At 50.0% G+C, this 61,330-nt stretch overlaps 4 protein-coding genes across 8 annotated transcripts; 1 reads left to right on the forward strand and 3 right to left on the reverse strand.

Moving 5' to 3' along the window:
- Window positions 1–1,096: 1,096 nt before the first annotated feature.
- LOC114781718 (growth arrest-specific protein 2-like) lies at window positions 1,097–11,452 on the reverse strand. 2 transcript variants are annotated; one of them, XM_028968090.1, is made up of 9 exons: window positions 11,279–11,452; window positions 11,119–11,207; window positions 9,498–9,659; window positions 8,774–8,889; window positions 7,953–8,094; window positions 5,623–5,686; window positions 5,057–5,387; window positions 4,293–4,400; window positions 1,097–1,624 (listed from the first exon to the last, which is right to left on the reverse strand). In XM_028968090.1, exons 3-9 carry the CDS (start codon window positions 9,643–9,645, stop codon window positions 1,409–1,411), a joined length of 1,125 nt encoding a protein of 374 aa, XP_028823923.1. In that variant the 5' UTR covers window positions 9,646–9,659; window positions 11,119–11,207; window positions 11,279–11,452; the 3' UTR covers window positions 1,097–1,408. The 2 variants fall into 2 exon arrangements, with proteins under 2 accessions (XP_028823923.1, XP_028823924.1); XM_028968091.1 differs by lacking the exon at window positions 9,498–9,659.
- Window positions 11,453–20,172: 8,720 nt separating this feature from the next.
- On the reverse strand, window positions 20,173–26,297 carry LOC114781695 (vesicular glutamate transporter 2.1). Its single transcript, XM_028968047.1, has 12 exons — window positions 25,939–26,297; window positions 24,388–24,643; window positions 24,076–24,194; window positions 23,763–23,877; window positions 23,572–23,659; window positions 23,409–23,495; window positions 23,195–23,337; window positions 22,974–23,123; window positions 22,764–22,896; window positions 22,581–22,691; window positions 22,100–22,227; window positions 20,173–22,026 (listed from the first exon to the last, which is right to left on the reverse strand). The coding sequence occupies exons 1-12, from the start codon at window positions 26,025–26,027 to the stop codon at window positions 21,703–21,705; spliced, it is 1,743 nt and encodes a 580-aa protein (XP_028823880.1). The 5' UTR covers window positions 26,028–26,297; the 3' UTR covers window positions 20,173–21,702.
- A 2,095-nt stretch (window positions 26,298–28,392) lies between these two features.
- LOC114781693 (anoctamin-5-like) lies at window positions 28,393–45,831 on the reverse strand. Of its 3 annotated transcripts, XM_028968045.1 has the most exons (22): window positions 45,723–45,831; window positions 45,176–45,315; window positions 39,194–39,238; window positions 37,685–37,746; window positions 36,446–36,550; window positions 34,363–34,431; window positions 33,970–34,254; window positions 33,764–33,883; window positions 33,564–33,679; window positions 32,598–32,732; window positions 32,411–32,516; window positions 31,570–31,630; window positions 31,342–31,493; window positions 31,188–31,262; window positions 30,886–31,114; window positions 30,614–30,792; window positions 30,433–30,530; window positions 30,220–30,350; window positions 29,549–29,754; window positions 29,257–29,459; window positions 29,065–29,170; window positions 28,393–28,922 (listed from the first exon to the last, which is right to left on the reverse strand). In XM_028968045.1, exons 2-22 carry the CDS (start codon window positions 45,246–45,248, stop codon window positions 28,689–28,691), a joined length of 2,790 nt encoding a protein of 929 aa, XP_028823878.1. In that variant the 5' UTR covers window positions 45,249–45,315; window positions 45,723–45,831; the 3' UTR covers window positions 28,393–28,688. The 3 variants fall into 3 exon arrangements, with proteins under 3 accessions (XP_028823878.1, XP_028823877.1, XP_028823879.1); XM_028968044.1 differs by lacking the exon at window positions 45,723–45,831 and having other exon boundaries at window positions 45,176–45,357; XM_028968046.1 differs by lacking the exons at window positions 39,194–39,238; window positions 45,723–45,831 and having other exon boundaries at window positions 45,176–45,357.
- Window positions 45,832–51,064: 5,233 nt separating this feature from the next.
- Window positions 51,065–55,630, forward strand: cmtr2 (cap methyltransferase 2). 2 transcript variants are annotated; one of them, XM_028968100.1, is made up of 3 exons: window positions 51,065–51,298; window positions 51,653–52,907; window positions 54,458–55,630. In XM_028968100.1, exons 2-3 carry the CDS (start codon window positions 51,660–51,662, stop codon window positions 55,487–55,489), a joined length of 2,280 nt encoding a protein of 759 aa, XP_028823933.1. In that variant the 5' UTR covers window positions 51,065–51,298; window positions 51,653–51,659; the 3' UTR covers window positions 55,490–55,630. The 2 variants fall into 2 exon arrangements, with proteins under 2 accessions (XP_028823933.1, XP_028823934.1); XM_028968101.1 differs by having other exon boundaries at window positions 51,065–51,290.
- The last annotated feature ends 5,700 nt before the right edge of the window (window positions 55,631–61,330 follow it).

Below are 61,330 nucleotides of genomic sequence, written 5' to 3' on the forward strand. Positions count from 1 at the left end.
GGTTCCTCGTTTAGCAGTTGTCAGGAAGCAGGATTTATCTGCTGGTCTCTTCACTGGAGTCTGGAGGTGGTCTGGGTGCCTGATTCCGACTGGTCCTGAAATACGTGGTATATTGGGGCTACAGTGGCCCGGTACCCTAACTAGGACAGCCTGACTAGGGGGAATTTAACTCTGTCTGTGTCTAACAGGGGGACTGAGGTTGAAGTTGAAATTAAAGTTGAGACCTATTGTCATGTTGGTTATATACGTGCTAGACGGTACATAGTGAACCGAAATAACGTTTCTCCGGAACCTGGTGCTACATGTAACATTTGAACGATCAGACAACGTTCTAAACTGACATAAAGTACACGTGTGCGACACCGACAAACTGGCCTATATGAAGTGCAATCGACTAATTGACTCCGTGTCTGGGATTTTAACAGAAGGAGAAAAGCACAAAAAACAACAAGAAGATTTTAAAAAAGAGGATTTTTGCAGATGTTCTTCTGTCTTTCCGAGCAGCGGATTCGCTCACTGTTAAAGCCACGCCCCTTCCAACGTTCAACACTTGTTTCTGACGTCATGTGACCAAACCAAAATAATAAATGTGCTGCCATTTCACTTTTGATGATTTACTGCATCTTCACTTCTCTGCATGGTTCAGTTACAGCAGGGTGATGTGGTGGTCCAAGTGTGAAAGGAATGTAGATCTTATGGAAGAATGGAGCCTGTCTCTTCAGAGTAGAAGACCAGAGACTGGAGAACGTGTGTTGAGGAGCTCTGAAGCTGTTCGTTATGATGGTTTTAGCCCTCTGTGGTCGAGAATCTGCAACCTTTTTCATGACATTGATTTTACTTTTAGATGATGGAATTGTATTTACTGAAGGCCCAGAAGCCCAGGATGGAGGAGGACCATCTCTAGATGATCCTGAAAGGACCCACAGTTTCCAGAGACAGGAAATGAAGGAGCTCTGATGCTCTTGCAGGAGCTTCTTCTGGTTGGCGACCAGCCTGCAGCTTCTAAGCCCCATAAACATTAAACTGTGGTGCAGTGTGTGTTCCGACACCTTCCAGCAGCTTTTATTGGTCTTTTATGAAGAAAAGCCCAACACCATTTCAGAAATGAGTAACTTTTATTGGAATTCTCTAGACTGTAATAAAAGTACAGTATGGCCGTCACCGGGACTGTAGCGCCCCCTGGAGTAGAACGTGGAGAACAGGCCCATCTGCAGGCCTTGTTTCTGCTGTCAAGGCCCTGAAACAACAATGAAACGCCATGCGTCTGACTTCATGATTTCTGGGTGTCAGGATGTCAGCCCTGTGCAGTTCCTGCCATGGTCCGGGTTCCAGAAAGCAACGGCCACCATCACCACCACCACCACCACCTCCATGGCTTCTCTCTGATTGGCTGCCCACGCGTCCCTGTTTACTTCTTCAGTCGAACGCAGTGCGTCCCCACCATCAGGTAGCTGTCCGGAGACGCCTCCTTCATCTTCGGCGCATTGCTGCTGCTCTTGCAGGCCTGCCTGACCCCTGGACGGAGGGCAGGGGTCATCCGGCAGGGGTCGTGCTTCTGCAGGTAAGAGGACAGGGTCTCCCAGCCGCCTCCCACTCTCACCATGGCGTGTTTATCGTTCAGCATCTACACAGAGAGCAGACGGGGACGCCCAGTTCACCTCAGATAGCATTTTATTTAACGTGTGCTAAAATACCAAAATACGAATATTATTTTATTACATTTAAACAGAGCGAATATTGACCCTGTGGGTTTCATGTCCATGAAAATGTCCCCCCACCTTCTCCTCACAACATGCACCAAGATGAAATCCCCCCCAGAGAAGAAGGAGACGCTGTCAAAATCTCATTAAGCCAAATGAAATGCTGCCTCACGACTACAGCTGAGCACCACACACCAACACACAGACACACACATCTCTACAGCAATGAAAATGCAGACACACACACACATCTCTACAGCAATGAAAATTCACACACACACACACACACACAAATCTCTACAGCAATGAAAATGCACACAAACACACACACACACCAACACACACACACACTCACACACACACACACACACATCTCTACAGCAATGAAAATGCACACACACACACACACACACACACACATCTCTACAGCAATGAAAATGCACACACACACACACACACACACACATCTCTACAGAGATGAAAATGCACACACACACACACACACACACATCTCTACAGCGATGAAAATGCACACACACACACACATCTCTACAGCGATGGAAATGCACACACACACATCTCTAGAGTAATGAAAATGCACACACACACACTGTGTTTATGCAAAATAACTGCATAAGTACTCGCAATAAAACACGGGGCGACACGTGCAGACGCATCACATGACGTCACAGTTGTGCACACGCGCATCTTTTTTTGTAATAAAAGAAACACATTCCTCCTGCGAATCCAGCGCTGTCATGGCAACGGCTGCTGAATTAACCAAAAAGAGGGAATGAAGGATGGAAATGTTAATAAAAAAGCGTCTCCCCAGAGGACGGGTCCCAATTCCCCGCCTGCGAATTCCACGAGCCACGCCCCCCCCAGCCTCCCACCCCACTGCTTGTAAACCCTTCATTATAGAGCCATTAAACCGCTGCTGTACAAGGAGATTTATGCCCCTCCCCTGCCTCTAATAGGGAGAGTGACACTTGCCGGCCACGCCCACCGATTCCAATTACGGCGCGGCGCGTCCTGCCTCAGCTGCCCCGGGCGCAGATTAAAATGTCAGGGCTGATGGAGGGGTCACGTCTGACACCCCGAAACAAATAAAGCTGCAGGGGGGAGGGGCGGCACCGCCCACCCCGCAGCCCCGCCTCCGCATCAACATGTTGTACGGCCAAAGGAGCGCTCATTTCATCCAGCAGGGGGCAGACTGCCGCCACATTCCCAGCCGCCCACAGGGAATTCTGTTCGGACCTCCTTCAGAAGAAGGAATCGATGGTGTGAAGAACGAGGTGCCCACACATCAGCACAAAATACAGGAGACCTTCTTCTCCCGTCCCATCTCTGTCCCATCATGAGCGTCCTCGCACTTTATCTACACGAATAAACCTGCAGGATCCCGAGACTAATGATGGTAAAACCAGGGGAGGCGGGCTGAGCGAAGACCCTCAGGGCTTTTATTTCCCCCCACGAACGCAGGCCCGAGTCGCCCATTCATCCCACCGCCGCCGCTAATTAGTCCAGAAAAAGCCTCCTTTCTTCTCGGCCGCGTTGCCGAGACCTTCGAGGAGCCGGCTGAGAAGAAAAGGCGATAGGTCACCATAACGACTGCTGTTTAATAGGCCGTCCGCCGTAGTCACTCTGCTAATGACTTTACCGGGGAAATCAATTCCTGCCGGAGGAGCAGACTTCCACAAGCCCAGCACCCAACATCTCACGATGCTGTGGACGAAAAACAGAGGCTCTGGTACAGCAACAGAGCAGCCGCCCAAGGTCAGAGGTCAGCAGCAGGACCTGTCAAATCAAGTTACTCTGAATAATAAAAAGACACACTTTATTAGCTCTTTAATTCAGACGAAATAAACCAAATTACTGGTGCGCAGAATCTCCTCTTTAGATCTTCAGTTTCGAGTCTGGAACGTTTTAGAACATCTAGGAGAAACGGAGGAAACGAACGCTGTACTACACCTGCATGTCCGTCCAAAAACGAGGAAGTAGTGGATGTGACAGCTGTCAATCATGACTAGAGGCTCCTCCCCTTTAAAACTTTTTTCATAAAAATTATTACACACCAAGAAATCTTTCCTCAAGCCGATACGAAACGATATTTTAATTACGCACAAAAACAGACACGTTTTTTCTGAAGAATTTGTCGGCGGTGCAGGCTGGTTGGATTTATTACCGCGCCATTTTCTGAATGTATCTGTGAACAAGATGAAGACAGCTTTTTAGGAGGAACATGTGATCGGATCTCGACGTTCTCCGCAAGCTTTTCTTTGAAAGGTGTGAACCCAGTCCGCAGTTGCTAGGCAACCCACAGATCCCGGGAGACTTTGCCTGAAACAAGTGTTCTCGCTTCTGCTTTTCTGCTTTTAATTTGTAATATTTCTTTATCCACACGAACCTGGAGCAGCTCAAGGACGTTACGGTACGGAATTCCACAAAGAGCCACGTTCTCTGTCTCGCTGAACAGGATCACATGACATTTACAGCGCCTGGTTGCATCAGACACCGATCCTCCATCCTCGTACCATCCTGGTTGAGGCTGCATGGCATCTCTCTGGTTTCTGGGGTTAAAGGTTAACTCACCCGTACGTAGAGAACCTTGTCTCCGATGCGGTACCGGCCCTTCGGCTGCTTCTCCACGCAGAACCGCATGGTGCACCTGCAGGGCGGGTCCTCACTGATGTGTTTCACCTGTCAATCATCCAAAGATCAATATTCAGCTGGAACCGTGCGTCTGTTACATCAAGGCGATTTGTCCTGATATTGAAGATGGGGACTCAGATCATGTGGAACGTCGTTTAATTTCAGTGTATTTAAAAATCTGAAGGTTTTACAGAGGTTTGAAACACGGGTTTATTATCATAACCCAGACATTCAAAGTTCGGTTTATATATGTTATATCGAACAGTGCATCAGGCTTAATTTAAATATTCATACAATGCACCACATTTTAATTGCTAAACATCATTTGATAAACGTAACAGCACTCCTGTAGCTTCCAGACCATGACATTGTTGGTTGTTTTAGATGTATAATTTGGTATCGCAGAAACATAATTTTATTGAAGTTCTGCACAGTTCTGCCCCCCCTTATACATTCATAGTTATTGTGGACGTTGCTTGTAACAAGTGAGACAAGTTTTCATGGCTTTTTTATAACTTTATACTGAACTAGCCGGTGGTAAAACACGACAAGTACCACATACATGCCGGACTTGTTCTTATGGGGATAAAGAAACTTGTGTTATATGAGCATTTACATTTTTTCACAGAATATTAATGTTCACCTGACAAGTTTTTTTATTTTGATTGTGTGTGTGTTTGTGTGTGTGTATTGAACACACTCACAGTGTTGTCCAGCAGGGTCCCTGTGCTCTTCTTCCCAGAGGTGGGCAGTCGCCGGGCTGTGGGCGTGGCCAGTGGCAAAGACAATGGTGAAGGCGGAGTCTGAGCAGGTGGGGGTTCCGGTTGTAGATGCGCCAGAGGAGGTGGTGGTGGTGGAGGAGGAGGAGGTGATGGAGAACACAGAGGTGAGGACCACTCCAGGTTTGAAGGAGTAGATGGTGTGGGGGTCTCTGGTGGAGAAGATAGAGGGGAGAAGGGTGGAGTGATGGAGCCGCCCTCCTCCTTTTCAATCTCTCGGTCCAGCTTCACCAGGCCTGGTGGTTCCACGCCGTACCTGTGGGACACAAGTCCAATCTTACCAATCTTACCTGCATTCTTGCGTGGAACCATCAGATCAATAATTAGAAGCGAGTAAAATAAAGAAATGAAAATGAATGTTGGACAGTCCCCACCCTCCTGAAACGTTAACGCCGAGGGTTTCAGAAATAGCATCACATTCACACTGAGGGAACGTGTGAAGTTTTCTGACTTTGGACTGGAGGTGGGAACACTGGAGCATCTGGTTTTACCTGGAGGCGATTCTCCCCAGCTGAAGAAGGCACAGACACACCTCCCACGGCTGCCGCTGCAGAACTGGAGATGAGGAGAAGATGCTGGTGAGAAATAGGTCCGTAACCAATGTCACCGTCACACAATCCTGCTCACATGAGGCGCTAGGCAGCGGTGGCCTAGTGGTTAAGGAAGTGGACCAGTAATCAGAAGGTTGCCAAGATGCCACTGAGGTGCCGCTGAGCAAAGCACCGTCCCCACACGCTGCTCCCCGGGCGCCTGTCATGGTGCCCACTGTCACCAAGGGGGATGGTTAAATACAGAGGACACATTTCACTGTGTCACCGTGTGCTGTGCTGCTGTGTATCACAATAACAATCACTTCACTTTATTACTTTCATCTGCCAGGTTTTCTTCTCTCCACCTTATTCCTGCAGACACTTCTGCAGTGTCATGGTTTTAGGGCTCTTGCCAGTACTTCTGACCTCCAGAGAGGCAGCGAAAGTGAAGCACTGCAGCACAGCACACGGTGACACGGTGACACGTGTCCTGAGATGTACATTTACATTTCCAGCATTTATCAGACGCCCTTATCCAGAGCGCCTTACAATCAGTAGTTACAGGGACAGTCTCCCTGGAGCAACTTAGGGTTAAGTGTCTTGCTCAGGGACACGATGGTAGTAAGTGGGATTTGAACCTGGGTCTTCTGGTTCATAGGCGAGTGTGTTACCCGCTAGGCTACTACCACCCTAATGTTGTGTGACCCTTGGTGAGCAGTGTGTGGAGACGGGACCTTCATCAAGGGGACCTCAGTGGCACCTTGGCGGACCGGGATTCGAATATGCAATGACCAAAATGTAACCAATTTTTATTACTCTATATTAACACATACATTATTCATAAATGCATAATGTTGCGATTAATGTGAGATTTTATGTATATAAAACCTCTGAAGGTAAAATGAGTGGAGTTCCTGCTGACCGGCAGGATGGACACTGGCCACATTCAGCCGTGAGGAACGCTGCTCTTCTGCTGTTCCTCCGCCGCACACTCGCGACCTTTTAATTGACCCACGCAGAGGCCTTTTGTTTAACCGCCGGGCGGCATCAAGTGGACATGCGAGACTCATCCTGTTTACACGCAGCAGCAGCAGCAGCAGCAGCGGAGACGCCGTGTGAAGAAAAAAAAAATGATACACAGCAGCACAGCACATGGTGCACACAGTGAAATTTGTCCTCTGCATTTAACCCTTCACCCTGAGTGAGCAGTGGGCACCATGACACCATGACAGGCGCCCGGGGAGCAGTGTGTGGGGACGGTGCTTTGCTCAGTGGCACCTCGGCGGATCGGGATTCGAACCGGCAACCTTCTGATTACGGGGCCGCTTCCTTAAGCGCTAGGCCACCACTGATGTGGTCTGTTGAGATCTTCTCTTACTGAAGTGAAAGTGACGTGGTTGTCATTGTGAGACACTGCAGCGCAGCACACTGTGACACAGTGAAACGTGTCCTCTGTATTTAACCATCACCCTTGGTGAGCAGTGGGCACCATGACAGGCGCCCGGGGAGCAGTGTGTGGGGACGGGACCTTCATCAAGGGGACCTCAGTGGCACCTTGGCAGTTTTGGATTTGAACCGGCAACCATCTGATCACGGGTCCCGCTAGGCCACCAACATGTGGCTCCCGTCCTGGTAACCAGTCCTGGTAATGGCTGCACCTCGCGGTTCCTGGTGTTTTTTCACATCTTCTCTCCATGTTGTAAGCCTGGCCTGTAGAGTCCTGCACTGTAGCTCCTTTCATCCGTTCTCAGCGTTATCAGCCCCGGTATCTGTGGCTGGCCGGGGGACTCCGATCTGGAGCAGGAGAACAGAGGACTGACACCGATACGCTGAACTCACACAATGCTGACCCAGCAAGGGAGGAACACGCTGCTGATACGTATCAGGGCCAAGAATGTCCATTCAGGACCATGAAAGGGACACCCGAGAGCCTTCTCCACGATGATGTCATCTGCAAACAAGGGCGCCGTTCAACAGAGGAGTACCCATCTTCATCTCTTCACCTCCATCCATCATCAAACTTACAACCGAGTTGGTCCACAGAAGGTTGGAGAACAGCTTCGGGAGAACCGTCATCCAACCAGGTTCTCCTCTTCCCTCTACTGCTCCACACCACGTGGCCACAGACCAACAGACTTGACTCTGAGTGGACAATTAGCGACTGATTGTACGGTGCTCCAGATAAGGCCAACACGTCCATCTGGACACTCAGGTCCATGGATTTTCTGCATGTCCACTAATTGATGACGGGTGATAAGACGGACACGGGCACCCAGTCAGGAAACACTCACCCAGATCCTCCGACTCGAACAGATGCGCTTCATCCACGCCCACTTTGCGGCACCAGTACAGGAAGTTGGCGGCGTTGTCCCGGGCGAAGAAGGACCCGGAGGCGGCATCAGCACGGCACTGGATCACACGGCGGAGGAGGGGCTGGAGCAGCCAAGATGAAGAAAGGGGAGGGGCTTCAACTACATAAGTCCTTTATTTACCTTATAGAACACAACTGATACGCAGGAGTACGTAATAACACACGTCAGGTTATGTAATAAAATACGTAGAAGATTTGCATCTCCAACTCAGGAGCTTTTGCTGATCATCTTCTCTCCACCACCTTCAGTTAGATATAAACCTCACTGTATTTAGTGTGTATAGTGTGTGTAATGTGTGTATAGTGTGTGTGTGAGTGTATAGAGTGTGTGTATAGTGTGTGTGTGTGTGTGTGTGTGTGTGTATAGTGTGTGTATGTGTGTGTGTGTGTATATATAGTGTGTGTGTATGTGTGTGTGTGTCTGTATATAGAGTGTGTGACTGTGTGTGTGTATAGTGTGTGTGTGAGTGTATAGAGTGTGTGTGTGTTTATAGTGTGTGTATAGTGTGTGGTGTGTGTATAGTGTGTGTATGTGTGTGTGTGTGCATACTCTGTGTGTGTGTGTGTGTGTATGTGTGTGTGTATAGTGTGTGTGTGTGTGTGTATAGAGTGTGTGTATGTGTGTATAGTGTGTGTATAGTGTGTGTGTGTGTGTGTATATAGAGTGTGTGTATGTGTGTATAGTGTGTGTGTGTGTGTGTGTGTGTGTGTGTGTGTGTGTGTGTGTGTGTGTGAACGTACCTTGCTGCTGCCACTGCTGCCCACCATCATTCTCTCCTGCAGCTCCTCCGCCAGCTGACAGAGCAGGACGCCGGTGTCCAGTCTGTCCATCAAGTCCTCCGCCGAGAGCTCGGTGCCTGCAGGACGGGGCGGAGCAAGAGGTGGCCGTCTGAGCGACCTCTGACCTTTTATAAACTCTTTTAAAGCAGGAGTTGTGAATGTCAACTGTCTTCAAACCAGCTGAACCACAGCCAGCTCCCATGAGCCTCTCTGTGCGAGCACGCACACACACACTCACACACAAACAGACACACACACATACACGCACAAACACACACATATACACATCATCTGTTTTTATATGTGTGTGTATGTGAGTGTGTGTGTGTGTGTGTGTGTGTGTGTGAGTGTATGTGTATGTGTGCGTGTGTGTCTGTCTGTGTGTGTGTGTGTGTGTGTGTGAATGTAGGAATAATTTTTTTGTGGCTTCGGAGGAGGCAAAACCACAACAAAGAGCAAAACCCGGCGCGCGAGTGCAGACGGTGACTCTGGCGCCATTAGCAGCCGCCCCTCTGAGACGCAGCTCGCCGGTAATGAAGCTGAGGTCCCGCGGCAACTTTTATATAAAGCAGGAACGGGAGAGCAGGAGAGAAATCAGCTCGGTAAATCCGGGTCTTCAGCGCCATGGTGACGAGGCGGGAAGAATCCCCGCTCCCACCCGGCGACGGGGCCTCGCCCCCCTTACCCAGAATTCCGTTCAGCCAGATGGCGAGGTCCTCCTTCATGGGCAGCAGGCCGGCCTGGTGGCGGGTGGCCAGCCACTCGCTGTACAGCTGCAGGCAGGACAGGTCGGGGCGGGGCGGCGGCCGAGGGGGGCCGAGGGGGAGGCTCATGGTGCCCCGGTCAGCTGGAGGAGGAAGGAGCGGGAAACCTCAGATGATCAGAGCGCCACGTATGAAGGCCATGAGGAATGTTGTTGTTGAGTGCGGGCCAGCTCCTGACCAACAATGGACCTATTGAGGCCGGGTCTGGCCCGTCCCGCCCGTCCCGCACGTCCCGCACCGCGGTGCGAGACCCCGTTTAATGAGGTAGAAACCACCACTGCAGACCAGGACCCCCCCGTCCAGCCATCTACAGTCACAGTCGCTGTGGCTGCAGGTCCCGGCGAGAGACATTCTGGATGAAGGTTTGTGATGTTCCTGGGAGGACGGGCCTGCTAAATTACTGGCTCCGCCCCTGTGCAGTGATTGGCTGCAGTTGTCCTTTTAAGGAGTCACATTTTTCAGAGACCATTTTCCGTCGACCCGCAGCATCACAGCAGTCGCCCGTCTACGTCCCTAAACACGGCCGTCAGGTGACGGAGAAGACAACATGTGGAGCAGGGGCCACATACCTGGGAAGACAGGAAGACGGGGACGAAGCGAGGGGACGGAGGTAAAACTCCGACTTGCACGTGTGTGTTAAACGTTGCAAAAACGCACACTGAACAAATAATGCAAGAAGCCACAACTCTCTGTTCTCAGGGTCAAAGGTCAACTTCAACCAAAGCCAATGGAGCACTTTTGGTCGAATAACGTGAAACAGGACAAAGTGTGACCTCTGACCTCCCCCCACAGACACTCATTAACTACCCGAGGCTGACCAGACCCAGACTCCTCCTGCTCAGCGCCCAGCCATGGGAACGTAACCCCGAGTTCCCAACACACAGAGGTGCAACATTCAGACCCGTCCTGCTGGAGAACCCCCTGCCCCGCCCACCCACACACACATTCACAACCACACACGAATACGCACAGACATGTATACACACAAACACACACACACTATCTGAACAGGGGCTCTGTGTTCCGGTCTACACACGCCCACACACACATTCCTGCGGCCAATCAGAGGCCAGCATGCACTCGCACTCCGAGGACGGTACCTGCCTACGGGCCGCGCCTTAATAACTGTTATAATGTTTTTATGGCTGCACATTCTTCACCCGGTCGCCCTCTCATCACCGGATCCAACATTTACTCACACGCTACTACCTCCTTCTACCTCATATTCAGTGTATATACACACACACACACACACACCGTTCCTGCAGACAACAGGGATTCATCGTGAGCCTCACCCAGACTAAATAAACCGCGTGGGCTTTAACCGCAGAGCTTTATTACCCACAGAGCCGGCGAAAAGAAGAAGAACGGCTGCTTAAATAAACCACCATACGGGCTTCCATTCTGTCTTCTACTCTCATCACGCCACCCCACGCCATTCCACGCCATATTCATATTTATTCATTCTTTCATTTAACTATCACTTTACTTTCCGGGAGTTCAACTCAGACAGGACAGATTGAACAGACTGATGGTTTTTACCTTTTAGGAAGACAGACCGCTGCTACTGGAGAATCAGTGGACCTCTTCATCCATCCCGACCTTCAGACACAACTTCTCTGACCCCCACACTGCACCGTGAAGGAAACTTTTACATTCTTCAAAACCCCCTCACAGCACTGGTGTAACGTGCAGCACTTACCGCCACAGGTCTCTCTCTCTCTCTCTCTCTCTCTCTCCTGCTGCTCCAGGTCAACGTGTGGATTTTAATACCTTTATAATATGAGAATATTTTAATGTGAACCTGAGTTTCTCGCTGCTGGAGAAACTGAGCGGTTAGAAGACGGAGCTGAAAACTGGGAGGTAAAAAGTTCACTTTTCCCCTCTCCGTCCCTCCCTCTCTCCCTCCAACACACACACACACACACACCTCACCTCGGTAGGTGTCAGAATGCAGCTCAGGCGGATATGTTCATAGTGGTCATGTGACTGTGTAATACCTGTATAATAATGCTGAATAATACGTTACATGGTGCTGCAGATCTGGACTCGTTTCCAGGAAGGAATCCGCCTGTGTTTGCATGTATCGCCTAAAGGAACCGGATTCTTCCTTTTGTTTGTTTGGGCGCGATTTGCATGTTTCTAAAAGTGTGTGTGTGTGTGTGTGTGTGTGTGTGTGTGTGTGTCATTAGGTGTCCCAGCAGCAGGTGGTGCTGTGTCAACAGGGCAGCACCAGGTACTCCATAGTTACACCTGTAAATAATATAAAAATACTCCATAATATAATAATGCAAAACTACTTGATAGTAACATATGTTATTAAGGTAAAACTACTCCACAATAACATGTGTTAATAATGTAAAAATACTCCATAGTAACCCGTGTTAATAATATGAAGATGCTCCACAGTAGCCTGTGATAATAATGTAAAAATGCTTCACGGTAACACGTGTTAATAATGTAAAAATGATCCACGGTAACACGTGTTAATAATGTAAAACTACTCTATAGTAACACATGTTAATAATGTAAAAATACTCCACAGTAAACTGTGTTAATAATGTAAAAATACTCCACAGTAACCTGTGTTAATAATGTAAAAATACTACATAGTAACACATGTTTATAATGTAAAAATACTCCACAGTAACCCGTGTTAATAACGTAAAAATGCTCCACTGTAACATGTGTTAATAATGTAAAAATACTCCACACTATCCTGTGTTAATAATGTAAAAATACTCCACAGTAACACGTGTTAATAATGTAAAAATGCTCCACAGTAACACGTGTTAATAATGTAAAAATACTCCACAGTAACCCATGTTAATAATGTAAAAATATTCCACAGTAACCTGTGTTAATAATGTAAAAATACTCCACAGTAACCCGTAATAATAATGTAGAAATACTCCATAGTAACACATGTTAGTAATGTAAAAGTACTCCACGAGTAACCTGTGTTATTAATGTAAAACTTCTTGATAGTAACGCATGTAGTTAATGTAAAACTACTCCACAGTCACACGTGTTAATAATGTAAAAATACTCCACAGTAACCTGTGTGAATAATGTAAAAATACTCCACAGTAACCTGTGTTAATAATGTAAAAATACTCCACAGTAACCTGTGTGAATAATGTAAAAATACTCCACAGTAACCTGTGTTAATAATGTAAAAATACTCTATAGTCACACATGTTAATAATGTAAAAATACTCCATAGTAACACGTGTTAATAATGTAAAAATACTCCACAGTAACACATGTTAATAATGTAAAAATACTCCACAGTAACCTGTGTTAATAATGTAAAAATACTACATAGTAACACATGTTTATAATGTAAAAATACTCCACAGTAACCCGTGATAATAACGTAGAAATGCTCCACTGTAACACGTGTTAATAATGTAAAAATACTCCACACTATCCTGTGTTAATAATGTAAAAATACTCCACAGTAACACGTGTTAATAATGTCAAAATGCTCCACGGTAACACGTGTTAATAATGTAAAAATACTCCACAGTAACACATGTTAATAATGTAAAAATATTCCACAGTAACCTGTGTTAATAATATAAAAATACTCCACAGTAACCCGTGATAATAATGTAGAAATACTCCATAGTAACACATGTTAGTAATGTAAAGGTACTCCACGAGTAACCTGTGTTATTAATGTAAAACTTCTTGATAGTAACGCATGTAGTTAATGTAAAACTACTCCACAGTCACACGTATTAATAATGTAAAAATACTCCACAGTAACCTGTGTGAATAATGTAAAAATACTCCACAGTAAACTGTGTTAATAATGTAAAAATACTCCATAGTCACACATGTTAATAATGTAAAAATACTCCATAGTAACATGTGTTAATAATGTAAAAATACTCCACAGTAACACATGTTAATAATGTAAAAATACTCCACAGTAACCTGTGTTAATAATGTAAAAATACTCCATAGTAGCTTGTGTTAATAATGTAAAAAATACTTCACAGTAACCCGTGATAATAATGTAGAAATACTCCATAGTAACACATGTTAGTAATGTAAAAGTACTCCACGAGTAACCTGTGTTATTAATGTAAAACTTCTTGATAGTAACGCATGTAGTTAATGTAAAAATACTCCACAGTCACACGTGTTAATAATGTAAAAATACTCCGTAGTAGCCTGTGTTAATAATGTAAAAATACTCCATAGTCATACATGTTAATAATGTAAAAATACTCCACAGTCACACGTGTTAATAATGTAAAAATACTCTACAGTAACCTGTGTGAATAATGTAAAAATACTCAATATTAACACATGTTAATAATGTAAAACTTCTCCACAGTAACATGTGTAAATAATATAAAAATACTCCATATTAACACCTGTAAATAATGAATCTGCACGTTTCTCTCCTTCCATTTTCATTAGATCCACAGTAAACAATGCGCCCAGATCCCTGCCAGGGTTCAGCCACGCCCACCCGCCAGATGGTCGCATCAGGCGTTTCCACAGAGACCGAGACCCTGAAGGCCTGGGACCTGTGTGCCGCCCAGGACTGGTCCCCAGGGCGAGAAGGACCTGCACTGTCAGATGGGTCCCTCCCTAATTAACAGCCCCCCGAATTCATCATTCATGTCAGCAATCTATAAGACAACCAACCATATCATCCCAATTCTTTCATTAATCAATCACATTAAATAGTTTATCATTTTATTGGGTATTTGGTTGATTATTGCATGTGAAATGCATTCATTAATTTTGATGTGCATTATAATTCTCCAAATCTTGTGATGAGATGCTGCGTGCTTATGAGCAAGCAGCGTTTTCTGAACAACAGAGAATGTTCTGGTGGCCTGCAGAATAAGCAGGAGGGAAAGCAGTTGATAAACGCCGGACCTGATTTGGGTCTTAATGAACTCCACTGTGATTAAAGAGCTGCTGTTCATAACGCGTCACCACGTGGTGACATATTAATGCCACGTTAGTGGCCCGCGGCTTTCATTCTAATAACGTTTCTCTCCTCCTCTGTTCTGTGCCTGATTTACACAGGAGAAGAATGAGTAAAGGATGTGTGGAGTTAGAGTTCTGCTGGTGGATTGGTCTCTAAATTTCCCCTGGGATCAATAAATCTATCTATCTATCTATCTATCTATCTATCTATCTATCTATCTATCTATCTATCTGTGTATATAGAAATGAAATAAAAGCATGTACATGAATATTTATATCAATGTGAGTCTTGCATCAGCATTAGAATTTTTTACTCAGACAGATGTACAGTGAAATGCTATTAAAGAATGTACAATATTTACAATAAAATACACACATGACCCAAATATACACACAATACAATAAAACAACATCACGAGCAGGGACGAAATAAACTGAGTAGTCTGGAATGAAACTGCAGGAGCATCTGGTCCTGCTGGTGTGGAGGGATGGAGGCGTCTCTGACCGTGTCCAGAACTGACCACCAGGTGGCGAGATGTTCTGCAGGGTCCAGGCAGGATGAAGTATGAGAGGAACACCCTTCTTCTCCACATCGCGCACTCACACGTTTTAAAACGTTCCACAGACAAATAAAAACCTGCATCTGCTCTTCATTTCTGATATAAACCATAACCGTTTGTGTAAGTGTGTGTGTGTGTGTGTGTGTGTATATACAGTATAATCGTGCTGTTTTATTTATTTACAATGTGTGTGTGTAGGCGTGGTCCCTCCATCTTCTCACTTTCAACACCCGCCCCCGTCCCTTGTCTCCAGATCCGTCCATTTGGCTTTAACAAGATTAGCTTGTAAGCGGCAGAGCGAGTGACTGGCACGGAAATCGCATTATGACATGATGAAGTGGCGGCGGCGGCTGAATTATCGGCTCGCCTGTCATCGCACCCTCACAAATTCATCACCTCGGCCTCGTGTTGGCTTATCAGCATTTCAGATCACGTGACGCCGGGCTGGCCGTCTTCTTGTCCCCCCCCTCCTGTTCTGTTTGTCTCCCTCCGCATGTCACTCTCTCCACAAGAGTCTGGGTCTCTATGGCAACCCGTCGCCACGGTTGCATAAAAAGTGCAGAGGAAACGCCAAGGCCACGAACTCAGGGGAGACGCGCATGGGAGGCGTGGCCTGAGGCGACCTGGAGAAATGCAGCTGCAGAAGGAGGCCAGGAGGACGTGCGTCAGAACCCACGTCACTGTCCCACGTGCGAGGGTCTGGTTCGGAGGGACGGGGGACTGACCTCCACCCGGAGGACCGTGACATCACAGCAGCGGGGAAGGAGCGTAATAACGCTTTCTATGTGACCTTGAGCACCACATGCCTCATGGTGGCAAGGAGTTGCCTGTCGCAACCTGACACACACACACACACACGGTGGTGGTGACAACAACGACGATGATGATGATGATGACACCGAGAACTTGGATTCTGAAATTCCACGTATGAAGATAGAATTTACTGGTGGTGTGGGAGGGAGGAGAAGCTGCAGGCATCATGACTGGCCACACAAAGCCACATGCATGCATGCGCATGCGTGTGCGCACACACACACACACACACACACACACACACACACACAGGCAGCGCAGGTGAGAGGTAACGGGAAGGAGGACCTTCACTGGATTAAATCCGCTGAATAGATGGAGAAATAAAGGAATTGCTGGTGGTAGAAGAGTGAACTGTGATGGAGGCTGTGTGTGTGTGTGTGTGTGTGTGTGTGAGCAGGGGGCGGGGCGCTGGCCTTGTGTAAAGCTGAATTGATTAGGCAGGCGTAAAGCAATCAATTTATTAACACCACTTAGCAGTGTAGCACGGCGCCCGGGTTCCGTGTCGGGCAGGAAGTGGTAAATTGAAAGCTGGCAGCTCGGCGGACGCCCGTCTTTGTCTAAGACCCTCGTCTGGCGTGTGCTGGCAGCTCGTGCCGCTCGTAACGCCGAGAGAAATAGAAATCAGTAGATGTACTGTAAAATACGTCTGTAGAGAAGTCGAGAAGTTACGTTTTATTGCTGTAGCAGCTGGTGTGACCGCATCGGCCGTATTTCTGCGTGGCAAGAAGAAAGGAAGTGTGGAGTCGTGAGTCTGAGTCGGCAGGGTGGAGGTGAGAGAATCGCAGCATCTGACTCACCCCACACTGACAGCAGGAGGACCAGGAACAATGAGTGGCAGCTGTCACTCATCTTTCAGAGCTCTTCTGCGGCTCCTACTGTCTTGACCTTGGCAGACATGAACCGTGGTTGAGGTCAAGTGGCTGAAATGAGAGCGGAAGGTCACTGGAAGGTCTGTGGGTTCCACCATGTACATGAATTTTTTGCACGCCGCGAGTGTGTGTGAGTGTGTGTGTGTGCGCGTGTGTTAAATTGGGTTGAATAGCACTCTTAAGTGTGTAATCTTCTGAAATCTCCCAATGATCATAATAACAGGGCTGCTCACCCCTGACAGAGAAAATTACAGACGAGATAAACGAACAAGTGGCAGGAAGTTCAAACTGTTTAACCTCCAACAACAGAACCACACAGAACCACACAGAACATGAACACGGTTCCACTCATCCTCCCATATCACTTACACACTCTAATACTGGCCAGATAGATAGATAGATAGATAGATAGATAGATAGATAGATAGATAGATAGATAGATAGATAGATAGATAGATAGATAGATAGATAGATAGATAGATAGATAGATAGATAGATAGATAGATAGATAGATAGATAGATAGATAGATAGTAGAGTCCATTTGTAAGGTGTGATACATTCATAAAATAGTGATATAATCATGATTTGTGTACTCACGCACACTCTCACCCCCTCTCTACACACACACGTGTGCAGTGTGTACTGGCGAGTGCGGAGTTAATGGAAGAGTGAGCTTTCATCAGAGCTCTCTCACTTTTAATGAGATTTACCCAGGTCCCCCTGCTGTGCTGCCGTCCCTGAATGTCTGAGGAACAAAGAGAGGCCCCAACCTCACACACACACACACACACACACACACACACACAGAGTAAACACACACACACACACACACACCGTACTCCCCATCTGTTAGAGGGGCATGTTGAGAGGAGAATGAATAGAACTCGGCCTGGCAGCAGAGGTCTCTCTCCCTCTCATTCTCTAACCCAGACACACACACACACACACACACACACACACGTGCCCAGGCTCCTCTAATTGAAAAGGAGCTCTCTCCCTCTTTATGTGTTCCTAACATCAGCTCACAAGTGACCGCTGTCCCTCAGACCCGCAGGGTTTGCTGGAGATTTTCATCCATTATGTCTTTAGCAGTAAAAGGCGACGGCGAGTCTGGTGAACGGGGCGGTTCCTCCGGTTCCTCCGGTTCCTCCATCCAGTCTGCAGCAGCGAGGAGATGAATCTTCACATGTTGCATGTGTTCAGGAGATGCTGGGCAGTGATGAAAACCCCGAATAACAGATGAGGATGGAGGGCAGAGTCGCGCGCGTGTGTGTGTAGGAAGGTGGGGGCGTGTCCTGGCCCTGCCCCGCTCATCAAGACGCACCCCAGGGACGCAGCACAACACCTGCACCCCACCAGCGGATTAGCAGGCGTCAGTAAGCATATGCGTGTGCACAGATCCTCGCACGCTCTCCGGGTCTTATCGGATCTGGTCTACGGTGACGCCGCGGACGTCACCACCGTCTGTGGGGCGTGGCCGTTCTGGCCGGACGGTCGGGAGAAAACACGCTTCACGGGCCAAGTGACACGTGCATCGGGGACCTGTCAAATTAACCAAGGCGGCGAGCTGGCCCGGCCCCAGGCCCCCGGCTCCGGTGTAATTGCGCCCCCCGCGTGGCCCGTGTCTGCCATACGGCCGGGACCTGCTCTCCAATTGGCTGCACACCAGAGATGGAGTTCTATTTCCTGCGTGGCGGCCCGTTGGCCGTAACTAATGCGGCGGGTGGCACCCTCGCGGTGCTTCCTCCTCCGCCTAATCCGGCCCGATCTGCTGTCAGACTGGCACCGCGTCCGGACAGCCCGGCCTGGCGCGTTATCGACCGCCTGACGCGCTGACAGATATTGATGGACGGCCGCAGATACGTTTTATTTGTTAGCTGCGGCGCGGCTGTCCCCCCGGGGACGCGAGCGCCGGGGATCCGGACTCTTTAAGAACCGGACTCGGCGGCAGAAAACGCGGCTCGTAAAACGCGGCGTGGCTCATTGAGCGCCGCACGCCTGATTGATTGAATCGTCACTTAAAGTTCAATTAAGGTGACACGGCTATGGCTGACTGGGCATAAATCAGCTGCTGATTGGAAGGTTATTGACCAGAACAACTCAGTACACAAACAGGGCACAGTAACTGTCCCCCAGAGGTCAGGGGTCATGATGCACGTGTTCTGGATTTTCTGTTAGAGGTACAGTATGTAGGATCGAGGGACACGTATTATAGGATTAGTGCTGAATTATTTTAATATTACATGTGAATGGGCCGAGTCGATGGTTCCTGCCGTTACCACGGTTACGGTTATGAGGCGGGGCAGTATGCCTGTCATTAGGGGTCCAAGCAGAGAAAATACTGTTGGATTTTTATCTATATTTCTGGTTTTGGATTATAGATTCTTAATTTTAAATTTAGATTCTTTTTTTTTAGATTCTTTTTTTTGCTGACATTTTAGTCAAATTTATGTAATTATAAAAATATTTCTTTTAGTCAAACCCACCTCATAATTAAAACAAGGTTATTTTATTATTATATTATTACTCTACATCCATTCCAGGCATTTTCTCCATCTTCAAGTATCTTGAAATGTAATTCATGTGAGACATTTTAATCTAGTTTTTACCTCGTAAACCATATTCAGTCTCGTTTTTATTCATCAACAATATTAGATGATATATTTTGTTTTAGTTATCGTCACATGACCAGCATTTATGTCTCATCTTCATCACGTCAAAAAAGGTTTGTTGATGAAGATAATTCGTTGTAAATTTAGTTGATGAAAACAACACTACTGTCATCTTCATGGCGGCGGAAAATCGAGATTCTGGTAAACATGATTAATCTTCATTTATTCGACCATTTCTTTTCTTGTAAGATTACTCTCCTGGGTCTGATGACTACATTTGCATGACTCTTGCCGACTTTCTTTCTCGGGTAAAGAGCGGAGAGCCGTGCAAGGTCGTGGTCTAGATGGTACATTGATGAAGACTGAGCGGTTGATGTGGACTCTTTCTCCGCCCCTGCAGCGATCCGATTGGCTCGTCCGGGAGCTGGAGTTTCGTTCCCGGCATCCCTCAGCCACCACGGTCCTTCCTCCTCTTACTGTAACGTGATATCGTCCCTCCCTCCTCCCTCCATTTTACTCTCCCTGGTCACACGGTACGGGCTGATGGAGGACACGAGGACCTGCTGCCTCTCCTTCCCGTGCTGAGCTGAGGCTGCTAATAGCTGCTTAAGTGCTGCCCCTCCCTGCTGCTCTGTATTAGGGAGAAGTGGCGGTCAATACCGGCCTCTGAGCTCCAGGGACCGAGCGCGCCATCGATTTCACTCGGCCTGGCAGGAGGATGAGGAGCAAGATGGGGAGGACCTGGTAGTACTCCGCTCACCAGAAAGAAAGACTCCAGTTGGTGTGGTTTCAGGTTTTTTTATAAAAAGGATATATAGAGCATTTCAGTATTGACATCAACAAACCTCTCCATTAAACACAGCAAAAAAAGCCAAAGAATCACACTTGAAACTCCACTCAGAGGCACGAAACAGGAATATGGTGCCTTTATGGCCATGTTGAAACCACAGTCAAACACCTTCACAGACAATCCTGAATATTGCAGCGGTAGAGGACACGCGGGGGGGGCGGGGCGGGGAAGGGGTTAAAGCCACCAATCGCACCACGATCTTCCAGACACTAGCACACGCTCCAGAAAGTGAAAAGCAACAGTACGGGACAACAGCGAGGGCGCGGACGTCCGCGGGGGATCATTCTCTTCTGGTGAGTGGCCCGGCGCACCGGCGTGCGCTGGACGCTAAACTAGATCTAGATATCGTAAAGTACAGTAACATTAACAATTCTTTTTTTTACATTTTTCTGATAAATGTGCAACCACAGAACACGAGTGGAACGTAAAAGCACTAGAGATGACGGATGGGTGACTGTTACCAGGCTTTATTGCTTTGTACACTGAGAATGGCGGCCCTCCTGTTCAGAACCTCCAGGTCCACCAGGTCCACACGTCGCCTTTGGTTAATTGTGCAAAGGAATCGAAACATCGGTAACAGTTCGGGGAACCGAATGGAATGTGTGAGAATAACTAGAGGAGAGTTTCTTCTTCTTTTTTTTGTCGTTTTTCAAATTAAAACATTGATCCATGCATAACGAACATTCACAGACGTCAACATGGCATGGCGTAACATGGAGACCTCCAAAAAGCGAAGGAATGGAAGGTTTGGGTCCTTGTGCCAGACTGTGCTTTGGACAGGCTCGCCGGACGCGTGCGGTTATTGCCTAAAGCCACCCGGCGTCCCTCTGTCCCTCATTTCCACTGTCCCTCGGTGCACGAGGGGGACAGATTAGCAGCCATACGATCCTTTAAAACTCTGATTGTAAAACCTCACGTTGCCATATCATTTACAATAAATAAATCTTTATGCTAATTCTATATCTTGTTCATTCACGTCCTTTCTATCGATCATCTAGCGACTTTGCATAAACTGTCCGGTCCACGGTGGCGTCTGGGGACGGCGGCCTGTGTGCGATTTGACCGTAATCGTAATCAGTGTGCTCTTCACATCAAAGACCCAAGTCTTCACGCGTCTCACAGAAACATCTAGAAGGTCTCAGGCGAGGCGGCGTCACGGAGCAGGTTGTGCTGTGGAGTGTGAGGTGACGCGACCCCTCGTCCTGGCTGGGAGTTACGAGAACTTCCTTAACTGACCGTAGAGGCTCCAGCGGGACGTGATGGACATTGCGGACCATCTCGCTCCCAACAGAAGCCTCCTCTGATATGTGTCGACCGAGAGCTCCTCTGTGTGCTGATCGAGATGCGTGGAATTATTCAGATTTTCTTTTTTTACGTTTGTGCGAACATAAAACAATGGTCCTACATGTAAAATTCTTCTCCGAATTCACGAACACTACGAGATGATGGATGGTTGTGGAGTCTAAGAGTAGCCGAACCCGCCCTCCTGCGCCCCACCCTGCACGTACTCCTCCTTCTTCTCCCAGCCCTCCGGCCAGCCCCCGTTCATCTGCGTCGTGGCCCCGTAGGTCTTGGCCGGGCCCCCGAAGGCCCCGTAGCTCTGGGTGATGTCCCCCGTCTCCTCGGCCAGCTCGTCCTCGTCGATGAAGCCGCACTTCTCCTCGCTGGTCTGCTCGGGGTCGGCCCAGGGCTGCTTCTCGCCCGAGGCGAAGATGCCGTAGAAGACCACGCCCCCGTAATGCACCAGCGAGGCGATGAGGAAGACGTACTGCCACTCCTCCCGCGTCTGGGAGGGGGACAAGCACGTCACGCCGCTGCCACACGCACCGGCGCTCAGAGGGTCACGCAGGGCACCGTACCTTGTTTTTGGTCATGGCGCCCACGATCAGAGGACACACCATTCCTGAGAGGGTGCCCACGCCGTTGGAGATGCCCATGAGGATGCTGGCGTAGCGAGGCGCGATGTCTAAATGATTGACGTTGAAACCTGTGGGGTGGAAGCAGATCCGGACAGATGGACGTCATCGACACACGTTCACGTCCCACATTTCATTCGAAGAAAAGAGAATGGAGACACGGCGTCATTTTCTTTTGTTCCGTGGCTCGTGCAGATGGAAGCGGCGTCAGCAGGTCCCCTCCCCCACCACGCCCCCCCCCGCCGCCGCTGCTGCTGGAACAGCGTGGCGTCTCCGGGGAAAAGGGATGAATTATTAAAAAAGTCCAGCAGAAAGCTGCGAGATGGAGGCGGCCCGGGGGCGCGGGGGGGCCGCGGCGGGGGCCACGTGACTGACGGGCCAAATCTCCAAAATCTCACACGACCATCACTCACTCCACACCAACCTGATATTGCGAACCCACTGAAGCCCACCGCCAGCACCAGGAAGGAAATGGCCACGCCTTTACTGTGGGAGTACCCCACCACCAGAAGCAGCGTGGCCTCCATTCCGAAACCTGCGGCAGAGCAGAACGTTCAGGAGGAGAACCCCACACGCCCCAAACGTGGCTGAGAAGCCCGCCCCTCACCTCCACAGTTCATGATCTTCCTGACCGTGGTGGTGGACATGATGTTCCTGGTGCGCAGGAAGTCGGCAAGCTGCCCTCCGATTGGCACAATGATGGTCATCACCAAATGGGGCAGCGCCGACAGCATGCCCACCTGCGGCCACGCCCAAACACCGTCACCGCCCGCCAGACTCACCACCAGATACTGTTACGCACCGTCACCGCGCTCACCTTGCTGATCTCGAACCCGAACACCTCCTCGAAGTACGCCGGCTGGCTGATGAGCAGCAGGTAGAAGGTCCAGCTCCTACAGAAGTTGGCCACGATGATTGCATAGACGGGCATGGAGGAGAAGAACTGCCTCCAGGGGGTCTTAAATTTCTGCCGGGGCGGGAACACGGGCGTTAGGAGCGTCACGGGGAACGTGGCGTAGTCACCATGACAACACTGACCTCGGCCGGGCCCAGGAGCTTGGCGCTCTCGCCGATGCTCTCCTCGATGTAGCAGCGCTCCTCGTCGGTGATGGTGGGATGTTCTGCGGGGCTCTCGTACGACACCAGGATCCAGAACATGTACCAGAAGATCCCGAAGACCCCTGAGATCGGGAGAAGGGCCGGTTAGAACCGTGGCGGCGGCGGGACGCGCGCAGGGCCGGGCGGGGCTCACCGTACACGTAGAAGACAGAGGACCAGCCTGTGTACTGCACCAGAATTCCGGCCAGGGGCATGGCGATGACGGCGCCGGCGTAGGAGCCTGGAGGTGCAGAGCAGCAACCATCAAACAACCAGCTTCATCCAGCAGAGCCGCACCAACATTTACTGCAAATTACCGCAGAAGGAGGTGGTGGCCAGACGGCTTCTCTCCAGGGGCGGGGCCCATTTACTCCAGATCCCGTGGCATGCTGGGTAGGTCACGCCCTGGAGACAAAGAGAAATTCGTCCCAACATGATCCCTTCATCAGCATCCCAGCCAGCCTCGACATTTCAGGTGACATTTCAGCCCGATCGGTATCATGCTCACCTCCACCAGGCCCTGCAGGATCCTGACGAAGATGACGCAGCCGTAGTGGACCCGCGCCGCGGAGGGGATGAACATGTTGAGGGTGGAGGTGAGCAGGATGGCGGCCCCGAACACCCTGGAACATTCCAACCGCGTCCGTTCATCATCTGCCTTTTATTAATATACATCTAATATTATTATTATAATGATCTATTTATTTATTCATCTCGGTCACGCGCGTGACCTTGACCCCGCCCCTCCGGCACGCGCAGCGCGAATTAAAAGCCGTTCGATCATTTTATAATGAAGGCGCATTAATGGACGTTTTCGTCACCTGTTCGCCGCCAGTCTGGAGGAGATGTACCCCCCCGGGATCTGGGTGACGATGTAGCCCCAGAAGAAGGACCCGTGGATCATGCCCACCGTCTCCGGGTCCCAGTTAAACTTGGCTTTCTGCAGGAAACCAGCACACAAATTCACCCGATTCGCGCGAATTCGTTATAATTCGATCATCCTGGAGCAGACGCGGAATAAACCGTCAATTCTCCATTTTTAACACGTTTCGTACCAGAAAAATGGCAGAATTGAAATGCAGAATAAAAGCCCTGCGGTTCAAGGTCAAAGTTGAATCGGGGCGGGGCCGCACCTCTTTAATGATGATTTTCCCGCCCTGGTGGATGGTGCTGTTGTTGACCATGCTGACGATGGCCACGCCCAGGTTGCACCGGATGCCGAAGGAGATGCAGAAGCCCAGGCCGCTCATGATGGCGATGATGTAGCGGCGCGGGAGGCCGAAGCAGGTACAGTCGCACAGGGGGGGCTTCTTCTCGCGGTCGGTGGCGGGTCGCCCGTCCTCCGTCAGCTCGATGGTCTCCCCGGTCTTCTGCCTCTTCTCCAGAACCCTGAGGAGCAGGAGGTCCATGCGTCAGGAGGTCCGGCTGCGGTCCTCTATACATCTATACATCTACATTTACATTTACGTCCTTATCCAGAGGGACTTACAGTCAGTAGTTACAGTGGAGACACTCAGGGTTAAGTGTCCTGCTCAGGGACACGATGGTAGTAAGTGGGATTTGAACCTGGGTCTTCTGGTTCATAGGTGAGTGTTTTACCCCACTAGGCTATTACCACCCCACATCTATATTCTATACACACGCAGCTCTATACACACACACGCTATACATCTATACATATTCTATACACATGCAGCTCTATACACCAGCCGCATTCTATTAATTTGTACTCTATACACGCGCTATACATCTGTGCATATTCTATACATCTGTACATCTACATTCTATTCACACGCAGGTCTATACACCTGTACTCTATACATTTTTATAGTACACACACTATACATTTTTACATATTCTATTCAGACGCAGCTCTATACACCAGCCGCATTCTATTAATCTGTACTCGATACACGCGCTATACATCTATACATATTCTATACATCTGTACACACTGCTGCATTCTAGAAATATACAGATAATTCGCACACTCTGGATTGTAGAATATATTCTGCACATATTCCGTGGCCCCCAGGGGCCCGGATGTGCACTGGAAGGTGTGGCTCTCAGCGATGATGTTCAGAAGCAGAATCTTTTTTTTTTTCTGTCTCCTGGTTAAAAAAACGATTGTCGGGATCAGCAGCGCGTCGTGAGAAAACCGCATTGCACCAATCCGGCCCCTTCACCTTCATCTGCATTCACTACTCATCTTCATCCAAAAAAAAATGAAACGCAGACATTTTTATAAATCAAACCAGGGCGCCGGGCATCGAAATTCGTCGAAAAAGGAACGAAATTACCTGCGCATTTCGCAGCTCTTTCCCACATCTTCTCTGATTTTCTACGTAATATTCGATTTTTATCATTTCGAATAAATTGTCATTTGAAACGTTTCGCTCGTTGCGAAATTAATTTTCTTTTAAATCCCGCACGAAATTATATTATATCGATAATCTCTTCATTTTCTGAAAAACGGAACAAATTCATTTCCGACCTCGGGGGTCGAAATTAGCAGGAGGAAATATTTTTAACGGGGGAACGAAAATAATCCGACGCAACGTGCGGGAATATGAAATTCTATTTACATTTTTTTAAATCATTTTTTGACATCAGCATCGACGGATAAAACGCGGAACTTTAATACAGAATATTTCTTGGAATATATGATGAGCCAGAATGAATACCTGTACACGTGCCCCAGCGTTTTTCCCGCCAGGTGCTTCAGCCCCTCCTTACTGGGCGCGAAGCCCCGCGCCTCGGTCGGCGCCTCCATCAGATCGTGCGAGTTTGTGTGGGAGTGGAAGCGTCTCTCGGTCAGTCACGAACTCGCCGCCGCCGCCGGTTCCGCTGGTGATGATGATGATGATGCTGATGCTGCTGCTGCCATCGCGGCGGGACAGGAGAACCGTCGCGGCTCGGCGCGGCTTCACAATGTGCACCCGCAGGCGGCGGCGCGCTGAGCGGGCACGCGCAGGGAGGGGTCGGCGGCGCGCACGGCGGCGGAGACGAGGACGGGCGCGCCACCGACGGACCTGTCGCTCTGATGGATATAAAAAGCGAATAAAAACACGAACGTCGGTCACGTGTTTAATCCGGTGGGGGCGGCGCCATGGAAACCAGATGATGTGGATGGGGCGGGTGGGGCGGGTGGGGTGTCCCCGGGAACGGTGGGACACTTCCATCACCGCCGGTTCCAAGTTCGACGTTCTAGGATTTAGGTGATGCGAGAACCCGGGCGGGATGTTCGGCGTTCTAGGTTCTAGGTTCTAGGTGATGGGATGGAGTGAAATAAAACGAATTTCTTTTCTTGTAAAGATGCGGGCTGAGAGAACAGGTCGCGGCCCACGGAGATGAAGCAGGTGAAACCTTCTACAACAGCGCCACCCAGCGGCAGAAAACTAGTTCCCGCTGCAACTTGGCCGTGTCTGTAATTCATGGAATAAATCATTTACATTTACATGTACAGTATTACATTTACATTTTACGCCATTTACCAGACGTCCTGATCCAGAGCCACTTACAAAGTACTTCCATGTCACCATGGATGAAGTGGTCAGTTCTGGTTCACTAGGACCCCCAACTATGAATACAATCTTTTTATTCACTCTGTTCTAGTTTCTATACAGAAGTCAGACGAGAAGAAGGTTACAAGTTCATCTAAATCTTCTCTAAAGAGGAAGGTCTTGAGCTGCCGTGTGAAGGTGCTCAGTGACTGAGCTGGAAGTTCATTCCACCACCGAGGGGCCAAGACGGAGAAGAGTCTAGATGAGTGTCTTCCTTTTACCTTCAGAGATGGAGGGACCAGGCGAGCAGTACTGGAGGCTCGGAGTATACGAGGTGCAGTGTGAGGTGTAATAAGGGCTGTGAGGTAGGATGGTGCTACTCCATGTTTGGCTTTTTAGACCAGGATCAGTATTTAGAACCTGATGGTGCAGCTACTGGGAGCCGGTGGAGGGAACGTAGCAGAGGGGTGGTGTGGAGAACTTGGGAAGGTGCTGCTGCATTTTGTATTAGTTATAGAGGTCGGATGGCACTGTTCAGGCAGACTTTTTCATTTAAAAATGGAAACATTTTAGACATTTACGCAGTTTTATATAAAATGTTTAAGACATTTCTGAACATTTCTTTATAATTCATATGGTTTTATTTGGCACCTTCGTCCTCCACCAGCATGGTCATAAACAGCAGATTTAGATAAAGACCTGAAGAAATCATGCAATTCAAGCATATATAATCATAGTAATAAAAGACATGAAGTCAGCTGACAGAACAGAGCAGCAGATACACAATCCAGCAAGAAAAGAACAAAAAAAAAACAGGCATCTTTAAGGTATGGGGACAACCTCAATGTGCAAATGGTTTTTAAAAAATCATCTTAAAGACAAGTTTCAGGGACAGTGATTTAATCACATTAAATAAAATCGAAATATTTAAACAATACAATGAAAAATAAAAAAAAACACTAGATCAACTTATTAAAACCCAACAAATAAAAACCCGAACACATCCTCCGCTCGACCTATTCGACTCCTACCTTAAACACTTCCAAATAGCAAACATTTCTGTATTTTCCCCAATGGAGTGTTTCTAGTTATCATTTGATAAATCGGGGCTCCGCCCACTGGTTAACAGTAGCGACGCCCTGTCGGGGTACAGATGGTCAGAAGATCAACCCGTTACTAGAACACGAGGAATCAGAAAATAAATGGATTCTGATTCTAGACAGAGAGGAACAGGCAGTGCATTATGGGAAATGTAGTCAAATCCAGAGGAAGGCAGGGATTGTGGGCATTTGTTTGACCCTTTGAACTGCGTATAAATCACATGATATTCCTGATTGAGCAGAGATATGATACTGAAGGCCATTTCTGGTGAAACTGGCGTTGATGCGGTCGTCTCAAGCCAGTCCAACAGAATCCAGCGCAGACGATGTGGAGTAAGAGCACGTGAGATGGCTGTAAAGGAGAGAACCAGAGCAGGAGAGTCGTCCCCGTTCAGGGTGGACAAGTCCAGTGTGTCCACCTCCCAGTCACCCTGATTAGTGCTCCTGGCTGAGCACCAGGATCTCAGGTACGTGGCACGAGAACTTCAACGTCCTCAGCATCTTGGTTCTATATTCTGTGTCGGTTTTGTCCCAACAGTCGTGAGTACGGAGTGTGTGTGTGTGTGTGTGTGTGTGTGTGTGTGTGTGTGTGTGTGTGTGTGTGTGTGTGTGTGTGTGTGTCCACACCACTGAAGTCACTAATCTGAAAGTTATGCATTGGACTCATTTTCAGGTACAATTATAATAATTTAATGACTTTTTAAAAAGCTCTTAAAAACATGTAAAAATGATTGGACAGATTGAAAACCAGAAAATTGGATAATTTGACACCAATTTCAACATGTGTCCAGCGGTGTGGACTTGTATGGATATGTAGGTGTGTGTGCGGGTCTACAGACACTCGGACAGTATGTGGTGTTTGTCGGGACTCTCAGATGGCAGCAGGGACGCCGTCTCGGTGCTGAAGCAGAGGCTCTGGCTCAGCTGCAGCTTCAGCCTCTCCACCTCGTAGTTGTGCAGGTACTCCTGGATCAGGTACCGCTCGCGTTTGACCCGGGCCTTCACCTCCGACGGCACGTCTGGGATCAGCCAGGCCACGAAGAACTTCACCACGAACACCACGTGCTGCAGGGAGACAGGAGACGGCGGAATTATGAATGTCCCCACAAACACATGGCTTTTCTGAGGACATTTTGTCGTCGCTCCCCTAGTAACAAAGAAATAAAGTTAACGTTCTCCTTCTTTTTACCGTTTCTGCCCAGCTTACCTCCATGATGATAATGAAGGCCAGTTTAGCCGCCAGGATGTGCCAGAACTGCATGGTGTGTGAATACTGGCGATCATGACCAGGCGGGTAACGGTAGTCCCGATACCTGAGATGCGCAATCGAGGAATGACGTTTAAAATAAGACACACACACGGAGACAGGACACACCCGGAGACAGACAGACCGACCGACCTGCAGGTGGTGATGAGCGTCTGATTGAACCAGGTCGGGTTCTCCGACTCGTCGGGCCTGTTGGGGGCGGGAATCTGGGAGATCTCGTACACACTCAGGCTGTTGTTGATGTAGCCTCTCATGGTGGCCTCTGACCCCGGGTGGTAGGCATACAGGTACACCAGGCGTGGAATCATGTCCGAGGTGAACGCCATGATGAAGGCCTGCAGAAGGTGTGGGACCAGGCCGAGAGAACGTCCAAATAAATCAACACATTCGCATTTATTAGTGTAAGAACCGGACTGAGACTGACGTTGGTGACGACAGACAGGATGGCCACCACGTTCAGGATCTCCTGCCAGGCACCGATGTTGCGCGCTTTGGCGGCGACGGTGCGACGGTACTGGGTGGTGAACTTCCAGGCGTCCACACGCACTTCCAGAATGTTGTTAAAGAGAGCCAGCAGCGGGGCCAGAGGAAACGAGGCAACGAAGAGCGTGATGAAGCCAAACTGGATCACTGGAACCAACATGGAAAATGTGAGGTTAATTGTGATGAATTCATTTGCACTTTGCATTTCAAACTATCGTCACAGCTCAACTTCCTAGAAGACCAATTACACTGATGCACACATCAGAGCTTGAAGCAAGCAAATTTCATTCCCAAAGACACTTTATGTTCAAATTTTTCTTATTATTATTTACAGACAATACCGTTCTGGAAATGCACTTAAAGTACTTCATTACTTTATTAAACCAGGGATATTATTTTTCCAGAAATTAAAAGAGCTTGAGTTTACAATATGCATGTCCATGTCCAATTTCATTCTGTCTCCCACTAAAACCCTTTTAAATAAAAAAATAAAGTGATTAATTGAGATTATTTACAAAGCCTCTAATTAATTAAATGATTTTTTTTTAAGTCGAGTCCCACTCCTAATAAAAATCTAAAATGTAAAGCCGCTGTAAAGTTCCCACCACTCACCCATCTCCAGGTACTCATGGAAAAGACCAAACTGGCTGAAGCTGAGGAGGTCGTGGTCCTGCTCCCAGCGGCTGTAGACTTTTTCCGGATGCTTCCGAGCCTTCCTGCTGCCCCACCAGTTCCGTACGAGCCTGGCAACATTGAATGGCAGGATTTATTCATGCCGCCTGGTCTCCTGCGGACTCTCCGCTCGCTACACCTAGCAGAACCTACGGCAGCAGAGCCTCCTGGACGTTCCCCACCAGCTGCTTCCCCGCCATGACGATGACCAGCTGGGTGGACAGTTCGATCAGACAGCCGCCCGGGTCACACTGAGCAGGACCGGAACCAGAGAGTCATTTCATTCAGGTTAATATACTACCCCACTCGAAGTCTCATTCTGAGGACCACTGACCTCTTCATTCCTCAGCCCACTCCACCTGCCAAACATGTAGCGGTAGTCGCCGGGGTGGCCTACAAACTTGCCCTTGAAGAAGGCCACGTAGAAGCAGGAGGAGTAGAAGTTGACGAACTGGAACATGAACATCTTCATGGTCAGCTTGTTCTCGTACTCCAGGTGGGTCTTTGGTATCTCTGGTGAGGAAAGTCGTTAGAAGGCTCAGACATCTCCGCGATAGCACAATGCTCCCAGGATTCCTAAAGCAGACGCAGCATGGTGCTCCTCACCCATGTCCGTTATCCAGATGGCCACGTGCTCGTACAGGAAGTTGAGGACCAGGATGAGGATGAAGTTGATGCAGGACGCGGTGACGGAGGTGGCCAGCTGGGGCGTGATGAGCGAGCCCACCAGCTGGATGTGGTTGGTGGGGCTGTCCTTCATGATGCTGGCGAACGCTGCGTACACGGCCAGCCGGTACGCGATCACGCCCATGATGCAGGCCAGGATCAGGCAGATCTGCAGGAGACCAGGCTGTCAGGCACGTCAGGCCAGTCAGAAGGTACCGGAGGGAAGTGGTGGAAACGCTCACCCAGAACAGCACCGTGGCTCCAGAGAGGCAGAACCGGGCGCACTTGCTGGGCAGGGGCAGGAACGGCTCCATTTCCTAGAGAAGAACCAGTCGTGTGCGTCACTGCTCCTACTGCTTCTCCACCAAACAGACTTCCCCGGCGGGGCCGGATTACCTGGGTGATGCGGTTGAGCCGGCGGTTGGTGCACTTCAGCTCGAACTCTGGCCGGATCTGCAGCTGCTGCTGCTCCTCCTCAAAGTCCACCAAATCCCACTCGTACTCCAGCCGAGCCTGGCGCCGCTTCCAGAACTCCAGGAAGAGCGTCACTGCAGGAACGCGTCCCGTTCAACTCCAGACTCACTTTAAAACCAACGGTTCCGACGTGAACGGGACCAAACTCACCCCAGATACCCATGAAGATGGCAAAGAACACGGTGGCTTCATTATCAAACAGATGCGACTGCTGAAGTAGAAAAAGGAGAAATCCCTTTCAGAAGGTGAAGTGAAGTGCACACAGTGAAATTTGTCCTCTGCATTTAACCCATCACCCTGAGTGAGCAGTGGGCGGCCATGACAGGCGCCCGGGGAGCAGTGTGTGGGGACGGTGCTTTGCTCAGTGGCACCTCAGTGGCACCATGGCGGATCGGGATTCGAACCGGCAACCTTCTGATTATCTTCAATCTTCTTCAATCATCAGCAGGTAATTAACAGAATGCAGATTTAGAATTGGAGTCATGCACCTCACGACACTGTATTGATTTAGTTTCCCGTTTGTGGATTAAGCCTTTAATACAGGAAAGTGACGCAAGATCAATTTGTAACCAATACTTTACTGGCTTGATGAGAACCTTTAATGCAGGTTTCCCGTTCGTAGATTAAGCCTCGTGCTAAACCAGAAGAGAAGGAACTTCTCCATTAAAAAAGGCCTGAAGTCCAGGACTAGCAGGACTCTAGACTAACTTTTTCTCTTGGGTGCAAAAGCACAAAAGTTAACCGTTAACAACGCACTTTTACAAGGCCTATGATTAGCCCTTCACGATATACGATTGGTTTGAATTTTGACCCGATATGTGTTTGTTGCCCTCCGTTTTTTATTAGGTTGCATGTGGCCTCCAGAGCCCCGACTAGGCTGGACCTACGTCCACCTCCTCGTCCACGCCCCGACCTACGTTCACCTCCTCATATGTAAAAATATGCAGATCAGCTCCACCGCTGTACTGCAGCTCAGAAGATGGCTTCTCACCCAGGAGGACAGGCAGGTGGAGTTCAGCTTCCAGTAGCTGCATTTCTTATCACACAGAGGACACATGACGATGATGCCCCCGATCTTGGAATCACAGATCTCCTTACTGCAGAGAAGCAGGGGGATCAAGAGAACATTCTTAGGAATTAGGAATAAACGATATTTGAATCCAGGAAGTCACATTCACCTGGAGACGTTGTCTTCGTAGCTAAGGACCCCGTACAGGAAGCAGATGACGCCCATCACAGCAGCGAAGAACAGCATCTCTGTATAGAAGCCCAACCAGGCAAAGTAGATTCCGATCTTCTCACCGTAGTACTTCCTGTCACCAAAAAACATCTTGGACATCACCATGGAAACAGGCTAACTGTCTAGACTTCGAGGAGACACAGATCCTCCCAAGTCCTACAAGATGCTCACCACTTTCACCACAGACCTCAGCGTGATGAAGAACAGGATCTTCATCATGAATTAGAATACGTTTCAACAGCAGTTACAACAGGTGTGATGGTAAACGTGCATGTTTGGACACAATCACACACACACAAAACACACACGACACTAACGTATACAGTACAGGCCAAAAGTTTGGACACCTTCTCATTCAACGTGTTTTCTTTATCTTCATGACCATTTACGTTGGTAGATTCTCACTGAAGGCGTCAAAACTATGAATGAACACATGTGGAGTTCTGTACTTAACAAAAAGTGGAGACCTGACCTCCACAGTCACCGGTCCTGAACCCAGTCCAGATGGTTTGGGGTGAGCTGGACCAACAAGTGCTAAACACCTCTGGGAACTCCTTCAAGACTGTTGGAGAAGCATTTCAGGTGACGACCTCTTGAAGCTCATCGAGAGAATGCCAAGAGTGTGCAAAGCCGTAAACAGAGCAAAGAAACTAGAATATAAAACATGTTTTCACTTATTTCACCTTTTTTTGTTAAGTACAGAACTCCACATGTGTTCATTCATAGTTTTGGTGCCTTCAGTGAGAATCTACCAACGTAAATGGTCATGAAGATAAAGAAGACACGTTGAATGAGAAGATGTGTCCAAACTGAACTGTATGTGCGTGAATACATGTATATATGTGTATAGGTGTGTGTGTGTGTGTGTGTGTATATGGGTGTGCGTGTACAGGTGTGAGCTGACCGTATGAGGTTGAGCGGCTGCTCCTTGTAGAAGGTGAGGAATCGAGCCCAGTGTTTATAGAGGAGGTGACGTTCGTTCTCACACCGCGACTCCCGCGCCTTCTTCCAGTAACGACACTGCAGGACAAGACAGAGGAGAACACAGTCCAACCTGGCAACACACCACAGACTGGTTCAGCCACATCAGTCCATGACACTCACATCATGGAGAGGGAAGGCGGAAGTGTAGGTGCCGTTGCTGAGCAACCGTTTAATGCCAGTCTTGTCCCTTTCCTGGCAGTCATCCGTGTAGTAGGGACAACGTGTAAGGATGTAGTAAACCTGTAGTGGACAGGTGATCACCTGGTGCACATCTAGTCTGGAGCAGACTGTGGTAATATTTGATATTATCTGAGTGAACGACTCACAATCCTGTTGCGGGTGGACGGGGGGAAGAACGTCTCCTTGTCATGGATGAGGAAGAAGTCCATCTTGGCCTTGTCGAAGGGCGAGGTGAAGTAGTCCGGTTCTGGTCGCATGATTCGCTCAGGGAGGCGAAAGGGGAGTGTGACCCAGCTCAGAGGGTCCTGCCGTGCCTTGGGGATGTCGCTGGCCTTGAAGGGCACTTTGACCTTCAGGACATCAGCGTAGGTGGCCAGAACGTCCCAGGGAGCATGGACCTTCAGAAAGTAGGTCTTCCCATCATCAGAGTTCTGCAGAAAAAGAGTGGAGATGTTGAAATTAGGTCTTGAAGTGTCGTGGTGTGATTCCTAATTGTGGCCCCTAGGGGGCACTAGGACACAGCAGTGAAGCCTCCTTACCGATTTATCCTCCAGCTCCAGCTCCAGGCCCACTTTCTCCAGACTGGCTTCAAACGCCTTCCTCCTCTCCTGCCAATAATAACACTCATACTCTGAAACAGACATCTGTAGCGAACATAGAGCCACTTATTCACTCATAGCTACATCCCAGACCATCTACTGAGGTCTCCACAGAACCAACACTGACCCAAACCAGGACATCACGCTTCATAATCTCTCTACATCCCAGACCATCTACTGAGGTCTCCACAGAACCAACACTGACCCAAACCAGGACATCACACTTCATAATCTCTCTACATCCCAGACCATCTACTGAGGTCTCCACAGAACCAACACTGACCCAAACCAGGACAACACGCTTCATAATCTCTCTACATCCCAGACCATCTACTGAGGTCTCCACAGAACCAACACTGACCCAAACCAGGACAACACGCTTCAGAATCTCTCTACATCCCAGACCATCTACTGAGGTCTCCACAGAACCAACACTGACCCAAACCAGGACATCACACTTCATAATCTCTCTACATCCCAGACCATCTACTGAGGTCTCCACAGAACCAACACTGACCCAAACCAGGACAACATGCTTCATAATCTCTCTACATCCCAGACCATCTACTGAGGTCTCCACAGAACCAACACTGACCCAAACCAGGACAACATGCTTCATAATCTCTCTACATCCCAGACCATCTACTGAGGTCTCCACAGAACCAACACTGACCCAAACCAGGACAACATGCTTCATAATCTCTCTACATCCCAGACCATCTACTGAGGTCTCCACAGAACCAACACTGACCCAAACCAGGACAACATGCTTCATAATCTCTCTACATCCCAGACCATCTACTGAGGTCTCCACAGAACCAACACTGACCCAAACCAGGACATCACGCTTCATAATCTCTCTACATCCCAGACCATCTACTGAGGTCTCCACAGAACCAACACTGACCCAAACCAGGACAACATGCTTCATAATCTCTCTACATCCCAGACCATCTACTGAGGTCTCCACAGAACCAACACTGACCCAAACCAGGACAACATGCTTCATAATCTCTCTACATCCCAGACCATCTACTGAGGTCTCCACAGAACCAACACTGACCCAAACCAGGACAACATGCTTCATAATCTCTCTACATCCCAGACCATCTACTGAGGTCTCCATAGAACCAACACTGACCCAAACCAGGACATCATGCTTCATAATCTCTCTACATCCCAGACCATCTACTGAGGTCTCCACAGAACCAACACTGACCCAAACCAGGACAACATGCTTCATAATCTCTCTACATCCCAGACCATCTACTGAGGTCTCCACAGAACCAACACTGACCCAAACCAGGACAACATGCTTCATAATCTCTCTACATCCCAGACCATCTACCGAGGTCTCCATAGAACCAACACTGACCCAAACCAGGACATCATGCTTCATAATCTCTCTACATCCCAGACCATCTACTGAGGTCTCCACAGAACCAACACTGACCCAAACCAGGACATCATGCTTCATAATCTCTCTACATCCCAGACCATCTACTGAGGTCTCCATAGAACCAACACTGACCCAAACCAGGACAACATGCTTCATAATCTCTCTACATCCCAGACCATCTACTGAGGTCTCCATAGAACCAACACTGACCCAAACCAGGACATCACGCTTCATAATATCTCTACATCCCAGACCATCTACTGAGGTCTCCACAGAACCAACGGAAGGTCACTCAGCATGCTGGACCACTGAAGTACAGCGCTGGTCACCAGGCTACTATCTTCTGATGCAGTGGTCCAGAAAAGCAAGAAGAGACTGACCATGTAAAAAAAATACAAATATGATCTTTCCCTCAGAAAACGGAAGGTGGACTCTCCTGGAAATCTCCACCCATCTGAGCCACTTGACCCACTTCCACTTCTGTAAACCACTTCTCCATCTGGCCTCCCTCAGAGCCTCCTCTGTGGAGCAGCAGTCTCAGCGGCTTCGTCCACACGTTTATTCTGGCTGATCTGACAGCCCCATCGCAGACACATCGGAGAAGAGTGGAGGTCCGAGCCGTACCTGCTTCTTGTCGCCATCTTTGTCATCGACGTAAGAAAGGACGAAGTCGATCCTCCGCGCGCCGTCCCTGAAGTAGACGGAGTCTCTATTCAGCTCCTTACCGCCCTGCAGACAGACAGACTTCTATTAAGCATGATGTTCTTGCTGAGAAGGTTTTCGGTCGGGATAACAGGTGATGCTTCTTGCGTTTCTTCTCGCCTTCAGACACATTACAATATGCAGGTGATGCAGCTTCTGTATGAAGGTGCAGGTGATAAGGAGATCAATAGGAACAGTTCAAAAGTACAGAACTGTGGAGGAGTCAGAAGGAACTCAAGAGGATCTGGAGTCAATAAAAACCAAATCCTGGATACAGAAGACTCACCTGCCTGGTGGCAAAAGTAGTGTCAAGGGAGACGACAAGAGCAGGAAGAGTCATGGAGAAGCAGGATTCAGAGCAGCAGAAAAGCCTTCATCACTAAAACCGCCAATCATCCCAGACACGCCCACTTTCAAAAACAACAACTTTCATTTCATTTCTGAAATCCGCACAACCACAGGAAGCCAATCATAACTACACTGAGAGGGACGGACACACACACACACACACACACCTCGTCCAGATCACCTTACACCACAATCATAAAACTCTCCATAATACAGCAGATTATACAGCAGTATGTCTGATAGAAACCAGAAGATGACCAAGCTGCTGCTGCAGCAACAGGAGCTCTGTGTGGGTCACGGGGTCAGAAGAAGCAGGATTAGTGTGTGAGAGGGATCGTCATTGTGAAACGTGTCCTCGGTATTTAACCGTCGCCCTTGGTGACAGGCGCCCGGGGAGCAGCGTGTGGGGACGGGACCTTCATCAAGGCCATACAGCAGCCAGATTCCAGACCAGAAGCTCCCGTCTCCAACCCGGCCAGCAGGAGCGTTTCATTCACTGAGAAACCTTCATTATTCAAGCCTGGCCTGTAAAGTAGTGCATTCTGGGTAATCACCAAATAAAACACTCCTCTCAACATAAACCAGTGTGTAAGGAAAGGAATGTTCTGTGTGTGTGTGTGTGTGTGTGTGTGTGTGTGTGTGAGAGAGAGAGGAGATTTTAGAGGAACATTCCTCGTAAATGAACTGCTTTTTTGGCTTTTTACACAGATAAGGTTTGTGTGTGTATGTGAACTAGACTGGGGGCAGGAGGTGGTATGTTCTGTCTGTGTGTGTGAGTGTGAGTGTGTGTGTGTGTGTATACATGTCTCCTACCTCACTGTGACCCGGCTGCCATCTCTCTCGGTCTGAGGTGGAGTTCAGGCCGTTGTTGTCCTCTGAGGATCAGGGAGAAAAGATCAGACATCAGCGCACAACTTCTACATGAATAATTCAGACACGCCTGTCGGTGTTCAATATCAGGATGTTCTGTTACTTCTTCTCAAATTCAACAAATTCAAACGTTCACACACTGAAACGGAGCATAAAGGGGCTGAGATGGGGCAGAAAACACACACACACACGGATTCCTGTGGTTCACTCCTCTTCCGAGCCAGTAATATGAGCGTGTGTGTGTGTGTGTGTGTGTGTGTGTGTGAGCATCATGGCGGCCTGGTGGAACCTCTCGTTAGAACCCGGCGCCGCAGGATGATGCAGCAGCAGCTTTCGCTCGTCCTGACGTCTAGATGCTCTGTTTCTATCTTAAAATGTGTTTCCTGCTCGTATCTCAACTGTGGCCGACGCCCATTTCTAATAACACACCAACTACCATCCGGTGATAAGAGACACTCGCACGCACACGCACACACACACACACACACACACTCACACACACTCACACAAACACAGTCACATGGCCAAATATATAAAAATATCATTTTAATTAATGAATCAGCAACAAGGTTACGACTGTTTACAGAATAAAGTTCGAACTCCAGGGATGAATATTCTATATTATCACAGAAGAAAGGTGTGAATGCAGTGTGCAAGCGTGATATCGCGTGTGCGCGCACACACACACACACACACACACACACACACACACAGACACACACACACACACACAGACACACACAAATGATGAAAAACAATAACCCCAGCAACAGCGTATTAAAGCTAGTAAAGCCCGAACACCACTACGACCATAGCGCTCTAATGAAGCAACACACACACACACACACACACACACACACACACAGGTTAAAAACAAAACGTTAAATGGAGGAAAGTGTGTAATCTCGGTAATGAGCACAAAACTAATTATTGTGTTTTGAATGGAGAAAACCATCCAGGTATCATGTTCCTCAAAGACGCCTCCTCAACTCTAATCAGCTGGTGTGAAGTGGAAGTGATGAAGTGTGTGTGTGTGTGTGTGTGTGTGTGTGTGCGTGTGTGTGTGCGTGTGTGTGTTTCAGTGCATCTTTAATAAGAAGCCCTACTGATTAAAAACTGAGAACAAGATCATGATGCTGCAGCTGGTGTGTATCACACCACCACTGACCCAATGATACGTACGTGTGTGTGAGTGTGTTTATTTGCCAAATCACACAAAATTATGACGCAATGAACAGAAAATGTGTTGCTGATGCAACTGAAAATTATCAGGCACTCAAACAGTGTATTTACGTGTGGGAAAGAGACACTTACAGACCCAGCATGTTGGAAAAGAGAGCGAGAAACCGAGATGAGGAGGAAACCCAACACAAAGCAGACAGAGCAGAGCGACACCGACACACAGGAACATGGAGCAGGAGAACCAACAACAGGGCGTGGTTCTGTCCGTACCTGTGATGGTGCTCATCCTGAAGCCTGTGAGCACAGCTGAGCAGTCTTCAACAGAGAAACACACACAGGCGGAGCGTTAGGAACACACACAGTGACCAAACACACACTGTTAAGAGGCGGGACCACGCCCTCCAGAACCAAACAAGACCAGAATTAATAGTCCAGAACAAAAACAGGAAGCAAATCAGTAGACAGGGTTCCTGGCTGACCACACCCACACAAACATGGACTTTTACTGAATTCGGTTCAGTTCGACCAAACATTGCATCATGTGACCCTGAGCCCACTGTGATGTGGGGGAGAGTCGGACTCAGAACCACGAACCATGACAACAATATGAAAAGTGGAGTGGTCCTCACTCCTCTCATGTCTTACTGGACTGGTGCAGACCTGCACACGACATCACATCTGATCTGGGGTTCCTCAGTCCAACCTCCACCCTTCAGAGACACGCCCGCTATTACAACCACGGCCATTCAGCCATGAAGTCGGAGCAACTGCTGTGTTTCTTTAAGGGAAATCTGCAGAGTCCGGTAAAGAAGACGGGGGGGAGGAGCTGGGTCCGGTAAAGAAGACGGGGGGGAGGAGCTGGGTCCAGTGAAGAAGACCGGGGGGGAGGGGGTTTGCGGGTCCGGTAAAGAAGACGGGGGGGAGGAGCTGGGTCCGGTAAAGAAGACGGGGGGAGGAGCTGGGTCCGGTAAAGAAGACGGGGGGAAAAGCTGGGTCCGGTAAAGAAGACGGGGGGGAGGAGCTGGGTCCAGTGAAGAAGACCGGGGGGGAGGGGGTTTGCGGGCCCGGTAAAGAAGACGGGGGGGAGGAGCTGGGTCCGGTGAAGAAGACCGGGGGGGAGGAGCTGGGTCCGGTAAAGAAGACGGGGGGGAGGAGCTGGGTCCGGTAAAGAAGACGGGGGGAGGAGCTGGGTCCGGTGAAGAAGACCGGGGGGGAGGGGGTTTGCGGGCCCGGTAAAGAAGACGGGGGGGAGGAGCTGGGTCCGGTGAAGAAGACCGGGGGGGAGGGGGTTTGCGGGCCCGGTAAAGAAGACGGGGGGGAGGAGCTGGGTCCGGTGAAGAAGACCGGGGGGGAGGAGCTGGGTCCGGTAAAGAAGACGGGGGGAGGGAGCTGGGTCCGGTGAAGAAGACCGGGGGGGAGGAGCTGGGTCCGGTAAAGAAGACGGGGGGAAAAGCTGGGTCCGGTGAAGAAGACCGGGGGGGGAGGGGGTTTGCGGGCCCGGTAAAGAAGACGGGGGGGAGGAGCTGGGTCCGGTGAAGAAGACCGGGGGGGAGGAGCTGGGTCCGGTAAAGAGACGGGGGGGAGGAGCTGGGTCCGGTAAAGAAGACGGGGGGGAGGAGCTGGGTCCAGTGAAGAAGACCGGGGGGAGGGGGTTTTGCGGGCCCGGTAAAGAAGACGGGGGGGAGGAGCTGGGTCCAGTGAAGAAGACCGGGGGGGAGGGGGTTTGCGGGCCCGGTAAAGAAGACGGGGGGGAGGAGCTGGGTCCGGTGAAGAAGACCGGGGGGGAGGAGCTGGGTCCGGTAAAGAAGACGGGGGGGAGGAGCTGGGTCCGGTAAAGAAGACGGGGGGAGGAGCTGGGTCCGGTAAAGAAGACGGGGGGAGGAGCTGGGTCCGGTGAAGAAGACCGGGGGGGAGGGGGTTTGCGGGCCCGGTAAAGAAGACGGGGGGGAGGAGCTGGGTCCGGTAAAGAAGACGGGGGGAAAAGCTGGGTCCGGTAAAGAAGACGGGGGGGGAGGAGCTGGGTCCGGTAAAGAAGACGGGGGGAGGAGCTGGGTCCGGTGAAGAAGACCGGGGGGGAGGGGGTTTGCGGGCCCGGTAAAGAAGACGGGGGGGAGGAGCTGGGTCCGGTGAAGAAGACCGGGGGGGGGGGGGGGTTTGCGGGCCCGGTAAAGAAGACGGGGGGGAGGAGCTGGGTCCGGTGAAGAAGACCGGGGGGGAGGAGCTGGGTCCGGTAAAAGAAGACGGGGGGAAGGAGCTGGGTCCGGTGAAGAAGACCGGGGGGGAGGAGCTGGGTCCGGTAAAGAAGACGGGGGGAGGGAGCTGGGTCCGGTAAAGAAGACGGGGGGAGGAGCTGGGTCCGGTGAAGAAGACCGGGGGGGAGGGGGTTTGCGGGCCCGGTAAAGAAGACGGGGGGGAGGAGCTGGGTCCGGTAAAGAAGACGGGGGGAGGAGCTGGGTCCGGTAAAGAAGACGGGGGGAAAAGCTGGGTCCGGTAAAGAAGACGGGGGGAGGAGCTGGGTCCGGTAAAGAAGACGGGGGGGAGGAGCTGGGTCCAGTGAAGAAGACCGGGGGGGGAGGGGGTTTGCGGGCCCGGTAAAGAAGACGGGGGGGAGGAGCTGGGTCCGGTGAAGAAGACCGGGGGGAGGAGCTGGGTCCGGTAAAGAAGACGGGGGGGAGGAGCTGGGTCCGGTAAAGAAGACGGGGGGAGGAGCTGGGTCCGGTAAAGAAGACGGGGGGAGGAGCTGGGTCCGGTGAAGAAGACCGGGGGGGGAGGGGGTTTGCGGGCCCGGTAAAGAATACGGGGGGGAGGAGCTGGGTCCGGTAAAGAAGACGGGGGGAAAAGCTGGGTCCGGTATAAAGGAAAGACGGGGGGAGGAGCTGGGTCCGGTTAAAGAAGAGCGGGGGGAGGAGCTGGGTCCGGTGAAGAAGACGGGGGGGAGGGGGGTTGCGGGCCCGGTAAAGAAGACGGGGGGGAGGAGCTGGGTCCGGTAAAGAAGACGGGGGGAAAAGCGGGTCCGGTTAAAGAAGACGGGGGGGAGGAGCTGGGCCCGGTAAAGAAGACGGGGGGAGGAGCTGGGTCCGGTGAAGAAGACCGGGGGGGAGGGGGTTTGCGGGCCCGGTAAAGAAGACGGGGGGAGGAGCTGGGTCCGGTGAAGAAGACCGGGGGGGAGGAGCTGGGTCCGGTAAAGAAGACGGGGGGAGGAGCTGGGTCCGGTAAAGAAGACGGGGGGAGGAGCTGGGTCCGGTGAAGAAGACCGGGGGGGAGGGGGTTTGCGGGCCCGGTAAAGAAGACGGGGGGGAGGAGCTGGGTCCGGTGAAGAAGACCGGGGGGGGGGAGCTGGGTCCGGTAAAGAAGACGGGGGGAGGAGCTGGGTCCGGTAAAGAAGACGGGGGGAGGAGCTGGGTCCGGTGAAGAAGACCGGGGGGGGGGGGTTTGCGGGGCCCGGGAAAGAAGACGGGGGGGAGGAGCTGGGTCCGGTGAAGAAGACCGGGGGGGAGGAGCTGGGTCCGGTAAAGAAGACGGGGGGGAGGAGCTGGGTCGGGTGAAGAAGACCGGGGGGGAGGAGCTGGGTCCGGTAAAAGAAGACGGGGGGAGGAGCTGGTCCGGTAAAGAAGACGGGGGGAGGAGCTGGGTCCGGTGAAGAAGACCGGGGGGGAGGGGGTTTGCGGGCCCGGTAAAGAAGACGGGGGGGAGGAGCTGGGTCCGGTAAAGAAGACGGGGGGAGGAGCTGGGTCCGGTAAAGAAGACGGGGGGAGGAGCTGGGTCCGGTGAAGAAGACCGGGGGGGAGGGGGTTTGCGGGCCCGGTAAAGAAGACGGGGGGAGGAGCTGGGTCCGGTGAAGAAGACCGGGGGGGAGGAGCTGGGTCCGGTAAAGAAGACGGGGGGGAGGAGCTGGGTCCGGTGAAGAAGACCGGGGGGGAGGAGCTGGGTCCGGTAAAGAAGACGGGGGGAGGAGCTGGGTCCGGTAAAGAAGACGGGGGGAGGAGCTGGGTCCGGTGAAGAAGACCGGGGGGGAGGGGGTTTGCGGGCCCGGTAAAGAAGACGGGGGGGAGGAGCTGGGTCCGGTAAAGAAGACCGGGGGGGGGGGGGGGGGGGCAGCATTGTGAGCCAGGGTGACCTCGTATACAAGTATTAATTTTGGATATGATGTAAAATCGCAGTCCAGGATTTCCCTTCTTCAGGGTAGAAGGACGTTTTTACTCGTCCTGTCCTGACAAAGACACTGTTAACACAGTAAATCTGGGTTCCTCGTTACTTGGCCAGACCCCCCATCTGCTCAACTTTCAAATTTAATCACCAGGTCCTGTTGCCATGGCTACACCCCATCCCCCTTCCCCAGACGCCCGTAAGATAAACACGACTTCCCCCTTCTACGGTCCGACCGCGCGATCCGTCAGGGAGGTCACCACCCGCTAAACTGAGACCAGCCGCACACCCGACAAATTCCCATACAGATGGACTCCATGTGAGGAAGAGTGATAAGGGTTGCGGCGAGGGACGATATGTCACCAGCGCCTCACGCCACATCCGCCTCTTCATTACTCCCAATTAGCAGCCAGTCCCAGTGACAGCAGGACAATGGCGCTTCACATTCTCCTGACGATGGGAAGTGTGGGTCTGAGTCCATTTTTCTTTCAGTTAATAAATTCTGCGCTAAACCAAGAACCGAACCCATGAGTTATAAGGGCGTCTTTCACCGAAACCAATTAAACTAATATTTAAAAAGCAAATAAGGGCACCATCGCTTTTCGTTTATCATACAAGCTCTTGCTGGTGGGAGGGGCCTGAATGCTGATGTGGAAGAAGGGGCGGGGCTTCAGAGAGGAGACGTTTTTATGGGTTCAGCCTAGAAGTCTTTATAAAAGAACGACAGCTACATGGTTCCTATCTGCACAACTCTACATATTAAGAAGAACACATACGCGCCCTTTCCAGAGTTATTAAAATACGGAGGTTTTGCCCACGCCGCAATGAAAAACTGACATAAAGCCATCACACTCTTATTGTGGAATTGTGAATAGAGTGATTACTGTAAAATGATTATTTGGTGAGATGCACTGAGGTGCAGACATGAAGATTCACGAGCAAAGAGAACCAACAGACTCATCGGCAAAAATCCCAGATACAGCCGATAATTTACCGTCGAGAAATCGCTCCGGCACGTTATTACTGAAAGTGCTTTTACTGAAGGTCCATCGATCATCTTCCACCATTCGACCTGCTCAGCATCAGAAACGTGCCTGCATCTCAGACGGAGCCGAAATAACCGACAGGCCACGTCCAGCTGGACATGCCGCTATACTTTCATCATAAATCACTGTAGTATCTTAATAACACGCTTACTTTTCTGATGTTTGTTTGTGCTATAAAAACACACTGCATAAATTATAGACCAACAAAGGAAGTGTCACCACGTTTTATTGCTACACGGGCCTATGTAATCCCCCCTAACCATTACTACATCGCATATATTACCCACAATACAACGCGGGGCTGCGGACACGATACAACTGCAGAATTCGACGCCTTGTGCAGCTACAGAAATCATATGAATAATCGTGGGTCTTCAGCGGAACTGCTCTCTGAAACACTCCATTGTCTGGACTTTGAATGCGATTTGAATGTTTCCATCAGCAAAGAAGAGCAAAAGCTGCAGAGTGAAGACGATTTGAAAGACAAATCTGCTGGTGTCGGGGGATCAATACCAACATTTACAGGCTGAAACCGAGTCCATGGGGAGATCAATTAAAACTCCTGCTGGTAGAAACATCACGCCTGGAATGGGTGGCAGTGGAAGTAGGAGACGGGGGACATCATTAAAAACCCCAGAAAGTCCTCCACACAGACCTCCGTGGATCCAGGAGGTGTGGACATTCAGCGTAACATGAAACATGCCTTTTTCATAGCGGTATTGTGTGTGTGTGTGACGTCATGTCCAGAGCGGTCAACAGTGACGTCATCGGCGGGCACAGAAACTTTGGAGCTGGAAACAAATATATATATATATACACACACGGCTGACTTAAACTAGCCTAAACTGGCTCAAATTAAGCTAAAGTAGTATAAACCGGCTCAAGATAAGCTAAACTAGTGTAAACTGGCTCAAGTTAAGCTAACCTAGTCGAAAATGAAGGTAAACTAGTGGAGATGAGGCGGTACATGAACCTCCTCCCCGCCGCCTGGCTGCTTTTTCTATGAATGTGGATGAAGCGGAGCGCCACGTTTCCAGCGCGGCGCCGAGTAAAAACTCACCGCCGACCTGCGACCCCCGCCGGTTCATCTCGATCAGCGTCGCGTCCCTCGTCTTCCCCGCAACTCGCTTCATTTCTGGCGAGCGGCGCGGATCCAGCCGCTACACCTTCATCCCGCCATCCACACGGCCAGGATGGTGGCTGTTAAAGGGGACGGATCACGAGGAGGAGGACATTTCAGTCGGCAGAGGAGGAAAACGCGCGCACACGCACACACACTGAGACACACACATATACATACACACACACACACACAGAGACACGCACACACACACATATACATACATACACACACACACACACACAGAGACACACACACACACAGAGACACACACATATACATACACACACAGAGACACGCACACACACACATATACATACATACACACACACACACACACAGAGACACACACACACACACACATATACATACATACATACACGCACACAGAGACACGACAGCTACGTTGTTCATATCAGCAGAACAGTTAGAACGATTCTTCACGGATACAAATATCATGTTTGTAACGTTGTAATGTCACCGTTACCTTAGCAACATTGTCCACACACGGTCCAGTGGTGGCCTAGCGGTTAAGGAAGCGGCCCCGTAATCAGAATAACGATCCGAGGTGCCACTGAGCAAAGCACCGTCCCCACACACTGCTCCCCGGGTGCCTGTCATGGTGCCTGGTTAAATACAGAGGACAAATTTCACTGTGTGCACAAGTGACAATCACTTCACTTTCACACTCATCTGGACTGCAGTTACTGTATTTAGAAACACAATAATTACTATGGCAACACTATATATATTATATACAGTACAGGCCAAAAGTTTGGACACTTTCTCAATCAATGCGTTTTCTTTATCTTCATGACCATTTACGTTGGTAGATTCTCACTGAAGGCTTCAGAACTATGAATGAACACATGTGGCGTTCTGTCCTTAACAAAAAAAGGTGAAATAAGTGAAAACATGTTTTATATTCTAGTTTCTTTGCTCTTGGCATTCTCTCGATGAGCTTCAAGAGGTCGTCACCTGAAATGCTTCTCCAACAGTCTTGAAGGAGTTCCCAGAGGTGTTTAACACTTGTTGGTCCAGCTCACCCCAAACCATCTGGACTGGGTTCAGGTCCGGTGACTGTGGAGGTCAGGTCTCCACTTTTTGTTAAGTACAGAACTCCACATGTGTTCATTCATAGTTTTGATGCCTTCAGTGAGAATCTACCAACATAAATGGTCATGAAAATGGTCATGAACACATTGAATGAGAAGGTGTCCAGACTTTTGGCCTGTACTGTAGATAGAAGGTAAATAGAAAATATCAGGCAACAAGACGAACAAATTGAAGAAAAAAATTTCAAGTCCAAATTACACTGCTCAAAATTTTTTTAAAAATCCTAGCTCTGAATGAAACATACTTATTTAATACTTTGTTCTTTACAACGTTAAATGTGCTGACAGCCAAATCACACAAAAATGATCAATTTGAAATCAAATTTATCAACCCATGGAGGTCTAACTATAGGCTGATCCAACTTTGATGTAATAACCTTGGAATGGAGGAAAAAGTCAAGATGAGGCTCAGTAGGGGGTGTGGCCTCCACGTGCCTGTATGACCTCCCTACAACGCCCACCTGTGGACGTTGGGCCCTCATACCAGCCTCAGGAAGTCTGTTTTTGCACATTTGTGGCCTGCTGGAGGTCATTTTGCAGGTCTCTGGCAGTGCTCCTCCTGTTCCATCTTGCACAAAGGTGGAGGTAGCGGTCCTGCTGCTGGGTTGTTGCCCTCCTACGGCCTCCTCCACGTCTAGTGGTGTACTGGCCTGTCTCCTGGTAGCACCTCCATGTTCTGGACACTACGCTGACAGACACGGCAAACCTTATTGCCACATGTCGTATTGATGTGCCGTCCTGGATGAGCCACTTGTGTGGGTTCTTGACTCCATCTCATGATACCTCAAGAGTTAAAGCGCCGCCAGCATTCAAAAGTGACCAAAACATCAGCCAGAAAGCACAGGAACTGCGAAGTGGTCACCACCTGCAGGACCACGCCTTTATTGGGGACGTCTTGCTAATTGTTTAGAATGTCCACCTCTTGTCTGTTTCATTTGCACAGCAGCACGTGAAATTGATCGTCAGTGTTGATTCCTAAGTGGACAGTTTGGGCTGGTAGTGTCCTAGCGTGTTAAACACTTTCTTATGAACCAGAAGACCCAGGTTCAAACCCCACTTACTACCATCGTGTCCCTGAGCAGGACACTTAACCCTGAGTGTCTCCAGGAGGGACTGTCCCTGTAACTACTGGGTGCTAGTAGCCTAGTAGGTAACACACTGGCCTATGAACCAGAAGACCCAGGTTCAAATCCCACTTAATACCATCATGTCCCTGAGCAGGACACTTAACCCTGAGTGTCTCCAGGGGGGGACTGTCCCTGTAACTACTGACTGTCACCCTGAGTGTCTCCAGGGGGGGGACTGTTGCTGTAACTACTGACTGTATATAAGGGCGTCTGATAAACGCTGTACATGTAAATGTTTTTGCGCAGCGTATATTATTAACACGCCCACGCCATCTCTCCCTCTCCCCAGTTGACCGGATGTGTAATGCAGTCGATCTCTGCAGTCTTTTCACACATATTATGTATTTTCATTTTTGAAATGACATTTACATGAACATTAGTTTGCTGTCGTATATACGGCCTCCCCCATTATAATCTGATGGGATCCCCAGTGTCGCCACCTGCTGGCTGCTGTGGACTTCATGACTCTGCACCTGGGGGCTCTTCCAGCTCTGCACATCGCTCACACTCCCTCGGCAGTGCATGTTCATACGGTACATTTACATACATATACGCTCATTCCTGCACTGTGCACATGGAGGGTCACTCATATAATATTATAACCGACACTACTCAACCAGAAAAGAGAAGAAATGCAGTGTGACCACATGGTGGCGCTCTGTGTCCACAGGATTCGATGAGCTCCTCATAGAGCTGTGAACTCCTCCAGAGGTCCATGAAAGGAACAGGACGTTCGCGGAACCTGCTGAAGACAATACATATACAGAGTGTTAAAACGAGTTAATTTGCGTCCTGTCCTTTAATGAATATGGAATGAAGATGTTCATAGTATAGCCTCACATTAGAGATTGAGTAGCATTACTTAGTCCCACATTTACATCTTTACGCAACAAAACGTGGACAATTTCTTAATGTCAAGCTCTCTTACCAATTAGAGCAACTAATGCATCATGATGTTAACCACAGAGTGGTGACTTCTGACCTGCAGCAGTAGCTCGTGTCTCAGTGAAGCTGGTTCAAGCTGAGTCACAGACTGGCGCTGTGAAACTGACCGTGCAGTCAGGGATCAGTTAGCATGCAATCATCAGCCATTACACTGTATTTTACTACACAGCACGCTTGCAGAAGCATTGTCCTGCTTCCCATAGTGCACCTTGGTGCCAGGTGTTCATGTGATGGTCATCAGGACAGGACGCCTACTACCGTTGCTCCAGTTCTGACCCCCACGCGTCCACGGTAGGAGATTTTTCTGAGCGACAGAAGCCCTCGTTTTAGACCAGACAACACAGGGCTGTAGTACCTAACAACATGAAACATGCTGCTGCTCATGAAGTAGCAGGGTGCCGATCCCCAGCCAGCACCTGCGATCCAGTAAACATGCTGTTCCTCAGGGAGCAGCCCAGGGGACGGGTGCTCCTTCTGGGTACCATGTTGGCTGAGTAGAAGCAAACCTGTCTTCTACCAACAGGGACTTCAAATCTGTTTATCGTGCTGCCTTCCAGCAGTCGCTGACAATCCCTTCTTTCTTTCTCCTTCTTCATCTGTTTCTTGGTTGCTTGGGCTGCTGGAGCATCAGAAGAGCATTAGATGCTGAGGACTTCATATCTGCTGTCCGAGAACACGATTGATCTCCCCATGTCCTGCTTTTACCCCGTCAGACACCATGCACACACACAGATCAAACCCCACTTACTACCATCGTGTCCCTGAGCAGGACACTTAACCCTGAGTGTCTCCAGGGGGGGACTGTCCCTGTCACTGCTGACTGTAAGTCGCTCTGGATAAGGACGTCTGGTAAAGGCTGTAAATGTAAAATATAAGTGATCACACCTGCAGGGCTACACACACACACACACACACACACACTCTTATACACCTTCCTCGTAGAAAACGTAAAGCGGCTCTACAGCCACTGCATGATATTCTGGTAACGATGAGATCAAGACCCCCGGTGTCACTACGCTCACACCATGCCACATCGCCACGGCAACAATGGCCCATCATCACTGCATTCTGTGGAGTCAACAAAGCACACACACACTGTACAAGCGTCTCAGCTAGCGCCGTGCAGCACCCTTGGGTGCGCTGAGGAATATTTTTGAACTAAAATATCCATATCCATATGTAGTGTCCGTGCATGTGACTACAGGAAGTCGCACCTACGATGCAGGACGCTGAGCGCTGCCAGGGCGTCCTCCTGAAAAGTGACACTGAGCCATGAAGCCATTGGCCTTAATGCTTCAGTGCACTGCGTCCCTGAAAGAGTTCGACACACAGTCTTCCCTCCGCTGCAACAAGCAGCCACACCATTATTTCCTCTGCATTCGACCTGGGCATTGGCACAAGGCAGGAGGGGCCGAGTCAGCTCCTCTCCACCCGCTCCTGCACTGGCGTTCCTCGAAGTCGCGCAGAGCCACCACCTTCTTCCGGTGACGCGGTACAAGGCCTCCCGTGCGGCGAAGGCGAACTCAGGACGTTAGACATGAGCTCATGTTTCCTGGAGCCATTAACACTGCAGCGCACCACATTTACCCCATGACTGCGTTAATTATGTCAGCGCGATTTGTGGTAATGCTCTTCATGTCTGAAGTCAGCCATGCTCTGCATGCTCATGCACGCAGCGCATCGTCTCATTTTCACTCTTATAATGTGCTTTTACTAATTGGATCAAATTGGTCAGAAGATGCTGCGTTTTATCACCAAAGCAAGAATAATTCGCAGAGAACACTTACAGAGATCAGCTTGTGTGACAAAATGAGCAAAACTCTCCTCTCCACACCCAGAAATGGGCGAATTGATTACTCCCGCAATCCTGTTTTCGACTGTATCGCAGGGAGGACGAACGGATGAACGGCCATATTTCAGATATGCGCAGTGATGTGCACTGGAAAAAGAGGCTTTGCCTGCAGCCACTACTTCTCCCCCACCCAGTATCTCCATCTCTCACTGGACGGATATATTCATGCGTGTGTGTTCACACTCAAACCCGAATATGAGCTGCAGGACAGAGAGATTGCAGGCGATGCTGCAGCTAGGACTTCAGATGTCCAAACGGTGCAGATTTCATGCAAACGCCTTAATGTCCAAGCACCCATTACTGGCAGAAAAGGAATGTACATGTTTTATATTACACAAAAACTTGTCTTTAGGTTACAAATAGACCTTAAACTTAAGTCTACCGGTTTTTAGGATGATACGGGGCAGTGGTGGCCTAGCGGCCCCATAATACCGTCCCCACACACTGCTCCCCTGGCGCCTGTCAAGATGCCCACTGTCACCAAGGGTGATGGTTAAATGCAGAGGACACGTTTCACCGTGTCACCGTGTGCTGTGCTGCTGTGTATTCACTTAAGGATTTTACTAGACATCAGGGTTGGCGTAATGAGAGGAATGGAGCAAGTATCTCACCGCCCTTATTTACTCAGGTTGATACAAGAGGTGTGTGTGATGTGTGTGTGATGTGTGTGTAAGTGTGAGAGTGTGTGGATTTGTACGTTTATTAAATGATAAAAGTTTTCATTTTGGGGGTCCAGCATGGCGGTGTGCGCCCCGTAGCGGTGAGGCGGAGTTACTGCAGGCCGCCGCCGGGGAAGACGACAGCCAGCGGCGAGCAGCGACACCATGACCGCGGGACGGTGACGTGTAGCGCGTCGCTTTTAAACCACAGCGCGGTGTTTAGTTCCCCCGATTTAAAGCGCGGTTTGTCGAGACGCGTCCGTGGTCCCTCGACTGGAGGCCCGGAACGCGACCACGGGTTTTCCTGAAGACCGATGCCCGGATGATCACCGCTTCGTCGGTGTAGAGCAGAACACGGTACCCGGGTGAATACGAGCCTGGCGTTGGGAATTCAATTTATTTATGTGATAAAACCCACGTTTATGTCTTTAAGCGCTGGAAGAATGAGCGGGGAAAAGAGTGGCTTTAATTCTCAAAGTCGGGAAAACGTGGAATAATTCGGCCGCTCGTCCAGTTTAAAGTACGCGACGTTTCAAAATAAAAGTTCCAAACGGAAAGACCGGGAATAATTTAAAATGAAAAAAAAGTAGATCGTGTTCATCACGACCCTCCACATATGTACATATTAATTTTGGCTAATGTACCATGGCGTGTGTGTTTAATCTACATTATGTGTAAGCGTGAGCAGAATTGCTGATGGTTCTGTGGCTTCTTCTCAGGAAACTGATGCGTCGGGGAGGCGGCGCCCGGAAGAGGGCGGTGCCAGATGGAGCCGCCCGTCTCGGCCCTTTGGACGGAGACATCGTCTCGGAGGTGGAGGGGCTCTTCAGCAAGGTGAGGACCTACCGGCGCCCACCCGGGGCCGAGTGGACCCTGCCCGATGCCAGCGTGGTCCTCACCGACGCCCCCGAGCCCCATCCTCCCCTGCAGCAGCTCAAGCTGTCCCTGAACGAGGTGAAGAACCTGCTCAGCGACAAGGACCTGGACGCCTGGCACCAGCACACCTGCTCCACCCACCGCGCCGGCACCGTCACCGCCCGCCTGCGCGCCGCCGCCGGCGCCGAGCTCTGCACGCAGGCCTGGGCCAAGTTCTACGAGGTTCTGGCCACCTTCCCCGTCCTGCCGCAGCGGGCGCTGCGGGCCGGAGAGCTCAACTCCGTGCACCTGTGCGAGGCGCCCGGCGCCTTCATCTCCGCCCTCAACCACTTCCTGAAGACCAACGTCCCGCACTGCGACTGGAGCTGGGTGGCCAACACGCTCAACCCGTACCACGAGGCCAACGGGCGCGGCCGCGCCGTCGCCGACGACCGCCTCATCGCCCACACCCTGCCCTGGTGGTTCTTCGGCTCCGACAACACGGGCGACATCACGCTGCAGAAGCACCTGCTGCAGCTGCAGGGCTTCGCCGGCCACATGCGGCGCGTGGACCTGGTGACCGCCGACGGCAGCTTCGACTGCCAGGGCGACCCGGGCCAGCAGGAGGCGCTGGTGGCGCCGCTGCAGCTGTGCGAGGCCGTGTGCGCCCTGCTGCTGCTGGGCCCCGGCGGCTCGCTGGTGCTCAAGATGTTCACCCTGCTGGAACACTCCAGCGTCTGCCTGCTGTACCTGCTGGCCTGCTGCTTCCGCTCGCTGCGCGTCTTCAAGCCCGCCACCAGCAAGCCGGGCAACTCCGAGGTCTACCTGGTCTGCTCGCGGTACCACGCCCGAGACGCCGCGCGCCCGCTGCTGTCCAAGCTGCTCCGCCTGTACGGCCCGGACATGACCAGAGGGGGCGCCGTGGCGCTCTTCCCCAGGCGCTGCGTCCCCGACTCCTTCCTCCGGCAGCACGAGGACGTGTGCCGCTTCTTCCACGACCTGCAGGTGGCCACGATCCGCCAAAACCTGGCGCTCTACGGCCGCGTGGGCCCCGAGGAGAGGGACTGGCTGCAGCGTCTCCGGGACAGCACCGCCCACTTCTACACCGAGCGCTTCCAGGTACGCAGGCGGCGAAACTCCGCCTTTATCCAGAGCCACTTACAGTCAGTAGTGACAGGGACAGTCCCCCCCTGGAGACACTCAGGGTTACAGTCAGTAGTTACAGGGACAGTCCCACCCTGGAGACACTGAGGGTTACGGTCAGTAGTTACAAGGACAGTCCCCCCCTGGAGACACTCAGGGTTACGGTCAGTAGTGACAGAGACAGTCCCCCCCTGGAGACACTCAGGGTTAAGTGTCCTGCTCAGGGACACGATGGTAGTAAGTGGGGTTTGAACCTGGGTCTTCTGGTTCATAGTAAGTAGTGACAGGGACAGTCCCACCCTGGAAACACTCAGGGTTACAGTCAGTAGTTACAGGGACAGTCCCCCCCTGGAGACACTCAGGGTTACGGTCAGTAGTTACAGGGACAGTCCCCCCCTGGAGACACTCAGGGTTACAGTCAGTAGTGACAGGGACAGTCCCACCCTGGAGACACTCAAGGTTACGGTCAGTAGTGACAGGGACAGTCCCACCCTGGAGACACTCAAGGTTACGGTCAGTAGTGACAGGGACAGTCCCCCCCTGGAGACACTCAGGGTTACGGTCAGTAGTTACAGGGACAGTCCCCCCCTGGAGACACTCAGGGTTACAATCAGTAGTGACAGGGACAGTCCCCCCTGGAGACACTCAGGGTTAAGTGTCTTGCTCAGGGACACAATGGTAGTAAGTGGGGTTTGAACCTGGGTCTTCTGGTTCATAGTATGTAGTTACAGGGACAGTCCCCCCTGGAGACACTCAGGGTTACAGTCAGTAGTTACAGGGACAGTCCCCCCCTGGAGACACTCAGGGTTAAGTGTCCTGCTCAGGGACACGACGGTAGTAAGTGGGGTTTGAACCCGGGTCTTCTGGTTCACAGGCGAGTGTGTTACCCCCCAGGATACTAGCAGCCACCACTAGACCTCTGAAGGTACCTGGCACTGAGATGTCCGTTAATCCTGAACATCGCGAGATGCTGCCTGCATGGACCAGCTTAGTCTGCGTCACGTTCCTCAGATGCTCCGTTGGATGGAGGTCTGGACGCAGGGCTCATTGGTCGAGGGTCAGGTTCTGATGCAGGTCCGGTGTTGGACGTGGACAACCCTTCACTGCTTCATCAGCTTTCCTGGGACACCTTTTGATCCTGATGGTCCCCTGCAGACCAGTTTTGGCCCTTTTCTCTGCCTCGGGTTGATGTCATGGCTGACTGGCGTACATACGTACCTCAAATCAATCAATCGATCAATCAATCAATTAATCGTAATTTATATCGCACATTTTAACAACCGCGGTCGACCAAAGTGCTTCACAGAAATAGCTGTCGAACACGTTAAGACGAAAGAACGCATTACTAATTAAAGTAGGAAAAGAAGAGAGAAAAGCTGATTAGAAGCAGCGCGGCGTTCCGGATCGTCTACCAGAAGCCCCGCCCGGTTTATACGGGCGCGGTTTCTACTTTTCACAGCGAATGTGAAGTTGTGTTTTTTGCGCGCTGCTGAGTGTTGTTGTGTTTGTTTTCTGGCCTTTTCCAGGTTCAGCCGTTGCCGCGGAAACACTGGCTGTGCCGCGGGGGCGGAGCGAGTCTCACCGCGGCGGTGGGCGGGGCCAGGGCGTGGGCCCCGCACCGGAACCAGGTGGGGTCCTTCAACCAGCGCAAGCAGCTGGAGGGCCAGAGATGGTGGCGCCGGCTGGCGCAGGGGCCGTATGGAGAGTTGGTGGAGGGGCACCGGCACGTGCCCGACGGGCGTGGCTGTCTTCTCTCAGGTCCTCCCGACCAGTACGATCTGAACGCCTGGTTCGTCCTGGCGGGCGCGGCTCTGCAGAAAGTGTGCAGCTCCCCGTTCTGCGACCAGGGTCTCCTCAGCCTTCTGAACATGGCGCTGGAGGAGAGGCGGACGGGCGTGGTCCCGCGGACGGGCGTGGTCCCGCCGGCAGAGGACACGGTTTGCGCCTATTGCGCCAACGAGCCCGCAGACCTCGTCCTTACCGAGTTCTGCAGCAGAGATGATGTCACTTCCTGTCTGGTGCTGGGCGGGCCTGCTCTCTGGGGGGCGCCAACATCTTCACCGCCACCACCACCGTGGCTGCAGTTCTCCCCAGAACCCCACCCTGCCGTTACAGACGGCTCCGCCCTACACGACGCGTCGCCCGCGTACCAGAGGGAGCTGCTGCGCTCTGTCTTGTCTTCGTTGCCACGGATACCGGAAGGCGGGGCGTTGGTGGTGCCCGTCAGCTCCGCCTTCACCCGGGTCACCGCGGGCGTGGTCCTCTCGCTGCACCTGTGCTTCGGCTCCATCTCCTTCTGCTGCCCGTCGCCCGGCCCCCCGGCCGTGCTGCTCTGTGCCGGCCACGCCCCGGCCCCGCCCGGCCTCCTCGGCCTGCTGGAGGCGGTGCTGGCCGAGATGGGCCGGCTGGAGCGGGAGGGGGGCGGGCAGGTGCTGCAGTTCGCCCCGGTTGAAGATCTCCTGAAGGGGGCGCTGCCCGTCTTCCTGAACACCCTGAACGCCGCCGTCGCCCGCCGGCGGCTGCACCTCCTGTTACAGGAGCGGGAGGGCGGGGCCTGACGGGCCACGCCCAGCATTTCTCCCACTTTATTTAGTAAATTCCTGCGTTTTCTTCTACTCGTGTACGTGACTTTATTTTTATATATTTTATATGCTGTTTGTTTAAAATGCAGAGTTGGATTAATAAACATTCTGCACACGCGTGTGTGTGTGTGTGTGTGTGTGTGTGTGTGTCTGCGTTCACAGTGGACCCAGGTGATCCAGTATCTCCAGGACGTGGGGACTTCAGTCCCCGCTGGACGTGGGTGAACATATGGGGCGTATTCAGAGGTGCATTATGGGAGGGGGGGGGGGGGGGGGATATAACACGCTGGCAGCGGGAGGTCATTACAGATCAGCGGACTGGGAAGATGGGCGGAGTCAAGGTGGAGTAAGGAGGACCTTCTAAACCCAGGGAGCGCGTACCAGGATGATGGGACGGTACGCAGCTGCTCCTTCCTGCCCCATGTTTCTCGGCCACGCCTTTCTGTGCCGAATGAACTATATATATTTATATATAAAAACGTTATTCCTCGTATCATTACAACTTTTCCTTCATTCTAAAAGAGTTTAAACGCTTTATAAGCTGACATGGAACAAGTTCATTCTGGCCATGAGGGCGGAGCCTGGAGAGGGTAAGGAGGCAGCTTATTGGCTGATAACTCACCTGGCGGCAGATAATGGACCAGCTCCACGTTGCTGACTTGAATTGAAGAATCCTTCATTGTTTGTGAAGCGGGAATGCGGGTTAACACACACACACACACACACACACACACTCAGAAGACAAAAACATGAATGTCTCCAGAGTTGCACAAACGCGATCAGCTGACGTCCCACCAGAGGCTTCTGGAGAGACCTGCAGCTCCAATCAGACTTGTTCACTGGTGGCCACATCCGTCCAAATTCAGCATTTTATAACGGACAGTGTCCAGTAACTCCTGTCCCAGCAGAGTCGACCAGTTGGACATTTGCACTTAGGGGTGCACTGACCTTTGTTGCCAGCGGTTTGGACATGAATGTCTGTGTGTTTATTTGTTTCGAGGGGACGGTTACACACATTTATACAAGCTGGAAAATTACTGCTTAACACCGTATAAAAGTGTCATTTATAAAAAAAAATGTGACCAACTGTCCCCGGTCCCCACTGGTGCTCCACCTAGCAGACAGGGGACACCCTACACAAATGGGAACGTGAAGCCCGTGACGGAGAGGGGGGAAGAGGAGGAATATGAGACTTCCTCCATAAATACTGAGATGGAAAAAGGAAATTGGTCGGTGCCTGGCCACCCAGTCTGAGTGTGTGTGCGTGTGTGTGTGTGTGCGTGTGTGTGCGCGTGTGTGCGCTTCTGCATTCTTCTGCTTACACATTACATCGAATATGGAGGGTGGTAGTAGCCTAGCGGGTAACACACTCGCCTGTGAACCAGAAGACCCAGGTTCAAACCCCACTTACTACCATTGTGTCCCTGAGCAAGACACTTAACCCTGAGTGTCTCCAGGGGGGGACTGTCCCTGTAACTACTGACTGTAAGTCGCTCTGGATAAGGGCGTCTGGTAAAGGCTGTAAATGTAAATGAATGTGATGATGGATAAACACAAAATAGCTTCATCTCTGGCCGTTCTTCTTCAGGAGCACCTTTTCCTGCAGATTTGAATTTGAGTCTGTAGAAATATTGCGTGTCTGCCCATCTAGTACAATTAATGAATGTCCGATCACCCGAGCCTAATGGGCACATTTTTAAAAATGCATTTTTCATTCTCAATGTCGAGCAGGAATGCAGGACGACTCCTGAACGATTTAGAACCGACATGCGGCGTTATGTCAAAAACGTCTCGATTAACCATTTAGCCTCCAACCGTTCTCACCGGACGGAGGAGCTAGACAAACAGGCCGCGGTTACCGCGGTAACGGGGGTCACTGCTGCAGGTGCTTCAGCCGCACTGGAACCGAGGGGCAGAAGAGACTAATGGTGGGTCCCTGGGGACACGTCTCCATGGGGCGGGGCCAATTACACCCACCACCCCCATCTCCAAAAAAACAAGCAGCATCCTGCTGTAATGAAGTCGCCTGGGAGCCCCGCCGATGATGCAACCGCACATCTGCAGCCGCACGCCGCCTGTTTTTTACGTGTGGACGCTGGGACAGGGACATGCTGACCCATCACACGCATCATCAGGTCGAAAATGTCACCTGACTCCAGCTACCGTTCCTTTTCTTCTCGTCTACAGTACATATATATATATGTGTGTGTGTGTGTGTGTGTGTTTTGGTGTTTGATTCTTGCAGTCAGAGGGACGTCCCCTTGAGCTCCTCTCTTCTCCTCTCGTCTTCTTTAATGGAGCTTTTTAAAAAATGCATTGATTTAAGTGATTTATGGTGGAGCTGCTATGACAGGCTGTCATTTTTTCTTCTTATTGCTAATAATAAACCATGATTTGGATCTTATTGGCCATGTTGATATGTGAGATGTTCTGTTATCTTCCATTTCTTACTCTGAACCTTCTCCTCATCATCTCCCCAATCTTAAAACACACACACGTGTATATACATAAATAGACATGCACACACACATGGGATACATGCTCAAATCTACACACGCTCACACTCCTGCATGGATGCATGTACACCCACTGAAGCGTGCATACATGTCCTAGTATACACACACACACACACACACACTCACACACATGCATTCATGGACACAAGAGCATAAATAAGCGCCAACTGGACTTTTATCATTTCAGTGTCCGAGTGGATGACATGAAGAGGAAAACAGATCTGGCCTCTAGAGCAATGCAAGCACACACACACACACACACACACACACACACACACACACATACAGCTCTGATTGCATCTCTGGGGGGAGGGGAAGAAAAGGGACAGAATGAAGCAACACAAGTCCAGAGGAAAGCATCTCCATCGTGACTTTTCATCCCCAAACCAAACATTTTAAACAGGAGGCATGATAAGGTTCTCTTAACATGCTAGTATTTGTACAACAAAATACAGACAAACATCCCAGTTGGTTCTGTCTGTATTTATTTAAGGCATTTGGCAGACGCCCTGATCCAGAGCAACATACAACGTGCTTCCATTGATGAAGTATAAAACAGTGTAACTGTATGTTTTACATGTATCTGTTACTGGTTTCTGTGCAGCAGTGTGTAGTAGTGTACAGTAGTGTACATTTACATTTACATTTACAGCATTTACCAGACGTCCTTATCCAGAGCGACTTACAGTCAGTAGTTACAGGGGACAGTCCCCCCCTGGAGACACTCAGGGTTAAGTGTCTTGCTCAGGGACACAATGGTAGTAAGTGGGGTTTGAACCTGGGTCTTCTGGTTAATAGGCAAGTGTGTTACCCGCTAGGTTACTAACACCTTGTAGTGTACAGTAGTATGTAGTAGTAGTAGTAGTGTGCAGTAGTGTGTAGTAGTAGTAGTAGTGTGTAGTTGTGCAGTAGTGTGTAGTTGTGTAGTAGTGTGTAGAGTGTGTTGTGTGCAGTAGTTGTGTAGTAGTGTGTAGTGTGCAGTAGTGTGTAGTTGTGTAGTAGTGTGTACTAGTGTGCAGTAGTAGTGTGTAGTAGCGTTCAGTAGTAGTGTGTAGTTGTGTAGTAGTGTGCAGTAGTAGTGTGTAGTTGTGTAGTAGTTGAGTAGTAGTGTGCAGTAGTAGTGTGTAGTTGTGTAGTAGTGTGCAGTAGTAGTGTGTAGTTGTGTAGAAGCTGTGTAGTAGCGTTCAGTAGTAGTGTGTAGTTGTGTAGTAGTGTGCAGTAGTAGTGTGTAGTTGTGTAGTAGTTGTGTAGTAGTGTGCAGTAGTAGTGTGTAGTTGTGTAGTAGTGTGTAGAGTGTGTAGTTTGCAGTAGTTGTGTAGTAGTTGTGTAGTAATGTGTAGTTGTGTAGTAGTGTGCAGTAGAGTGTAGTAGTGTGTAGTTGTGTAGTAGTGTGCAGTAGTAGTGTGTAGTTGTGTAGTAGTGTGCAGTAGAGTGTGTAGTAGTTGTGTAGTAGTGTGTAGTTGTGTAGTAGTGTGTAGTAGTGTGCAGTAGTAGTGTGTATTTGTGTAGCAGTGTGCAGTAGTGTGTAGTTGTGTAGTAGTGTGCAGTAGTAGTGTGTAGTTGTGTAGAAGCTGTGTAGTAGCGTTCAGTAGTAGTGTGTAGTTGTGTAGTAGTGTATAGTAGTAGTGTGTAGTTGTGTAGTAGTTGTGTAGTAGTGTGCAGTAGTAGTGTGTAGTTGTGTAGTAGTGTGTAGTTTGCAGTAGTTGTGTAGTAGTTGTGTAGTAATGTGTAGTTGTGTAGTAGAGTGTAGTTGTGTAGTAGTGTGTAGTTGTGTAGTAGTGTGCAGTAGTAGTGTGTAGTTGTGTAGTAGTGTGCAGTAGAGTGTGTAGTAGTTGTGTAGTAGTGTGTAGTAGTGTGCAGTAGTAGTGTGTATTTGTGTAGCAGTGTGCAGTAGTGTGTGTAGTAGTTGTGTAGTAGTTGTGTAGTAGTGTGTAGTTGTGTAGTAGTGTGTAGAGTGTGTAGTTTGCAGTAGTTGTGTAGTAGTTGTGTAGTAATGTGTAGTTGTGTAGTAGAGTGTAGTTGTGTAGTAGTGTGCAGTAGAGTGTAGTAGTGTGTAGTTGTGTAGTAGTGTGCAGTAGTAGTGTGTAGTTGTGTAGTAGTGTGCAGTAGAGTGTGTAGTAGTTGTGTAGTAGTGTGTAGTTGTGTAGTAGTGTGTAGTAGTGTGCAGTAGTAGTGTGTATTTGTGTAGCAGTGTGCAGTAGTGTGTAGTTGTGTAGTAGTGTGCAGTAGTAGTGTGTAGTTGTGTAGAAGCTGTGTAGTAGCGTTCAGTAGTAGTGTGTAGTTGTGTAGTAGTGTATAGTAGTAGTGTGTAGTTGTGTAGTAGTTGTGTAGTAGTGTGCAGTAGTAGTGTGTAGTTGTGTAGTAGTGTGTAGTTTGCAGTAGTTGTGTAGTAGTTGTGTAGTAATGTGTAGTTGTGTAGTAGAGTGTAGTTGTGTAGTAGTGTGTAGTTGTGTAGTAGTGTGCAGTAGTAGTGTGTAGTTGTGTAGTAGTGTGCAGTAGAGTGTGTAGTAGTTGTGTAGTAGTGTGTAGTAGTGTGCAGTAGTAGTGTGTATTTGTGTAGCAGTGTGCAGTAGTGTGTGTAGTAGTTGTGTAGTAGTTGTGTAGTAGTGTGTAGTTGTGTAGTAGTGTGTAGAGTGTGTAGTTTGCAGTAGTTGTGTAGTAGTGTGTAGTTGTGTAGTAATGTGTAGTTGTGTAGTAGAGTGTAGTTGTGTAGTAGTGTGCAGTAGAGTGTAGTAGTGTGTAGTTGTGTAGTAGTGTGCAGTAGTAGTGTGTAGTTGTGTAGTAGTGTGCAGTAGAGTGTGTAGTAGTGTGCAGTAGTAGTGTGTATTTGTGTAGCAGTGTGCAGTAGTGTGTAGTTGTGTAGTAGTGTGCAGTAGTAGTGTGTAGTTGTGTAGAAGCTGTGTAGTAGCGTTCAGTAGTAGTGTGTAGTTGTGTAGTAGTGTATAGTAGTAGTGTGTAGTTTGTAGTAGTTGTGTAGTAGTGTGCAGTAGTAGTGTGTAGTTGTGTAGTAGTGTGTAGTTTGCAGTAGTTGTGTAGTAGTTGTGTAGTAATGTGTAGTTGTGTAGTAGAGTGTAGTTGTGTAGTAGTGTGCAGTAGTAGTGTGTATTTGTGTAGCAGTGTGCAGTAGAGTGTGTAGTAGTTGTGTAGTAGTGTGTAGTAGTGTGCAGTAGTAGTGTGTAGTTGTGTAGCAGTGTGCAGTAGTGTGTGTAGTAGTTTGTGTAGTAGTTGTGTAGTAGTGTTAGTTGTGTAGTGTGCAGTAGTATGTTGTATTTGTGTAGCAGTGTGCAGTGTGTAGTTGTGT

Source organism: Denticeps clupeoides, unplaced genomic scaffold (genome assembly GCF_900700375.1).
Source record: "Denticeps clupeoides unplaced genomic scaffold, fDenClu1.1, whole genome shotgun sequence".
NCBI classification, from domain to species: domain Eukaryota; kingdom Metazoa; phylum Chordata; class Actinopteri; order Clupeiformes; family Denticipitidae; genus Denticeps; species Denticeps clupeoides.

Coding starts and splice junctions, on each gene's coding strand:
- LOC114781718 (XM_028968090.1), bottom strand. CDS start 9,645: ATGAGCCTCCCCCTCGGCCCCCCTCGGCCGCCGCCCCGCCCCGACCTG. Junction 8,890..9,497: donor CTGGCTGAACGGAATTCTGG/GTAAGGGGGGCG, acceptor CCCGTCCTGCAG/GCACCGAGCTCTCGGCGGAG. Junction 4,401..5,056: donor GGACCCTGCTGGACAACACT/GTGAGTGTGTTC, acceptor GATGATTGACAG/GTGAAACACATCAGTGAGGA.
- LOC114781695 (XM_028968047.1), bottom strand. CDS start 26,027: ATGGAGGCGCCGACCGAGGCGCGGGGCTTCGCGCCCAGTAAGGAGGGG. Junction 24,195..24,387: donor GGAAAATCATCATTAAAGAG/GTGCGGCCCCGC, acceptor GGTTTCCTGCAG/AAAGCCAAGTTTAACTGGGA. Junction 23,124..23,194: donor AGCTCCTGGGCCCGGCCGAG/GTCAGTGTTGTC, acceptor CCGCCCCGGCAG/AAATTTAAGACCCCCTGGAG.
- LOC114781693 (XM_028968045.1), bottom strand. CDS start 45,248: ATGAAGCGAGTTGCGGGGAAGACGAGGGACGCGACGCTGATCGAGATG. Junction 33,680..33,763: donor CCGCCTTCCCTCTCCATGAT/GTGAGTGTCATG, acceptor CTTGTCCTGCAG/TGTCGTTACTGGAAGAAGGC. Junction 29,460..29,548: donor TCCTGTCTGTCGTCACCAAC/GTCAGTCTCAGT, acceptor CACCTTCTGCAG/GCCTTCATCATGGCGTTCAC.
- cmtr2 (XM_028968100.1), top strand. CDS start 51,660: ATGCGTCGGGGAGGCGGCGCCCGGAAGAGGGCGGTGCCAGATGGAGCC. Junction 52,908..54,457: donor TCTACACCGAGCGCTTCCAG/GTACGCAGGCGG, acceptor GGCCTTTTCCAG/GTTCAGCCGTTGCCGCGGAA.